This window comes from Cavia porcellus, unplaced genomic scaffold (genome assembly GCF_034190915.1).
Source record: "Cavia porcellus strain 051 isolate PalLab524CR breed Dunkin Hartley unplaced genomic scaffold, mCavPor4.1 scaffold_4, whole genome shotgun sequence".
NCBI classification, from domain to species: domain Eukaryota; kingdom Metazoa; phylum Chordata; class Mammalia; order Rodentia; family Caviidae; genus Cavia; species Cavia porcellus.
Genome location: NW_026947487.1, coordinates 108,512,331 through 108,584,419, shown reverse-complemented (window position 1 = coordinate 108,584,419; position 72,089 = coordinate 108,512,331). Strand labels below are relative to the sequence as shown.

The following is a 72,089-nucleotide window of genomic DNA, read 5'->3' as shown; positions in this document are numbered from 1 at the left end:
GACATAAGGCATTATATCATAGAATGTGCTTTGCATACAAATCACTTCAACTGATCATATTTTAAGAGCATATTGGCAGCCTGGGAAAAATCAGCTAAGCAGCTCCAATACAGCCTCTTCATGCCGTACTTCCTCTCTGGTTCGAAAATCTGAGTAAATGTGTCGCCTTTGGAATTGTCCAAATTGGATAATGACATATATTATTATTCAGCACTTTGATGAGTTACAGTATGAATTAAATGTTACCATTAAAGGACGTCTTATGGACATTAATATAACTTTATAATGTAAATTTTATCTTTCCACCTGGAGAAGTGGTCGCAAACCTATGACGTGTGTGCTGTATCAGGAAGTTTGTACCATTAGATGCACTAAAAGGTCCCTATCACTGATCTAGGTCAGACCCAAGAAATGACTTTTGTTGATTCCATATAGGTCAACAATATTATATTTTCCATCAAACAGAAGGTGTGTCCACACATGCACACAGGTACACTGATGATTAATTCAAGATTTATATCCAGCTGAATACGTATCTGTGTCACTGGTTGAAAGATGAACACTTACATGTGACATCAAAAATGAGAAAAATTTGACTATAGTACTGTTACTATTGCTAAAAACTGTTGAGAATTAGGTTGGGAACAGAGTAAATTATATTAAATATTACACTGCAGTGTGAATAGTGCCAAACCCTACCCCCTACAATGATCACATATCATTGTAATCACCAGTCTACAGATAGGAGAAATTAAGCTCAGAGAAGTTAGTTCATTTCCCTTAGGTCACATAACAGGAAGTGTCTAGGATTTAGGCATCTTTTCAGCACAGTGCTGTGCTATGTAGGGTCTATGGGAGGAAGAATAAACCTTATTTTCAAAATAACTCATATTTAAATTTTTCTATAGGGTTTCATGGTGCCTAAAAAGAAGGTCACTTAGCTTAAACTGTATTGAACATATTCTGGACCAGGTGGATATGAGTTTTAAACTTAAAAAAACAAGCTTAGCCTAAACACATAAAAACAATCTCTACTAATTTGCATAGGTAACTGAATTATATAAAGAATCTAAGACTATCACAAATCATTTAGCTTCACTTTTGAAATCAGTAACTTGAAACCCAAGGAGGTCAATGTACTTATAGAAGGTCAGATAGCAATTCCTGATAGAAACAGTATAATGCTGATATTTCACGCCATGTTTTCTATGGTGCTGTTATGCACAGTGCAAATTATAAATTCTGTGGACATAGGAAATTGAAAAGATATTTAAATAAAATAGAGACATACCAGGATTTTTATTCAGGAAAAATTTTGTCATGGACACTGTGACAGATACTGGGAGGAGGAAGATAAATATCACATTATTATTTTAGCCTACTGATTCTCAAAGGAGCAGTTATGACACCCAGGCCACTTGGCAACATCTTGAGGCATTTCTGACTATCAAGATTATGGGGAAGATACTAATAGTATCTTGTGGTTAGAAGCTAGGGACGCTGTTAAATATCCTGTAATGAATGAAATGATCCATTGACCCACACGTGCACACACAAAGCAAATAATTGTCTGGCCTGACTGTCAGCTGGGTTAGGTTGGAAAATCCTTCTGCACTCCGAAACAACATTGTTAAGGTAGGGAGTAGTACATTTGAAGGAGGCTTGATTAAATTTCCTTCATTCATTAAATATCCATTGTGGATCTGGTCTTGCCTCAATGACTGTGTTATACACCAGATAAAAGGAGGACGCTCCAGAGACAGCAGCCCTGCCTCTGCGCAGCTCACGGCCTGGTGGAGGTTACTGATGTCTACTGTGCAAACTAAATTGATTGTTAAGACGATTTTGGTGACAGAAACACATGCAGTGGTGGGGGTCCACGGGGAGTGAGCTTCCGTTCTGTCTGTGGCAGAGGCATGGAACTTTGCATTATTAATGAGAGTAGAGTTGGGGCTGGGGATTTAGCTCAGGGGAATAAGCGCCTGCCTTGCAAGCAGGCAGTCATGAGTTCGATCCCCAGTACCGATAAAAACGAAAAAGACAAAAAAAAAAAAAAAAAAAAAAAAAAGAGAGAGAGAGAGAGTAGAGTTACCTGAGAAAGGAGACGCCTACTGCATGCTCGGTGCTACAAGGGCAGGCAGTGACCTGCACATAACTCATTGTCTTGTCTAATACTTTATCGGGGGAGTAGCATTCACTCTATAATTTTAAGACAAATATAGTACAGGAAAAAGGAGTCTAATTTGGTGGAAGACCCTGAAGAAAAATACTGAACTGGAGTCTAGAAAAGTTGTGGATGGGCAAGATGAGGATGGAGAAGGCCATGAGAACAAGGTCATCCCAGAATATCAGACCAAGCACAGTTTTTAATCCAGCAATAAGAATAAATCCCCTGAAAGTATGGATCAATACAACAACATTGACTGATTCTAATGGAAACGACTGATTACGTAAACACTCAATGGTTTCTGAACCATACAGAGATGTGTTAGAATTTTGGGTCTACTTATCTCTTCTAGGACAGGACCCCTCATATACATATTCAAGTGTATGATTTATTTAAGTCTAATACATGTTTAGAGAAACTATTGCAGTGGCTATAAATCAGCTTATTAAAAGTCATCGGAATAAAGAAATAAAGCATCTCCAAATGTGGCATTTCTGTGAAATGTGGCCTTTTGGAAGGACATTTTAAATTGCAAATGAGGTTTGATAGCTGTATAATTTTTTTTTTTTTTTTTTAAAAGATTACACCAACTGAAAACAGGAGGTGAAGTTTTTGGGCCAATCATGTTTTGTTCTGAGTGAAAATTTGTTTGAAAGAAAATGGCACCCCTGAGATTTCATGGTGTTTATATGAAACATTATGGCTTTCCCAGGGGTGGTCATTAAATGACTGGAGAAAGATTAGGATGCTAGGGAGTTGGTGATACGGAAAGGAGGTACTTTTTCCCTCTCAAATGCATTTATGAAGTTTGATACGGCCACTGTGGAAAACAGTGAGGCTCTGCGGTGTGTAAACTCCTGACTGCGCAGCTTCCTGTGACGGGACTACGCTGAACAAGGAATGAACAGTGCGCACACACAGGTGAGACGGCAAAGAGAAAGCAGGGAGAGGACGGACTCAGCAACCTGGTTTACACCTTGGTCTGGTCTCTCACCTGCCCTACGGCCAGGTAGGGTTAGAGGAGAGTTAGATTTAATAGCTGTCAGGTCCAGTACCTGGCCGGTACTTGGAAACTGAATATTGTTGTAGAAATAACCTAGAAAAATGTAGAAATCCGGACCCTACATAACACTTGTGGTGAAAAGATACTGTCAAGAGAGGGTATTGCTTTCTCCCAGATGATGTTCTTATAGGGTATTCTGATATCAAAATAATGGTAAGATCCATGTACTACGTATGTGTTTATATTTTTAGCGTTCTTTGTTAAAACTCATCCAAATCCATGGTCATGAAGAGAAGGTAGATGTTAGGATGTAGTAAAAGTCAACCTTCACTTTGGCTGAATTGTTTCATTTAGGATTTTGATAATTTGCAGTCATTTGAACAGAGTGGACAAACTTATTATTCAAAGTAACACAGATGTGCTTCAGAGTATTTTTTTAAAATTTTAAGGAGAAAAAGAAAAAAAAACAGAAAAGGGTACAAGTTATACAGAATTTCAGAAAAAATAAACAGTAGGAAATCACTAGTTAATAAATTACATATTGTCGTCTTAGAAATAGTTGTTCAAGTTACAAAATTAAAGCATATAAAGTGGATTTTCAAACAGTGAGACTGCAAACAGTTCTGTTCAATGATCCACAAAACTCAGTAATATGGTTATCTGTCTTATATACTTAAATATACATGCAGTTATATCCTTTAGAGCACTTTCTTTCCCTCTCCTTTGTACAATGACAATTACACATTTTGGGTTTTATTACTTCCACAGTTTTTATTATTTTTTTAAGAGAGTAAAACCAAATGTGACATAACAAAACAGAGTCAGTCAAATCAAAAGGATGGACATAATGCATAATGTAAAAACAAAATAAAGGGCGATCAACAATGGTTATCATACTGCCTGCCTCTTTCTATCTTAAAAAGAATTGCCTATATCATCAGTTATAATAAAATTGAACAAAACAGTAAAGAATAAAACCAAAACACTGGAGACATTACAGGACTGAGCCAACCAGAATGGGCGTCATCCAGAGTATTGTTTTAAATAGCAGCTGTCTCGCAAGCTTCTATTGTTAGTGATAAAATAATTTAATGAATTCTCTGGATTGGTAGTTTTAAAAGAGCTCTGTGTGTGTGTGTGTGTGTGTGTGTGTGTGTGTGTGTGTGTGTGTGATATAAATTTAGTAAATTTCCCAGAGAGGATTAAAAAGCTTGTCATGACGTCACTTGGAATTATAGTGACTGAAAGATCCTGAAGGATGATGGCTCTGTTTTGGGGAAGGACACTGATAAATAAGGAAGCTTGGACAGTTGGTAGATTACACATTTGCAACAAATGTGCATAGCATGTATATTTACCCCAGTGTTGCTGGATTTCCAGGGAATGATCGAGATCCCTGTGTAGGAGAGAAGGTGAGCTGACTGCTGTTTAAAATGTAAAACAAAGTTTTGAACCTGCCGAAACCATCCCTAACAGCCTGGACACGAGAATGAGTAATTGAAAGTGGGCACAGCAATCAATTAATTCCACGCTTCATCAAATAACTAAATCCCCTACTATGCTGCTTTTATGATTTGAATACAAAATCCACCACAATCAAAAAGTTTCTGTCTTTTAAATTAAGCATATAAAACCGCATCTGCTTCTTCAGAATCATGGATGTTTTGACAGTTAAATGGACTGGTAGGAGCATAAGCTGGTCCCAAGAGTTAATTAATAATTTAAGAAAACACATGTTGCACGCTTACTGTGTCCACAATAGTGCACCATGCGGTGGGGACTCACAAAGGAACACGGCATAGCCCAGCCCCACAGAGCATGGGGTCTGGGAGTGTTCATCCCTGACATCCTGGTTCTACTTTCACTCTTCTCAGAAGCGACTTTGGGTGAACACCAAACACAGGAAGACTTTCAGGAGCCATATAATTCCCTGGAAAAAAGGGCGGGGGGGGGGCTTTAGAGTACGATGAACAAAAAGGCACACACTGTCACCACAGTTCATGCTGATACAGTACAGCCACAGATGCAGTGTGCTCTTGGGACAGGTTTAAGTGTGAACATGCCCTTCCCTGTGGCGCTCTCTGCTTTGGAAGGTCCCCAGGGCTCTCCAGTGGGAGAGGGAAGCAGAGTCAAGTGGGATTACAGCCCATTCTCCAGTGCTCCCTACCAAGGCCCCATCAAGTCAACAGCTAAACAATCCAGCTCAGCCCTGGCAAGCTGATTTTAATACAAGCTCTAGGAGATATTCTGACAAAGCAGAGATCACTCACAGAGGGAGGTTTTCACACCAAATTTCCATAGAATTAGATCCAGTGACGTGGCCGTGGGGGAGGTAAACTGGCCCAGCTCTTGCCTCCTACCTACAGGTACTTCTAGATGTCCTCGCCACCCTTCCCACTTCAGCCTCAGCAGTTTGTCCTTGGCTTATTACCCAAGATGTCAACGGGGGTGTCTTTTCTTTAAAAGTGTGAGCACCATGGGAGAAGCATGGTTATATAATCAAGTACTTAATCCCTTAGTAAGATACAGAGATAAAAAATGTGGTAAAAATGAAGTCATTTTGACTTTTGGGTGGCTGCTGTCATTGTCTTTTATCTGAAAGAAACTAGCTACCACCACCACCACCACCCCCGCTCTAGAAGTGTGCTCTTATCCAGCCTCTGTAAAATGCTGTAGCGATCTCCCAGGATGCTTGGAAGAATTAACTTAGTCCATACATCAAGTACTTAGAGCACAGGCTGGCACCTGTTCTGCACCTGGTTTAGCATCATGTTTTCCCATGTGACCAAAGATGCTTGTTCCACCCAGGGAGACCAGATTGTCTAAAGACAACGAAGAAAACAGTACCCAGCTTCTGCTATTGACTTTAAGCTAAGATTTTGAGTTCATGGTATGGACTAGCTTTTGGCAGTTGAGTAGCCTTTGCTGGCAAGAAAACAGTGTAGTGAATTCTAAACCTTGCTTCTGCATTAAAATGCTAAATGCTGCATTAAAAGAGCTAAACTATGAAGATTCAGAATGGGGTTTTGTCATAAGTAGTCACATAAGGTGGGGTGTCACATGGAAGAGGGGCTGCAGCGGAGGTCTCTGTCATCCAGGCTGAGAAAGCAAAGAGCCTTCTGTGGAGTGAGAAGAAAGGGAGAAGGAGTGGGGAAGGAGGAGGAGGAGGAGGGTGAAGAGGTTGCCACACGCTCTGAGTAGATGGAGGACGACGCTAAGGTGCACATCAAGCCGGTGTCCTGTGTAGGGCAAGCAGCCTGCAGAGGGCGAGGGCCTTCTCCTGGCAGGCGAATGCCTAGAAACAGGAGTGGGGACCAGACTCCCTCGGGCCTGCCCAGGCAACAGCAGGCAGGATGAGCACCTCAGGCAGACACCGCCCAGGGGACTTTGCAGGCTTGCTCACTGTTGAGTGGAGCCTGGGGGCCGAGAACGACCTCACACACATCCTGAGATTTGCCGGGCTCCCTCATCCAGCCACTTTCTTGGGAACAAAGAGCGAAACAGGAAATGCAGAGAGTAGAAAAACAGCACAGAAGGGGTTTTAGCTTCGCTGGCACTTTCTCCCAGTGAGTGCGGTTTAACAGGGAGAGACATAGTTTGGACTCACAGAAACTCCTGCCTTGAACGGGTTCACTTTCCTCACTGTGTGGATTCCCCTTCCCCAGGGCTGGCAGGAGCTGGCTGCACAGGGAGCTGGAGAACAGGACAGTTGCTTGGTTTCCATCTGAACAAGATTTGAACCCAGTCCTCCCCCAAATGTAAATAACCCTTCACATTACCCCACCCTGACTCCTGGAGCTCCCCACCTCCCCAGCAGTTTCCCCTCAGTTTCCAGGGGGGTCCCAGTGAGCGGGGCTCAGGGTGGCCACTTCAAGATTCATAAAGATGGTTTTGTATATCTAAGCCTGACCCCCAAAGTCTTTTCCAAAGCCAACAGGATCCTCCAAGGGAAGGCTAGTTACCCTGAGACAGAAGCAAGTTCTAAATCATTAGGTTTCTACACGGTGACTGCCACTCAAGTTGACTGTGAGTCAGAAACATGTCTTAATTTCCCTTTGTCTCCCAGGTGCTTGTTGGGCTCATGACCATCCAGCTTCCCTGTCATACCTTCTCCTTTGGCTACGGGAAATATCCTAGAATTTTTATACTTCAATGAAACTTAGAGAGATTCTAGTTTCATTTGACACAGAAACTGAGGCTCAGGTAGGCAAAGTAGCTTGCAGGGGACCACAAGTCGTTATATATTGCTGTTATTATTTATTGTCCTCATTTATTATTAGATGGTGCAGCTGAGCCTGCTGGCTGCAGCCCAGAGCCCCAGGACACACTGGGGCACCTTATTAGAGATGGCCCCACAATTGGATTTGGTTGTCCTTGCACTCAGAAAATGCGGGTCACCCTGGTCACAGTCTCCTGTCTGTAGACGTTGAGAGGTGTGCTCCACAGCTGCAGGTAATTACTCTCAATTGGGTGTCTATAAATGGGGTGCAGCACCCCAGCCCTGGATTTGTTCTCTGTGAGTTACCGAGAGCTGAGTGGAGGATACTTACTTTGCGAGCCTGGTAGAAGGGAAGGAAAAGAATCGGATTTCCATTTTGTTCTGGAGGGGGAAAGGTGATTTGATTTATGTTTTCAAAGAAGCAAACTTTACTGCAGAGGGAGAAGTGCTTCCAGTAGAAAACTCCTGGGTTTTATTGGAGTTTGATGGAAGTAGATGCTATTGATGTAGGAGGTTAATGTCTGTCACAGTCTGGATGTTTCACAATGACTTCCTTCGCAGTGTGTTCATTTTAAGAATAAAAAGGTCTTTATGGTTAGTGGAAATTTAGTGAGAATCACAATGGCCCACAGATGTTTACAGAAGCCATTTAAATAACAGATAATCTCTTTGTCATGAAGGGGAGCCTGCCAATTTTTAGGTATTATAAACATTCTTCTGAAAAACTTTACAGTTTTCACAAGCTTTTTCCATATGTTTTTGTTAATGTTATGCAACTTATAACTTTTTTTTTGGTGTTTTTGAGACAAAGTCTTACTATGTAGTGCAGGCTGGCCTTGAACTCACTTATGTAACCCATGAAAGGCCATGAATTCACAGTGATCCTCCTGCCTCAGCCTCCTGAATGCTGAGATTACAGGCATGCACCCCCACTGTTGGCTGCAATTTATAATTAACAGAATATGTGTTGGGGTGGAAACAACCCCTGGTCTATATGTTACTCAATCATATGAAGGATATTCCTTGGGAATACACCTTTTCAAGAACTTGCTGTGCTGTTGTTTCTCAAGTATTTTCTTTTTCTATCATCCACCTAAGCTATAAGAAATCTCAAATAGGTACTGGTAAGAAGGAAAAGAGAAATTAAGTAAAAGCTCCAGTGTTTCTGGAAAGTAAATTCAGAGAGCCTGAAATACAGCATGTGAAGAAGACATAAGTGATACCCTTGCAGCTAACGTTTGTCAGCTACCTGAAACAATGATCTCTTCTCCATAGCTTTAAAGCCCTGGTTTACATGTGCAATGCAAGCACCGGGAGGGCTTGCTCAGGGCGCTGCTATGCACCCCAGTTACAGCCTGGGTCAGGAGAGCTAGGGCAGGACCTGAGGGTGCCCTTTCCTAACAGCCTTGGGTGATGCTGATTGCATTGCTGTCAGCACCAAATTGGAGAACCACTGCTCCTGACATCATTCTAAGTGTTTACACTGTCAGCACAAACATGCATCCATCATAGAAAATGCACCATTTCAACCATGTTCAAGTGTAGAGCTGAGTTCTCTTGACTATATTTGCATAGTTGTACAACTGTCACCACTGCCCACATGTGGAATGTTTCATCATTCTGATTGAAATTCTCTATCCACTAATTCATTCTTCATTCTTCCCTCTCTTGTGCCCCTGGTAACCACTACTCGACTTTCTGTCTCTGTGAACTTGATCACTACAGGTGCCACATCAGGTAGAATCATGAAGCTCTCTCCTTTTGTGACTGGTGGACTTGACATAGTATCTTGGTCTCAAAGTTCATGATGTCATAGCACATTATTAAGAGTTCCCTTCTTCAAAGCTGTATAGCATCCCCTTGTAGGTATACACAGCAGTGTATTTTGTTTATCCACCATATTGATGGATATTGGATTGCTTTCATGTGTTGGTTACTGTAAATAATGCCAACATGGATATATCAATATCTGTCAGGTTCCTTACTGTCAATGTTTTTGGGTAAATATGAAGAGTAAAATTATTTATTTCAAACATTTTATAAAAATAATTAATCTTAGGGAAAAGTATGTTGTTGACCCCACTTTACACTAAGGAAGCTTAGACACCCAGATTCACCTGGGTTTTCTGAGGTCACTGGTCAACAGAACCTGGCTTCCCTGCAGGCGAACTAGTTCCACAGCCCCATCTGACCACATTCTCTATGAAAACAAAGCGTATTATGTTTTTATGGCTATTTCTCCTCATTGCTGAAAAGGTTTATTGTCTACAATAAGGGTAGAAGTAATTGTCTTTCAAAAATTATGGTAACAAGGAATTCAATAATAAAATGTATGCAAGAATGTAGTTAAAATGTAAAACAAAATATTCTCTCTGGTTTGTTAAGTTAGGCATTTCTTGTTTAAATTATTTCTGGAACCAAGTACATTAAAGCCACTTCTAAAATCTGCCACTTAGAGGTCAAAACTATTTACTATTACTGAAACAGTTCAACTCTGAGCAGTGAAAGTGACAAGCTTCCAGCTGAATGGAATTGTCCTTTGAATGACCAGAGTAGCAGGATCAGCTCTGTATCATGAATTCCGTTCCTGGGATGATTAAACCAAGTCATCCACTGAGAAATTCCCGCAGAGGGCTCCACGTGCACCTCAGTTAGCTTGCTGGGTGACTCAGAAGCTATGACTGGAACATTACAGGGAAAATCTAACAGAACATACAGCACAGGGTAACAGGACAGTGGAGCCGAGAGGAGCATAGCAAGGAGTCCTCCAAAAGGTCGATTCCTGCCATTTCTGGGATTCAACTTCCTCCTCCAGGGACTGCCTGCTTCCCTGTCTACAGCTCAGGGAGGTTAGTGATGGTGGTAGTTCAGGTCCAAGATGGAGCTGGCAGAGGCAGTGAATTAAAGTCGTCCAGAGTGGAGAGGCTCTCAGCCATGAGGGCTGTTCCGGCCATGCTTTAAAATGCACATTTACTCTCCTGAGTGGGAAGCAGGAGGAGGCCAGGGTCAAGGCTGCCATGTGCAGGCAAACAGGCTTCTCTTTTCTCTAAGCACTGTCCCCAGGTACAGGCGCCTCCAGCTGCTGGCCAGGCTCAGCCCCGAGGAGACCTAACAATCTTGAGCGCGCTGATGGGTTCACCATGAAAAGCAAGCGCTACCCAGGAGGGACAGGAGAAGGTGGGAGTGGGTGACGCCACGCTGCTTCTCAGTTCGGTGCTCTCCTAGGCAGTAAGGTGCAAACTGAGTTCTAGAAATCTAAAAAAGAGGACTTCTGGGACATAAACTACAAAAGGGTGGGCAGGTGGCCATCTTCCAAATATTGACAGGCAGCTGGACAGCTAACATGTGTTCCCGTCTCTGGGCTTTGATGCTGTAAACTAAACGTCGCTACTTTTACCAGCTGACCCTGAAACATTTTCCATCTCACCTGTGGTCACTGGGGGAACTGTCACTGGGAGGAGCTTCCACTTAAACTTTGTCCCCCAGAACAAGGTCTTTTTCCAAAAATTACCATCAACACAGCTTGCTGGCTCCATTACTGTAGCAGCTGGGGTCGCTGTTTTATCAGCTGGGGAAATTAAATTATTATTAAATCATTAAGTCACCGGGGATTTACCCAGTCCCCAAGTTTTCACTTATTCTTTTTTTGGTGGGGGAGGGACCCTGGGTTTTGAAACCAGTGCCTTCATGCTGAGCTGTATTTGCACTCTGATATTTGGTTTTTATTTTTGAGACAGAATCTCATTAAATCACTAAGGTGCCCAGTTTGGGCTCAGACATGTGGTCTTCCTGCCTCAGCCTCCCAGTGTGCTAGGATTATACATGTGCCCTGATATCAGCACCAGGGTAACAGGACAGTGTCCTGATTTATTTAAAATTTTGTTATCTGAACATTTCACAGATGAATGATAATTAGTGCAAAGTGAAATAGCAAATTAAGAAAGACTTCATATATTTGTGTTTCTGAACATATTAACTCCACCTTGAGTCAACCTTTTATTTTTCAAGGTAACTTTCCTTTACAAATGACTTCTAAATTTTTTTGTTTTTGTTTTTGCATCTAGATAAAGTATTTAAGCCTGGGTAAAGTCTAGTAGAGCTCTCCATGGCAGCGTTTCTATAAGCTTGAGAAACCTTGCATTCACAGATACTTTACTGTGACTCCTTTCCATGTCTACAGTGCTCTTCAATATCTGAAGAAGACCTAATGACTCTTCATTCAGAAACATTGCTTTCACTGAATAACTCCTTCCTAGTTGGTGAAGTTCCCACAATTCTCCAGACACCTAACATGAGACCCAAGCATCATTTTTACAACTAGATTCTGCTGTAATGCCTCTGCTAGGAAATGTTAATTATTTCTTGGAGATATGCCTGGAAATACGTGGTTGTTTGAAGTCAAGAGTATACCTCCATATTCAGTATTCCATTTTCCAATGCTTAGCATTCCTAGTTGCATACAACATACACACACACACACACACACACACACACACACACACACACACATGTGCATGCACACACATGATCATTTAAGTAAGGTTTTATTGTAAGAAAATTGTGACCTCATCTGAGGAACTAACCTGAGAACTGGACAGAATCAAAACCCCAAATCCTACAGCAGAGCCTCCTGCGTGCCTGTTGAAAACTGGATGGATGCTACTATTTTCTGTAGCCACAGCTCCAGGTGTCAGTTCCCTGAAGACAGTGACCAGCTTTCTGAAGGTGCCAATGGTCTGTTCCTGGCCTGTGTCTTCCTGCACAAACGACTCCTCAGGGACTGAGAAGGAACTTCACTGTCACTGCAGGTTACAATGACTTCAACCATCACAGACAATAAAATAAAACAGCCCAGAATAAAACTATTACAATTAATGGGTAAAACCATTATAAGGCTTCAGAGCAACATAATGGGGAATCATGATTATCACATACTTTTATGTGTTGTCATCATGTCTTACACTAGGGAAAGTATTTGGTATCTATACATGTGGGTTTGATTTATTTCACTTATGATTATGGTCTCAAGCTGCACCCATTTATTTATAAATATCTCAATGTGATCATTCTTTATAGCTGAGTAGTACTTCATTGTATAAAAATACCACAACTTTTTTATTAATTCCTCAGTGGATGGACACTTGTTTCCAAGATCTGGCTATTACAAATTGTGCTGCTATAAACGTGGATGTACATATATCACTGTGGTATGATGCTTTCAGTTCTTCTGGGAATATGCCAAGAGATGGAATAGCTGGAACAAATGGCACTTCGAATCCCAGCTTTTTGAGAAATCTCCAGACTGACTTCCACAATGATTGCACCAGTCTACACTCCAAGACATAATAGCTAGTGCTGATTTAATATCACCTTGTTTTGAAATCCCATCGAGTTTTGTTCTTCTGTCTTCATTGGTCTTAACAGGTTGTATCTTACTGGATTTTATTATATGTGATAGTATAAACAAAAACTTTTATAGACAAGGAGATAATATAGAAACCATTGTTAGTTTTCTGCTAGTTGGTTCTAAATACCGTGTAATACTGTCATTCTCTTGAATGGTTTTACATTGTCTTGATATGCTTGATGCTATAGTATACGAAGTTATACTCAAATATTTCAAGGAAAGAGGCACTTTGGTAGCTACTGTTAGGTCGCGATATCTTGTGGTGAAATCTATGTTGCTTAAATTGTTATGTTCTGACTTGTGCTATTGTGTTATGTCCTCTTTTATTTCAATCTCCCTTTTTATTTATTTTTATCTTTTTAATTAAGGGGAAAATAAAAAATAGCAGGATATATTATAGTAACCCACTTTGATTTCCTATTAACTTGATTTGAAACCCTATATTGCTCTCACCATCTTGTTTTGACTGATTTTACACTATTCTGTTTTGCTTGATAGTATCAAGTTTGAGGGTATAGGCAACTACTTTGAAGACAATAAAATTCACTATGATGCTCATTCTGGTTTGACTATTATCTTCTTTTGAAGTCCTGTAATGTCTCCAGTGTTTCAGTTTTATTGGTTTTGTTCTGTACTGTTTTGTTCAATTTTATTATAACTGATGATATAGGCAATTCTTTTTTAAGATAGCAAGAGGCATTATGGTAGCCATTGTTGATTACCTTGTATTCTGTTTTTACATCATGTACTATGTCCATCTTTTTGATTTGACTGACTCTGTTTTGTTATGTCACATTTGGTTTTATTCTCTTCAAAAAAAATAAGAACTCTGGGAGTAATAAAACCCAAAATACGTGATTGTCATTGTAAAAAAGAGAGGAAAAGAAAGTGCTCTAAAGCATATAACCGCATGTATATTTAAGTATATAAGATAGATAACCATATTACTGAATTTTTGTTGGATCATTGAACAGAACTATTTGCAGTCTCACTGTTTGAATGTCCACTTTGTATGCTTTAGTTTTGTAACTTGAACAACTATTTCTAAGATAACAATATGTAATCTATTAAGTAGTGATTTCCTACTGTTTTTTTTTTGAAATTCTGTATTACTTGTACCCTTTTTCTGTTTTTTTTTTCTTTTTCTCCTTAAATAAAATTAAAAAATAATAATAATAATAATAAAAAAGAACCTACGGATGCATCCTGGAGCAATGGACAGATTACAGATCTGTGTGTCTCCCTTTAATTACCCAATGTGCCGCTCTGACCTCTGTTCACGCTGGTGAAAATTCCTTCACAGTTCTAGCTGAACATGTCTTTGCAGGGTGTCACGGTGCCTACATCAGGAACAAGTGCACCCTTATGTTATCTTTCTTTCTGTCAGTGCTCCAGCCTCCACTATGTCTATATGCTGTGATCCTGACCTCTCAAAGCTATCAGCTCCCAAGTGTTTTCTCAAAGTCTTCTTTTGGGGATGGCTGATGTAAAAACAGCTTGATTTACTACTTATTATTATTCCAAATACCGTCTATTACTTTGAAATTTCACACATTCCTTTATCTTTATTCATTTTTAGAAGTCGTTTTAGAGCTTGTAGCACACATTCTGGATTATTTAGAGTCTAACTTTATATTTTTGCAGTATTCTGGTCAGTGCTTGGGCCTTAGCTTTTTTCTTTCCCTATCATATTATGTGGTTTTAGATTCCGTAAGTCATTAGACTACATTGTTCTGCACAATCAGTAATAACTTTCCTGTATCTCACACATTTAGCTATACAGTTGTTTTTACTTTTCTTCGGCCTTTAGTGTTGCTTTTCTGATAAGAACAATTTTTAGTGTATGTTTTAGTGAAAGACTGAAGTGAGAGAGGGTCTCATACTTTGCTTTATTTCAATATATTTTTGCTTCCATTGTTTTTGAAGGATAAATTTATTGGGTACTGAGCTCTGTGCTGACTATAATTTTCTTTTAGTACTTTTGAATAATGAGAGATAGTTGCAGTCTGGCTTTGGTTGCTTCATTTTGAGAAGCTAGCTAGCACTCTCATTGTGCTTTTGTGACGGTAATACAGATATTTTTTTCTGGCTCACTTTTGAGATTTTTCTGTTTTCTTACACCTTCACAGTATTTATGTGTGGTCTATTAAGCATCCTGCCTGGGGTTCATAGAACTTCTTAAATCTGCAGTTTAAAACATATGATTAATTTTGGAAACTTATCTATTATTTTTTTCAAGTGTTTCTTGTCCTAGTCATTTAGTAATATCTTTAATAATCATTATCTTTCTCTTATTGTCCAAGAATGTAGTTAACATACAACAGAATTACGCCCATGATTTGTATCTATTTTAAATTCTTTCTAACCTTTGACATAGTCGTTTCTACCCTCTGTTTTCTTCTTTGCACTTTATTCTTCTTTGGGGGGTTATTGGGAATTGAACTCAGGGCCTCACACTTGCCAGGCAGGCATTGCACAGTTGAGCTATCTCCCTGGTCTTTGCATTTTATTCTTGTATATACTGATAAATGGTTTCACCAACTATATGTAAACTGCCGTTATATTTACCCATAGAACCACTGATTTCAGTTTTGAATAGTTTTATTTCTTAAACTTCTACATTTTGTAAACATTTTTAAGTTTTCTGTCAAATTCTGTGTTGTCTTTTAATACTTTGGACATTTTATTATTATGATTTCTAGAGGCCTAAATGACATTTTCGTGGCTCCTCTTTTGTATCTGTTTTTATTAGATGAGTTTCTCCTTGGACCTTAGATTTGTATTTTATGTCAAGTTATATTTTGTTGAATCTATACATTTGCACTAAAATGTAACATAAGAATTTATTTCTGCTTTGGGCAGACAACTACGTGTAATTAGAAGGACTAGATCACCTTAATTCAATTGAGAACCGAGGTGATTTGAAGTGAATTGCTTCAGTGCTGGTGAATGTACACTTGCATGGAGAGTTCAGGGTCCCTATGAAAAGCCGGTGGCTGTGCGGGACACTTCCTCCTGAGTACATATGCACTCCACTTTTGTTTTTTCCTGCATCCCTTGCTCTTTTCTGTCTTTTTGCAACTGCATTCAAGAGAGGCCATGGCCTTGAGTGGAGAATGGGACCCAACGCAAGACCTATGTTGTGTTTTTCTCTTTTTACAGATTTTAGCTTCACAAAGACTCACCACTTGGAAGGTAGCTCCCCGGCACCTTCTTTTCTTTTCTTTTCTTTTCTTTTCTTTTCTTTTCTTTTCTTTTCTTTTCTTTTCTTTTCATGCATTTCCTTCAGTAGTTCCTTATGTGGAAGTTGGCTTGACACAAACTTGTTGGTGTCTGTGCCTAGACCCCCTGCCACACACAAACCAGTGTACTGTGAAGGCTCAAAGGAATGAGACCCGCTGTCTGGTCTTTAAGGCTGCAGGAGGACTGAGATCCTCCTCCGCAGAGCTCACAACTCTGCTGGCTGACCGATGCTGGGAAGCCGGTATTTAATCAGAACAAACAAGGAGTTGAGTGAACAATGGAGGAAACCTGAGCAGGATCTTAGGAGTGATTCAAGGGTTCCTCAGCACAACAGAGGATGCTAATTAAGGAAAACCATTCAGAAAGTCTCCAGGTGGCCTCAGCTGTGGCCTATCTTGTCCCCTGAGGTGTCTCGTCATTTTCAGTTCAACCAAGCGTGGGCCACACCAGAGCCCTGCACGCGTATTCAGCTTCAATGCTCTCCAACACAAGCTGGTCTGCTCTTATGGAGAGTTAACTCCTGTCCTCAGGTATGAAGGCTAAGAGATCTACCAGGGAAGCGCCCCCTTGCTGCTCTCACCAGTTTCTGAATCTCACTCCCTTTCCCTAGGCAGAGCTGGAGCTGCAGAGTCCATCTGACCCTGGTTTTGTGCATAAGATGCCCCTGATACTGACCCACAGAGCAGCATGGTGATAACATCTTTCATTTTGCTGGTATTGTTTCCTGACAATTGAAGTATTATTTGTGTAGCATCAAAACACTTTTCTTTCAAATGTGCATACTGAAGATAATAAACATGGATAATAAAAATCAGTAAAGCTGCAAAGCAAAAGACCAGATAAAGCACAATGAGATTGGTGGGAAGATCTGAGTGAATGAGCACATGTAGCAACAGTGATATTTTCACAGCATTTATTAAACTCTCTGTGGGGAGAAATAGCATTATTACATAGAACCAAGGGCATGCCAGCCCTCATAAATAAACAAACAGAAAAACAAATATAAAAACAAAGCAAAAGCCCCTGGGCATAATGTGGAAATAAGTTTTAGCTTAGGTTGATTTAGCTGATAAGGGATGATGAGTCCCGGACCATTAAAAAACTAAAAATCCACAACTGGAATGTGAGAAAAGTGTGTCCTTGTTAAAGTCATGGTGGGAGTGACAGAGCATCTCTGTGCTCACACACTTGTCCACCTGGACAGATCGCTCCCAGCTCTTCACAGCAGATGAATAATGAAATGGGCGGATGTAGGGTGAATGGCAGGGAGAAAGCTTCAGAGGTGATGGTGTCATTCAAGGAATCGGAGGGACAGATGTCAGCATCTGTCTCCTGTCACATCCAGAAGCCCAGTTCATGTCCTCGTTCTCTCATCCAACAATGAAAAGATTGCTCCAGTGAATGAGAAACTATGACACAGAACCTTCCAATGTGCTCCATTCAGAAAGTTAACGTTATCCAGCAGTCGTACTCTGTGAAAGCTGAGAAAGAGATAAAGCACTTAGAAGGCAAACGCGTTTCAGTGCAAAGACAAGCTATAAAAACTAGTATAGTCTGGTTAATAACAAATTATTAATCACTATAAAAGGAAAGCGTGAGGGGCTTTCAGGACGTGTTCCCTTGTTATGTATTAGGAACATGCACATTTCACAGGTGTGCAGGCTGATGTGATAAAATAAACAGTGTCATGTAACTATTTTTGTTAATAAATAGAACATTACCATTATCACGGACAACCCTGCTTATCTCCTCCTGCTCAAAACTTCCATCCCAATGTAACCATTATCCAGACTTCTAATCCCATTGATTTCCTGCTACAGATTTAAAAGAAAAACTTTTATAATGCAGCTCCATTATAAGTTTGTGTGTTTATCCCTTTTTATTTCTGGAATCATAAGTTAAACTATTTCTATTTTTGTATATTATTTTACTATGTAAATATGTCATCAAATATCTGTCCACTCTACATGTGAGGGGTATTTAGAGTTTGCATTATTACACATATTGCTGTTATAAAATTACGGTACATCTTTTCATATGTGACATACATACTATATGCCTTCTGTTGATCACGTGTCTGGTAGTTGAATTACTTGCCTACAGAAGATACATAGATTCACATTTAGCATGCAGGACCCAAGAATGACCCAGAGTCCTAACAGTGATCTCCTTTCCATTAGCAGAACACCAGTTCTATCCCCTGCATCTAACGTGTTGGCCTCCTCTCAATTTTGTCCACTCTGGTTGTCACCCTATACAGACTTTAGGATGGCTAAGGACATAAATATCCTCCTATTTACTAAGCGGCTTGTGAAGTGTGATTTGCTGCATTGTGATTTATTCTGGATATGAGCTCTTGGTTATATACTGTAAATAACTTCTCTCCCTTTTGCTTTGTTTTTCTATTCTCTTAGTTCTTTTTAATGACAATATATTGTTAATATTCTGAAATTCTATTTCTCCAACTTCTCCTATGGGGTATTGTATTTTGCCTCTAGATTAAGAATATTTTACCCACTTCAAAATTGTGAAAAAATGCTTTGTGAAGATTACAGTTCTCTGTAGAATTCCAAGCTCTTATTTATTCTTCTAATGTAAGTTTTAAAGTTTTATAGTTAACTCCAAAATACAGGTGGTTACTGTTTCTGCTATTCTTGTTGTTTTCTTTCTTTCTTTCTTTCTTTTACTTAAATTCTGTCCATCTTGCATGAAAAATATTACAGGTTCTAGATGCTCTTTCTGGGAAACCAATTTTGAATTGTACATAGTTTAGAGCATCATCTTATGCAATCAAAGAACATATAGATCCAAGAGTAGGTTCAGGGTTTTATAAGACTTGGTCTATTTTCTGGTTACTCTGTTTACAGCTGATGCATGAGGCTCCTCTGCTTCCCTTCAGAACTAGATGCTAGTTTTTCACTTTCTCGTGCCACAAACCTGCAAAAGTCTCTGATTATATCCTCAGATCTTTTGAAGTCAGTATTTGCTTCGCTTCTCACTTTAAGAGCTTTTCCCACAGATAAACAACTTTGAGCTGAACACTAAATACTTAGCTTTTTCCCTTTATTGCAGAATTTGGCCCCTCAAGTCTAGGTACTGTAAAAGATCTGGTCCCTAGTCACTGGCTGTTCCCCTGGAAAGATTGTCAAAAGCACTGGTTAACTGCCACTTCCTGCTTGGCTTCTCTATGTCCTGTCCCATGCTAGTTAGTTGTCTGCAAATGCCTTGACCAAAAATGCAGAATGCCAGGCTCTGCTCCTGTGTGTTTTCCTTCTCTGTAGCATAGAGCTCTGATACCTCCACAGCTTGCTGGCACCTTCACAGGAGTGTTGTTTATTGTCTGCTTTTTCTAGTGTTCTTGGCATGTACTTGGGTCAGGGGCCAACTAATCCATCAGAGCCAGAAGCAGAAATCTTTAGTTACTACACTCTGGAGTACAAAAACAAAGTCCTAAAACTAAAAGAACATGATTGACACAATGAAATTACCTCCAATTGAATATTTCAGTGCATGGATAGCATTTGTCAAATAAGAATTACGTGCTGATGAGGTAATTGAAATAACTCATGAAGTTACATTTATCTGGGCCACATGCAAGATATAATTTAGAAAGTGCTAGTATATGTTTAATATAATTGAACGTATCACATATTTGTTTCAATTAAATGTAAGAAATAGAATTTTTGTTGCAGAGAGTACTTTCATAATTAACTCTAGCAATAGCTGGTGTTTATTATACATAAACACTTTAATTCACATTCTCATTAAATACAACTCATTAAATACAAAAAAGGATTACTGCTATTTTAATGTTTTTTGAGATGAGGAAACCAGAAAAGAGAGAAAAGAAACTTGTTTAAAGACACTAACTACAGAAGCCAAAATTCTAAATAAAGTATATTTGATTACAAAGCCTACAGATTTATGCATTACATAGACTACTTAATATATTTAGCTTGAGTTAGATTTGGAACGAACATAGTGCTTGTGTACATAAATGTAAATATAAGTGAAATGGTTTTATGATTCAATGAAATATTAGCATTCCCGATACAGTGTGAGAACCAACACAAAAGTGCAATGGAAAGGAATGCTTTCACCTCTACTCATCAGACTCACCTGATCTGTTTCAAGCCCTTAATAGTCTGAAGTTCCCACTGGGAAAGGCAGCACTGAACACTTAGGCATCAGGAGGACCCACAGCTGTGCCCACATCCGTGCTCCTTAGCTGAATAATGCTGAAGTACATTGGAAACTGTGAGGCCCAGGATGATAACACAATTGGCCTTGAGGATGTTACTAGCAGTTTGCAATACAAGTGCGCTGTCTACAAGACACCTCATCAATGGAAGAATTAAAATATGCTAAGGTGGGAAGGCCCAGATGCAGACATTAGGGGCTCCGCCTTTAGCCTGCCAGCACCTGGCAGCCACTGAGTGCAAGGTCAGAATGTATGCCTTCAGGGCTGTTATCCTTTTCTGCCTTTTTCATGAATATGGGAAAACTAGAAACTGTCTTCCATGTGTGGAGAAAGAGTCTCTGAGTGGAGACTCATGGAACATTCTCTGAGACCGTGTGGACCGAATGGAGATGGGAGTCAAAATTGGTACTTGCACAATGGATTGATGACTGGACAATATTTTGGATATTTCTCCATAGTATACTGTAAGGTTTTTAATCCTCTCATGCCAGCTGTTCAATGTATTAACTCTTAAAGTTCTTGATAAACCCTGATTCCCAGTGTCAGGTAGGTTATAAAAATCTTAACTAAAATAAGAGTCTAGCATTTTTGGAAAATAGGTATACAAAGAGAATACAGGAACTTTAATATGTATCTCTCTGTGTCTCTGTCTCTGTCTCTGTCTCTGTCTCTGTCTCTGTCTCTGTCTCTGTCTCTCTCTCATACAATTTGACCAGAATGTAATCATGTTAATCTCTGGTATAAGATAATGGTGCTTTTAATTGAATGTTTTTTCTTGTCCAGTGTGAAGGTTTTATGTCTTATAGTTCCAGGAAGGCATTTTTACAGGGTCTTAAAATTATGTGTTCACTTCACCTAAGATTCAGTTTTCTTTACTTTGGTGACAAAGTTTAAAAGTTACCAAGAAAACACTGCATTTAAAGCAGTGAGAATTAATCTTTTAGAAAAGACCTCTCTCTCTGAATTCTGCTTGTTACTTGGAGATCTATTATTATTTTGTAACATCGACAAGTGGTTGACAGTAAATGGGAAGAAGGTCCAGACCCTTCAGTAGAATATGCGTGGTGCACATCATTTGTGAGCAGTGGATTCCATTTAGGAACATGCAGTCATGACGCACAGATCCCATGCCTTAGTGGCACCCAAGGGCTGGTTTTCCCACTTTCCAGTGCCAGTCTTCCTAACAGGCAGTGTAATCCCCAAACTAAAGGATGACTTCCAAGATCCATATGTAGTATTTTATCAGTGATGCTCTTCACATGTTCTCATCTTCCAAAATACACCTACTATGGCTTATCTAAGGTGGCTTTGTATTCAAAGGGGAAGAGCAATGAACTCAAAACACTCTCCAGACTTGGTTATTTATTTGTAAGATTTTTGGATATTCCACATAAGCTGAATGCAAGCTTATATAGTACAGTAAATAGTAATCGAATACTAACAAATTCCGAGTTTGCTTTTTTTTACTGTGAAAATAGAATGATAATGTTTACACCATGGCTTTAATAGTAGTGATAACATTTGATTGCTTGTTTGATCATGCTAAACAGAATGGAGTTTATCACAGGCACTTTTGAATGTACAGGTTCAGCAGAGGGGCTGTAGGTACCAGCTCTAGTTTGGATCTCCGTAATGAGCCCTAGAGCTGTGTACAGTGACCCTGTAAGCCGGGGCAATATTCAAACTCAGCCTCCCTTTGAAACACCTGGCAGGCCTGTTAGGACACAGATTGCTGGGGGACCACAGTTTAGGGCACGGTGTAGAATGGGCTCCTCTAACGGGGTCTCACGTAATGCTGAGAGACCAGGTCCAGAGAGCACCTCGGAGGGTCACTGCTCCGGCAGCTACCACTGCTGAGCTCCACTAGACCCTACTGGAAATAAGAGCCACTGTCCCTATTGCTGTCACTGTCTCCCACACACAGACAAGCGGAGAACTGACAAGGATATTGCCTTGCAGAGGAGGCAGATCAGGACGGCCCTCCCGCCCCAGCCGCTGCCTTTCACCCACAGGAAGCTTCGGCAAGGTCACCCCACATTTCCATGGCCCTGTGTGGGCCTTCTGTCAATCTGTTTGGCAGACTGAGGCCGGGTGTGCTGCTGTGTGGGTTTCGGTTTCATTAACTGGGAGGAGGACACAGTGGAGGCTGCATCTGAGTGACTTATTTCAGAATGACTAGGGAAGTTATGACTTTTAAAGCACAGAAATTCCTGTTCTGAGTTGTGCAGCTTGATGGATTCTGGAATGAGCTGTTTATTTATTTGAAATGGCTACCTGGTCCCATTTCTGTTCTTTTTCATTGCCTTTTTTTATTTTACCTAATCCTTTCATTTTGAGGGAAAAAATTCAGACCTGCAGAAAATCTCATGAATGTTGCTCTGGTCTCCGTAGTTTAGATCGACTATTATTAACTCCTGGTCATGTTTGCCTCCGCTGTTTCAGTATTGTTTTTACTGAACATTGGAGAGTAAGTAGCAGAACCGTGACCTCTGACCACTGCATAATTGAGTACCTTTTGCCAAAGAACAGAAGCAGTTCCTTGCATAACCTGAGTGAGATTATCAAATTTAGACAATATATTCTTAATTCCACGGTGTCATCAGCGTGCTCCCACAATCCTGTCTCCTCACACAGCAACTTTCCCCCAGTGCCAGGTCCCGGCAGCTCACGTGTTACTGTCAGAAGCTGAGTCTTTCTCATGCGCTTTAATGTGGAGCAACCTTCAGATGTCATCTTCACAGTACTGACCGTTTTGAGGAGGGAAACTGGCTGTGTTGCCATGTCTCAGTTTAGCTGAATCTTTACTCAAGTTTCAGTTCAAATTCAATCATTTTGGCAAAAGACTGTAAATTTTGTCCTTTTCCACGGCTGTATCAGCAGATACCTGCTACACTCAACCCTGTTAAGGACGATGCTAACTTTGCTCACTGGTTAACATGCTGTGCACTCAGATACCCTACTAACAGGGATTTTGTTCTTTTTATCATTCATACATGCTCGGTTGTGAGAAATTTTGAAGCTATATAAATATCGTGTTCTGAAATGAACTTACACCTGGCAGTATTAACATCCACTGATGCCTTTCCCGAGTCAGGAACTTCTTTCTATCCTAGTTTCAAAGTGGTGGGCTGCCTGTGCTCCTTCTAGAGACAGAGTTTGCACCATATTAAAATAACAACTTTCTCCCCACTTTGCTTGTCTGTTGGCTGATGCTGTATAATGTATGAAAGACTATTTTGTAGAAAGAGGCCAAAAATATTCTGATGCATCTTTAAAATAGGAACCATGGGCACTGTTGAATCTGATGTTAATTCTTTGGAAAATCTAGCACAAAAGTCTGTGCCAGGAACAAGACAAGTGACTTGGAAATTTTGGTATGAAACCCTTCTCAGATCCTAGTGTGCATTTCTGAGGCACAGAGAAGTTTTCACTGAATGCCAGCTTTTGAGACATTTCTGTGGTTGTTAAGAATGTGTCAGAAATGTAGAGATGAAAAATAAAAATCCTAGTGTGAACTCTGATGTTTAGAAGCAGTTTTCTGTCTCTGGGTCTGCATGTGGCTACTCATGACATCTTGTCTTCCTCAACCAACACATTTCTCTTTCCAGTTTTGACTAGCCGATCCAGTAATTAAATATACACATGCAAATTTCAATGTTAAATAAATATATTTGAAATGTATATATTTTTTAGATATTTTGGCTTACATTATTTTGCAAAATTTTCTAAGCTTATAAAGGTTTTGATTGTGATAACTGAATTACTATACAAGCCATAATGAAGAGCTAAATGTCATATATTGTGCATAGATGTAGTTGCCCCATTAAAGAATATTTTGTGGGAGGCCATAGATTTAGACAGGGCATCTGGATTGGACCTATATCCAAACCAGAGTTTAACCTCAATAACTGAGCTTTGGCTAGTTGCAGAAGGTTGTGTAGTCAGTTAAGCTGTAAACACCTAAATAGTGAAGCCTTGCAGTTGACTGTCTATGGACTGATACGCACCACATTAATTCAGTTGAGTTTTGTGTGTTACCTCTGTCTTTGTTATAATTGCCGTATCACTTTGGTGATTAGATTCTTAGAACCTGCTCTAGGTTTAGGAGAGACTCGACTCACAAATCATTTTGTATTGCTTTATTCAGGTAAACTAGTAAATTCAGTTGTTCTAAGGAATTTTATTTTAATGCTCCCAAAATCTAGATGTTGTATGTAAAGATGTTGGCCTCATATTATTAAACTAATTTGAACAACTATTTGTAAGAGAACAATATATAATTTTCAACTAGCAATTTCTTACTGTTTATTTTTTCTTTGAAATTATGTATTATTTCTACCCTTTTTCTGTTTTGTTTATTCATTCTTTAAATAAAATAAAAAATAAAAATATGATGTGCTGTATCTTCAGTTTTACCTGTAGAAATATTGTCTTTCAGAAAAACAAGATGGGTTTTAGAAATAGTACTTTCGACTAGAAAGTAACCTACTCTTTCAATGCAAAAGCTTATTTCTTCATGTATCTTGTAAATAAATACATTCAGTTTATTCCGTTTGATTTTATCTATAGAGGCCCATGATGACATTTTCTGAAGTCAGCAGGATAGATGTTTAGTTGCATTTTTTTGGCAGGAGGAGAATTAATTTCTTTTTTGCTTCTACTGGGTCTTTATTTTTTTTCCCAAAGATGATATCGCTATCCTCTAGAACTATGCTACATAACAGACATCTTTATTTAGCTTTGAAATGTCAGTAAGACAAACTGCCCACGTGGAGCCTAAAAGTGAGGATTTAGAACAAGAACAAGCTAAATGAAAGAGCAAGCAATCAACCAAGTCCTGTTATGAAGAACGGAGGCATTGATGACTTATGTTAGGGACACGGACTTCTCACTGGCCTTTGACTGGACGCTGTGTGTTTGAAGAGAGCTGTTCCCTAAGTCAGAAGATAGCCTCCACATAGCAAGAAGGAAGGACAAGGTCTTATAGCGACTCGTTTTGGCAATGTTGGTCTTTTCAAACTTCTTGCCTGTGTTAAATTCCTTACAGAATACAGGACAAAAGAAAGGAGAGAGAAAGGTCAAATTTTAGAGGTGTGCAATGGACGTGTTTGAACTATTATGCAAATGAAATGAAAATGGGAAGATTATCTAGCGTGGTTAAGTGTTTTAAGCGACATGAACTACCATCCCATCAAGGCAGGTTCATCACAGCAGTGAGTGGAAAAGTGAACAGATCATTTGCCCCGGCTGCTCTGGGCATCAGCAGGAAGCCACCCCTCTGTGCTACTGTGTGTAAATGCAGATCTGATCACAACGTGTGTGTCCGCCACTCACAGAAAGTGATCTGTCCTTGTAGTTTCCAGACATACACATTATTTGTAATTCCAAACAACCCCTTGCCAAATGAAAAGGCAGATTAGTTTTGCGCTCCTAATATAATATTGTGAAGCAGTGTTCTTCAAAATATTGATTGCCAAAGAGCATTTGAGTCCATAATAATCTTCTTCCAACAATTCTTTGAATTAGGCTATGTTTTGCAAATGAGGAAATCAAAGTTTAGGTTGTTCAGGTAGCATACACAAGGTCGCTTAGAAACACTAAGTTTTCATATATGTAAGCTGTGAGGTCAGTGATAGACATGTGAAATTAATACATAGTTGTTTCATGATTTTCTCAAAAATATGTATTTAAGATTTCAACAGCTAGTTATTTTTGAGTTGCATACAATGTAGAAAATATAAAAACATGTTTGCTTTCAACTTTTGTTTAATAAGGTGATGGTGGTCAAAAATAATCATTTCTGTTGGCAAAGAAATATCCTGGTGTTCATTCCCTAGTATTGAAAAAAACTGGTGTAAACAAATATTAATCTGTAACAATAGCTGCAGACCTTATTCTAGCTATGATTTTTTTTCACATAAACCAGACTCCAGACTGTACTGTGGCATTCACTTGAAGGGGATTTTGTTGTTTTTGTTCTTTCTTTATTCTGTTATGTTCTTAAAGTTCATTTGTATTAGGGACTGTACACATGATTTTCCAAGATTTCCTTTCTTTATCTTTACTTTTGTTCTCTGTCTCTCTTTCTCTCTCTATTTGTGGTGACAATCTTAATTTGTATATAAGAGTAAAAATGTGGAAAAATATGCATAGCAAAGCACACAAATGTAAATGAAAGTAAATAGATACTTCTCAAGGAAAGACAGAAAATGTGTTTTGCTGCGTCACACAAAGCTTTCTAGGTATTATGCTGATTTATTTCCTCATGAACGAATGCTTGTATTATGAATATGTTTCTGTGTGTATACACACACACACACACACACACACACACACATATATATATATATTATATATATATATATATTCTACATCTAAGTATTCTTCACAGAGGCTGTTTTAATTTGTGTGAATCTGCTGGCCTTGTTTTAATCAAGAACTTTCTTTGGGCTATTACGTTGATGCTTCCTCTGATCTTTATTAATCATTTACCTGTAATCTCAGCATCAAATTCTCTAAAGTCAGCCACCTCTAAAAAACCCTAATATCATGTGGGGCTTTGGGCAGACCTCTAGACACAAACCCTAACAGCCATTAAGTAGCCAAGAATCACATACTCACTTTTTTTTTTTTTTTTGTATCAGGGATTGAACTCATGACTTCGTGCTTGCCAGGCAGACGCTTATGCCACTGAGCTAAATACCCTGCCCTACACACTTACATTTTTATGTTACATTGGTGACTATGACAGTATATGTCTGAATATTTTTATTATCAGACCTGCCTTCCTTAGAGGAAGCATTCCTGTTGATTCTGTGGTCCTACCTCTTTCCCCTGTGGTCATTGTTGATTCCTTGTGTCAACTTGAGAAGTTTAGAAGTTTAACTAAGAGACTCGGCAGTGAGCCAGGATCCCTACTTTGTAAATATCCTCATCCTGTGCAAGAGGAGGGCACAGGGATTTTGTGAGTGCTGCATCTGCCCTGGGGCCAGTGGGTGGCCTGCATACAATGTAAGGGAGGAGAAGAGACTTGGGTCCCCCTGCCCCAGTTTTGCTCTGGCTGTTTTTGCTGGCTGTTGCCTTGAAGTGTTCCCCCAGTGCATGCCACCCTGCCTTGAAGGCAGCTGATTATGGACTGAAACCTCCACAAACAGTGAACTAAATAAACTTTTCCTTTTTTCATTTTGACTGTTGGGTATTTTGTCCAAGTAATGAGAGAAAAGTAACCAAGACACCTATCCTGAGCATGGATGAGCACACGGAGAAGGCTGCCTGGTGAGTGTAACCACTCTGTCCCTTTTTTGTTCTGTGAACTGTTGCTGGAGAAGGCAAGCACAGTGACAGCACCTATGAGAAGCAGCATACATGCCTGGAAGCAGAGCAGGGAGTGAAGCTGCCGGCATCTCTGATACGGTCGCTGTCTCTGTGAACAAACCACACGAGGCCAGGCCTTAGGTTCCATAGGTGCTCCACAGCTTAAGGATTTTGTTCATTGTAAGGGATGTGTTGTAGAACAGAAGTAATACTTTTGCTAGAACTAAAATTACAGCACCATAAATATAATCATTTTATATTCAGTGGACAAATGTTAGTTGTCAGTTAAGTGAAATCTCAGGTTCATTAATGTAGTCATTAAATACATTTTGATGAGTAGCTCATATATTCTAGGCATCATCTAAGGGTCTGGTATACAACAATAAACAAAATGGACAAATATATTCATCCTTATGAAGCTTGCACTCCAGTGAAGGAGATGGGCTGTAAATGACAAAATAAGTGAAGGATGTGAGTGATATTTTCTGATGGAAAAGTTAGTATAAGGGAGAAGACAGGAAAAGCAGGTGAGATTTGCAATGTCTCATGTCTATCAACTATGTATTAATTTCACATGTCTATCACTGACCTCACAGGACAATTTTTTTCTTTGGAAAAATTACACAGAAGAGCGGAGAGTGAGCCCAGAGGACAGCCAGGGACAGAGAACTAAATGACGGAGGAACACAAAGCGGGGAGGACTGTAGGGGATACAAACCTAGCAGGCAGAGAAAACAGCCCAAGGAGGAACTGAGATCTGCATGAGGAAGGCAGCGGATCCAGACAGCAGAGGAAACAGTGGACAGGGTTTGTATAGCGGTTTCCAGTTCTCTTAATGAAAAGGGACAACTCATTGGTTGCAAGGGACAAGAGTTTATGCACAGACTGGGATCATGGCTGCATCCTCAGAGGTGACATGTGCTGTTTCTTGCTCATATATATTGGCAGAAGCACAGGAAATTAAAAAAAAATAGATTTCAATCCTGCTACTTACAGTGTGTAAAAATGAGATAATTATTAAACTAGGTTTCAGTTTCTTCATTAAAATCAATGATATGGGTTTGCATGAAATATCAAGGATTCCTGACTGACTGATCTCAGGTTGCATTAATAAGACTCCTCAGGCTATACTGATGAAGTTGCATTCTGTTAGCAAAACCCTGAAAATCCAACACAACAAAGCTCCTTAGAGACCTGAGGTGTAATAGGAGAGCAGTAAAGAGAGCATGAGACCAATCAGGGCTGAGGGCAGGAGAGCAGGGACAGAACCCGGGTGGTCAGGCCTCTGTGGCTCCCCTCCAGCCTCTGCAGCTGACTTTCTTCTCTGCCTTAGATTTTCCATGAGAGGGATGCTTCCTTTGGGTTGCTTCCTGAAGACATTTCCTTAGCATTGTGCCTTCCTTTCAGTGCTCTTTGGAAAAGCCCAGCCTGCCTCATCTGTTCTCTCTGTGGTACTATGAAAGCCACATCATGGGAGAGGGGCCAGTGAGGGCCAGCTTCACCACCCTCTTGAGATTTGTTAATTTCTGTATTTTTTGTAACAGCCTTTCTGTCATGCATGATATCTTCTTGTGGTATTGATTTGCAATTCTCAGAGGATTAATGATGTTAGTATCTTTTCCAGTAACTGTTTGTTATGTTTATGTCATTTTTAGAGAAACATCTATTCAAGACCTTAGCTTGCCTGTTATTATGACTTTGTAACCACATTGTTGGAGTTCCTTAATTATCTATAAACATTTTCCCTTGTCACATTTCTCATTTGCAAATGTTGTCTTCTTCTCTGTAGATTGTCTTTTCATTCTCTTAATAGTTACCATTGCAAAAGCTTTTTACTTTGATGTAGTTCTACTTGTGTAATTCGGCTTATTTTCTTTTGTCTTCATTGCTAAGAAATCATTTGCAAGCTTCTGTGCTCTGCTGCTGGGAATGCATAATGGTAGAGCTACTCTAGAGAACAGTGTAGCAGTTCCTCAAAAGTTAAACCCAGCATCACCACAGGGCCCAGAGCTCTACCATGGAGTGCAGAGCCGGGAGACTTGAAATCAAGATCTTGAAGTGATCCCTGCACTTTTATATTTATTGTAGTATTCACAGCAGCTCAAATATGGAGACCATCTAAATGATGAATGAATAGAGAAAATATGTTATATACAACAGTACAGTATTCTGCCTTAAAAAGGAAATTCTGTCATGTATTTCAACACAGATTAACCTAGAGGACATTATGCCAACTCAAATAAACCAGCTGCAGAAGGACAAGTACTGCATGATTCCACTTACGTGAGATATTGAAAATAGTCAGATTCATACAGTGAATAGTTATTGTCAAGGGCAGAGAGGGGAAGAGGGAGGCCCTCTGCAGTGGCTGTGAAGTTTCACTTTGCCAAGAATAACTCCTAGCGGTCTGCAGGACAACACTGTGCCTAGAGTTGATGCAACTCTGCTGTGTACTTAAAAATGTGTTAACAAAGTAGACCTCAAGATAAATGCTTTTGATGCAAAAAAAGTGGGATGAAGAAACGAAGTCTGTCCCGCTACACTGATGGGCAGCTGGTTCTCATCATTAGAGAGGATTAGTGAGCATGTGGAATCCTATGTATCTGGCAGATGGGCTGTCATGGTGGAAGATCAAGTTTTAGGTCACTATGTAACTTTTTATGGAGAAAATACCCTTTATCAAAGGATATTGAGACTAGTGGGTTATGTTTTACTAATGCAAAGGACACAGAAAAGTAAAACACGTGGTTTAAAAAACCCACATGCCTTCCTGAAGTGAAATCTGAAATTCGTCCAAACCACGCACTTCTCCAGCAGGCGTGGATGGGCAAGCACAGTCTCCGCCTGGGAAGGGCAGTGGGGGCTGCCAGGTTACTGCCTCTGCGTGGACTTCACTCTTTCGGAGGTGCTTGGGCTTTGTGTTGCTTGGTCCTATTCGCAAATCTGTGAGGTTACCGCTGAGTCACCTGGAGAAGAGGAACCTGAAACTTGAAATGGTTTTCCTATTTATGGAAAGAAAACTATTTAGGTGGTGAGTACAGAGGCTTACGTTTTGTTTGTTTGTTGTGGCATATGGTGAATTTTACACAGAATAACTTTCACAGATATTATACATACAGTTCCATGAATTTTGACAAGCTTGTATAGGCACCCACCAACACCACAATCAGAAAATATACTCTGTAGAGCTGGGAAGAAAATCTGGGGGTGAAAGAAAGCAAGATCTGTTTTGGAAATAGAAATTTTGACGAGCAGTAACCTACTTTTTAGAAATTTTGACCAGAAATAACCTACTTTTTCAATGCAAAAGCTTATTTCTTTATGTATCTTGCAAATAAACATACTCCATTTGTTCCGCTTGATTTTATCTATAGAGGCCCATGATGACATTTTCTGAAGTCAGCAGGATAGATGATTAGTTCTCTTTTTTTGGCAGGAGGAGAACTAATTTCTATCTTTTTTCTACTGGGCCCTTCTTACTTTTTCCCAAAGATGATATCTCTGTCCTCTAGAAATATGCTACATAACAGTCATCTTTGTTTAGCTTCGAAATGTCAGTAAAGACATGCTGCCCATGTGGAGCCTAAAAGTGAGGATTTAGGGCAAGAACCAGGTGAATGAAAGAGCAAGCAATGAACCACGTCCTGTTTAGAAGAACGGAGACACTGACGACTTATGTTAGGGACACGGACTGCTCACTGGCCTTTGCCTGGCCACTCTGTGTTTGAAGTGAGCTGTTCCCTAAGTCAGAAGATAGCCTCAACATAATAAGAAGGAGGGACAAGGTCATATAGCGACTCGTTTTGGCAATGTTTGTCTTTTCAAACTACTCGCCTGTGTTAAATTCCTTACAGAACACAGGACAACAGGAAGGAGAGAGAAAGGTCAAATTTTAGAGTGTGCAATGGGTGTGTTTGAACTATTATGTAAATGAAATGAAACAGGGGAAGATTATCTAGGATGGTTAAATGTGTTTTTTTTAAAAAATTTTATTTAAAAGGAAAAAGAGAAAAAACAAAACAAAACAAAGCAGTGTAAGGGTACAAGTAATACAGAACTACCAAAAAAAAAAAAAAAAACAGTAAGAAATCACCAGTTAATAGATTACACATTATCATCTTAGAGATAGTTGCTCAAGTCACAAACGTTTTAAGCGACGTGAACTACCATCCCATCAAGGCAGGTTCATCACAGCAGTGAGAGGAAAAGCGAACAGATCATTTGCCCGGCTGCTCTGGTGGCCCGCAGAAAGCCAGCCATCTATGCTACTGTGTGTAAATGCAGATCTGGTCACAGTGTGTGTGGCCGCCACTCACAGAAAGTGATCTGTCCTTGTAGTTTCCAGACATGTATTATTTGTAATTCCAAACAACTCCTTGCCAAATGAAAAGGCAGGTTAATTTTGTGCTCTTAATATAATATTGTGAAGCAGTGTTCTTCAAAATATTGATTGCTAGAGAGCATTTGAGTCCATAGTAATCTCTTGATGCTGGAGTGATCACGGTCATAACAACAGCAAATATTATTGACCATTTTACCAGGCAGCAGGCTCTGTGCTAAGATTTCTGTGAACAGAAATGTAGAAATTTCTTCCAACAATTCTTTGAATTAGGTTGTATTTTGTAAATGAGTAAATTGAAGTGGTCCCTTAGAAACACTAAATTTCCATGTATGTAAGCTCTGAGGTAAGTGATAAAGATGTGAAATTAATAAACAGTTGTTTCATCATTTTTTCAAAAAAATACCAACTTATTTAAGATTTCAACATCTAGTTATTTTTCAGTTGCATACAATGTAGAAAATATAAACACGATTGCTTTCAACTTTTGTTCAGTAAGGTGATGGTGGTCAAAAATAATCATTTCAGATGGCAAAGAAATGTCCTGGTGTTCCATCTCCAGTACTGAAAAAAACTGGTGTAAAGAATTATTAAATTATAAAGATAGCTGCAGAGCTTATTCTAGCTATGACTTTTTTCAGACAAATCAAATTCCAGACTGCACTGTGACATTCACTTGGAGGAATATTTTTTGTTGTTGTTTTTATTTATTCTGTCATGTTCTTAAAGTTCATTTGTATTAGGGACTGTACACATTATTTTAGAAGGTTTCCTTTCTTTTTCTTTACTTTTGTTCTCTCTCTCTCTCTCTCTCTCTCTCTCTCTCTGTTTCTGGTGACTTTCTTAATTTGCACATGGGAGTAAAATGTGTGAAATTATGCATAGCAAAGCACACAAATGTAAATGAAAAGTAAATAGATACTTCTCAAGGAAAGACAGAAAATGTGTTCTGCTCTGTTGCACAAAGCTCTCTAGATATTATGCTGGTTTATTTCCTCATGAAAGAATGCTTGTAGTATATTTTTGTGTACACACATACACACACACACACACACACACACACACACACACACACACACACATATATATATAACTGTTCTTCACAGAGTCTTGTTTAATTTGTGTGAAGCTGCTGGCCTTGCCTTAATCAAGAACTCTCTTTGGGCTGGTATATTGATGCTTTTCCTGATCTTTTAATTCAAATAAGAAATCAAAATTCTTGTCAGGTACAGTAGAATGAAATGCCTTTCAAAGACAAGTACTTGGGAGATGGTAAGAAAAAATACTGATAACATTTTACTCCAAAACAAATACCCTTTAAAAGGTAGGCTTATTGCTGGATTTATTAATGAAACCAAGACCCTAGGATGTGTCTATACTCAGGACTGTGAGGACAGCTGTCTATACTCAGGACTGTGAGGCCATTGACATTCAGAGTATCTCTGGGTTTGAATTTCCTCTTTCATAAAGTGTAAAAGGGGCAATATTTATCATCTGTTGAGATCTCTTCCAATGCCAGTGTCTTAGTTACTTTTCTCTCATTGCTGAAACAAAATACCCAATACTCAAAGTTAAAGGAAGAAAGGTTTATTTAGTTCTCAGTTTGTAGAGGTTTCAGTCTGTAATTGGCTAGCTCCAAGGCAAGGTGGCCTGATAGGTTGCTGATAAAACAGAAATTTCAACATCAGCCTTTTGACTTTGAGTCAAATAAGTGAGATAATAAATTTAAAGTGCTTCTAAATTTATAGAATTATATAAGAAGACTTTGCATGTCATGGGTGTTTTCTATGTCAGTTTCAGTGATAATGGATTATAGGTTACCAAATGTGCAGCTGGTTGGATCACCAGAGGTACCATATGGACTATTGGTGCTGATTTCATTTAATTTGCTGTGTTAGTGGCAGAATATTATTTGTTAAATGAGTATTAACATCAGCAGAGTTTGCAAAATCGAAGTTTTAAAAGTCCAGACATGAGAAAATTCACGGTGGGTGTAACTGGGCCTGTGCCTTCCTTAGAATAAAGTATCAGGACGAAGCTGGATGCAGGTCCCCGATCTTCAGTGCTCTGCACTTAGAAAAGAATAAACTGACTGCAGCCTGGTGGTCTTCACACTCTCCCCCACAGCCTCTTCCCGAAGGGCCTCTCTTCACAGCGCACCAGGAGCATTGCCTTGGTGGGAAATCCTGACTTCCTCTCCCTCTGGTCACAGATGTGCCCCAAGAAAGCCTGCTTCTCCACACTGAGGAATTACTTCTGCCCCGCCTGAATCTTCAGGAGAGAATAATTGGTGGCCTTTGCCCATGCAGATCCTTGGATAGACAGGAACTGTTTCTGAAATGTCCTGTTAACAGAAGTCCTTTCCTGAGAAGCAGAGGGTGCCAGGTGCAGAATATTAAACCGGTCCCTGAGGAGCGAGTGGCCGCCCGTCTCCTTTCATCCCACTGGGGAATGTCTGCGTGTGGCCTCCAGGAGTCTCCCATTATCATAGCTCTCGCTTCCTCCCTTTCATCTCCAGGTTTTGTCTTTTATTCCCTTAAAGTAATGTCTTCTTCTACCCCAGTGAGAATAAATTATACCATTTCCTAAAACAGGCTTGTGTTTTCTATGAGAAAATTATGTTGACTAATGATCTATTACCACCGAGACGAAAGATGATACTGAAAAATGTTTTATTTGTTTCATTTGGTTTTCATTGAAAATACTGCGAGATTATTTTAAAAATATTAGCACACATTTTATTAGTGTCCTATTGTTTAATACGCATTTTATGGCATTGAGGGAATACTATTTACACATGGTGTTTTAACTGTGAAGAATTTCAAAGTCTTTTTGTCCTGGCATGCAGGTAAGTCCACGGAGACCCTAGAGGGGGAGTGGGGATGAAAAGGAAACAGGAGACTCAAAGAAAGGAGACTTCTTTTATTCAAGGAAGGAGTAGCAAATATACAGGGTATTGGGGGAGGAGGGAGTTGGGTTCTGAGACTTCAGCATGTAACTTAGCAACAGTGGCAAGATGGAGGGTCATAGGTGCATTCAAATTTTCAAATTTCCCATGTGTGAGCTCATAAGGTGGGCTGATTAGCATAATTCCTGAATAGACCAGGCCAAACAAGCTAGGCAAGGTGCTGCTTAACTACCAAACTTAACTCCTGGAGGGGGTTAAGGTGGTGCGGCCTGCAGATATAAGGTGGCAGCCAGTTACAGGGCCTCCCACAGCTTTTTCCACTGCCTTCTTTGCAAATAGACCAACCAGTCTTTGAAACAAGTGACCTTGTTTGTAGTAGAATTTACCAGTGTTTTGGGTCTATGTCACGTGTCAAGGAGGAAAATAGACCCCATTTTACAGTAGCCATTGGTTTCTAGTTTGCTTTTCAGACTTTCCTCCATCCAACCTGCGGATGTTTCTTAGTGACTTTGAGCCTGACTCAGCTCTTCAATTTTTTTTTTTTTTTTTTTTTTTTTACTATAGACATTAAGTTTCCATCCCTATTTTTACTATTCTCACTCAAGAAGGGGGAAGTCAAAGACTTTCTCGACAGTAACAACGAATTTCACTCAAGGGGGGAACTCAGAAAGCAGTGACTGAAGTAACAGTCTCCCCTAGCAGGGGTGCCTGGTGCTCAGCTGGAACCCCACCCTCCTAGCTCTGCTCCATGGAGAAGGGTAACTAACCTCTCTGTGGCTAGTTTTGCAATTTTGAAACGTGAGTGTGTACAAGTGTGCCCAGGGCATGGGGTATTTGAGGACTGAGTGGGCTCCTGGTTCCTACACCCACACTGCATTCCTGGCACCTGGTCACTGCCCTCCCCTGCCAGCAACCGCTCACTGTCCCGTGTCCATGTGGGGTGTTTTATTCCTTCCTTCGTGCACGTTTAGTGTTGCTGACATCCAGGGCCCTGGCTTCTCCTCCATGTCAGACAGCGTGTTAAATAGTTTATAAACACAGAAGCCTTCCTTCCAAAGAGAAATTCTGATGTTATATCATCAGAATATGCTTATCACACTCTCTTGGATCCATAACTTTGTCAACACAAACCAAAACAAATGGCTGGGGAAATGGATCAGGAAAGCTGTGTTCTTATTGCACACTTTATTGTTGTTTATGCTACTAACATCTGTGGCAATTGTAGGGGGAGCTAATCCTCTGTAGGAGCTAGCAATTAAGATCCAGGTAGCAGAATAAATACAGTCATGTGTTGCTTATGGACAACAATATGTCATGAGAAATGGATCCATACGCTACAGTATCATTGTGCAACCACTATAGAGTGTGCTCACACGAGCTCCATCAGCCGTGACATCACTGTTCGTGAAAACTTATGCCAGTGCTATCACATGTGGTGTCTACTCTTGACCAAAATGTCACTTTGCAGTGTGTGACAGTAAGTACAGATGTCATCTCACTTATGGAACTATCAGACTATATTATGGGATTTCTGCAAGTCAGTGTATTGCGGTCATTAGTAGATTAGAGTCATCCCAGCATCACTATGGACTCACACATGGGGAGGCAGCAGAAGGATGAGTTTTGGGATCAGACTGTCCTGGCTCTGAGCTTAGTCCTTTAGTTGCTAGATGGGCAAACGTTAGGAAGCAACGCAGCCTGTTGGAATTTTCAGTCACTTCTCGGGGTGACAGTACTGTGTGAACTGTAATTATGAAGATTAAATGAGCAAGACATTAAAATCCACAGCAAGATATCTTATGTGTACATGGTAGGCCTTGTTAAGTACTGTCAATTTCTTAGTTCTTATACAGAAAAGCGGCAACAATATTATTCTTTAGCATCATATTGATTAAATAATTAAATTTCTCAATCTGTGGTTGATTCCTATAGAGACTCACAGATGTGATTCATCCCAGGTCCAGGTCCAAGTCTTGGAAACACTCCAAAAATGATGAGGATCAGAAGACCTGAGAGGCCAGTGTGGAGAACAGACATCAGCAAACCCCAGCTCACCTGGGTAGCATTTGCTGCATTAAGGAAATGACCTCCAGATTTCAGAGGCAGATAGTAATAACCATATATTGTCCCAGATCTTGCAGGTCAGCTGGGGTTTGGTTGACCAGCCCTGCTTCCAGCTGCAGCAGATGGGACGGCTCTGCTCCACATGTCCCCATGCTTCTTGGATGTTGATAACCATGGCTGCACCCTTCTGGCAGAGGCAGATGCAGGGAAGGACAGGTAGAAATGCACAGGACTCTTAAAAAGTGGGCTTGAATTTGCACAATCTCCCTTCTGCCCGCATGTCATAAACCACTGCAGGCATTTGGCTCAGCTGTTACCCAAAGCTGTGAGTGTCTGTTGCATTCATTCCCAAGATCCCAGCTGTTCCGATAGTGCTCATTTGAAGTATCCAGTAAGGCTCAGTAAAATGGCCAGAAAACAACATTGAAAAGATATCATCTTTACTCGGTGTCCAAATTCTTATTCTATGGTCAAACTGTGCACATTTCAACTGTCACTTCATCATTTCATTCTCTTCATCGATGTCAGAAATGTTAAGAATGTCCAAAGACCTGGAACCTTCTGCCCAATCAATGGTCCTTCCAGCACTGTGCTCATCAAATCAATAGAAGTAATAAAGAATCTTCTCAGGGCTGCAGTTGGTATGAATTTCAAGAAAAAAGTTTTGTGATCTGGAGCTCAAGCACCTTGTAATGTGGCTCAGCAATATGAATTTATGTTTGTAGAAGGGATTTCAAACATATCAAGTATTTGTAATCAGAAAAGTGGCCTGTTTTCAAAGATTCAGTTTCTGTACTGGGTTTGGGTTTTCATTCTAGTCACTGGTGTTAAAAAAGGTGAATCCACCTTTTTTAGAACCCACAGTCTACAGATGGAAATATAAATAGAACCTCATGACACTTATCAGGGCTCATTGAACTCCAAGTAAGTGGCCTTTCTCCTTTTGGTATTTTAACAAATTCATTATCAGCCATTCTCCTAAAATGTCTTCTCTATGTTAATTCACGGATGCCTATTCACCTCTGCTTTTCATCTGTAGCTTTTTTGGTTCACAAGATCCCTTGTAGATATAATTGACCCTCTTCTATGGTCCAGTGTACCCATCTCCGAAATGCTTTGGGCTTTGGTCACTAGTATCTCAGCTGTGATCATGCTCACTCTAGAAATTGTCTGTGTTTCATAGGAGCCATCCATCCATCATGTTATTTAGCCTGTTCCCTATCACAATCACATCTTATGACATCTAATTGTGGACATTCTGTGGAACATTCTTTGGTCCATCCTATTTATGACATGCTGATACGTGGAGCAAAAATGAATACCTTGTATGTATTTTCCAGGCTCAGTTGTAACCTTAATTGGCAGTTATTGCAACCAATGAGTGATCAAGCTTGGTAACCAAGGATTCAATTTGCACAAGGATAAGGACTTGAGTCGATGGGCCAGTCTTAATGCCTAGACCTGTCAATATGCTTGAGTGAGAAGGGACTCCAAATGTGAAGTGGATGAGGAGAATGAAGGGACTCAGTGACAACACTGGAATCAACAGCAGCAAATAGGAGTTCCTGTTTGTCATACTCGCCTTCTATACATTTCTATAGTACAGAAGCTACATTGTAAGGTCTACACCATAGCACTGTGGCCATCTAGTGCTTTGGAGAAGCTGTACCTGGGGAGAGAAAAGTTCATGTGAGAGACAAAGAGGTCCCATAAAGCAACTCTCCCCAACTCCATTATTGCCTTTGAAGCCTCTCACCCATCCTCATAAGTGCTGGCTTCTAACTATATGAAACAGCTCCCTTCTTTAGAGCATTGTCCTCCAGATTGGGTGCCATCTTGCCAGAAATGTTGTATCTTCCAGTGAGCTAACAGCTGATAAGTGCCTACTTGATACGGGATGTATAGAAGGCCAGGTCACTTGCACCCCATGGGTACTGCTGTGGGAGGGTGACCTCTGCCCCAAAGCCTCTCCCTGGGATTAGGCCCTCAATGTTGCTTGGCTCTCTGCTGCCCCTTCACTCTCTGCTAAATTTTGTCCGCAAGGATCTCCAAAATAAGGTGTTATTATGAGTTTTCTTAACAAACATCTAGTCTTTCTAATACACTGAAGCTATGTTATAAGATCATTTCATTGTGGAGGAATTTTACTTACAGAAATTTACAAATGTAGCAGTTTCATATAACCTCTCCGCAAATTCCTGTTAGCACAAGAGCAGAGTTCACTTATCAAATCTAAGAAATTAACTTCATTATAATCCTTGTGGTTAAACTCTATGTGCTATTTGGATTTCACCTTTTTATAAAAGTGAGTGCCATCTTTGGTTCCTGGATTCCACCCGGGTTGCTCCATATTTAGTCATATTGTCTCCTAGGCTTTTCCTGCCTCTCAGAGTGGCCTTTACAATTTTGTAGAGTGCCAGTCAGATGCTTTGGCCCTCAGGTTAGACTTTCCAGTGTTGCTTCACAGTTAGAGTGTGGTTGCAGTTCTGGGGGAGATTACAGAATTGAGATGGACTCCTCATACATCATTTCAGGGACAGGACAGAAGGACTTGTCAGTGGGGATACTAATCTTGGTCCCTACCAGGTTTCTTCACTGCAATGCTGGTATTTTCCCCTTTTCTGATTATATTCTTTGGAAGCTGGTGATTGAATCTAGACCAGACTCAGTGGGATGGAATTTAAATTGTAGCCCCTGGGAATGCATATGCACATATTATTTGGAGTTTTTCTTTAAGCAAGATCCCTTCTCTCACATTAATTTCAATATTGATTTAGCCGTTCTTTGAGTTATAAGAAAATACACCCAAGACTTGTATAGCTGACCAGAATTAACCAGTGTTGGCCTTCGAGAGCTCATTTAGGTTGACTTCAGTGTTCTTCCAAGGTGACACATTTTTTTCTTTAGCAATTCCTTGCTTGCTAGCAATACCAGAAGTTCCAAGTTTATATTTCTTACATTGGCACTAGACTCACACATTTCTCCAAGGAGCCATAAGAGTCACTTTTAAATGTGTTTAAGAAAATGAATGTACTAAGCAGAGTTTCTATTTCATAGAGTAAGTTTATTTTGGAGCAAGTTTTGGGGAAAATATTTAGCAGCACAGGACACCATCATACTCTGACATATGCCCCGTTTTCTCTTGTTTTCCATATCTTTAGTGTGACTGCTCTCTGTTATACATATTGTTCAATAATGAATAGAGCTTCTGAATGTGTATTATAGTTAATCTGTTTCCTTAAAGTTAGGTTGTAGTTATTTCTTGTTCAGTCGTGCCAGCAGCTCAAAAGGTTAAATGAGGAGGATGTAAAATGTCCTTCTGGATCATTCAGTAGGAAGCCGCTCACCAGGTGGCTCTCAAAGAGCTGAAGATCAGATAAGGGATGGGCTGGTGGCGATTGGCTCCTCCTTGGTCTGCTGAGGCTGCTAGTTGATTCTCAGAGTGGCTGGGGAAGCACCTGGGCACCTTATGCCAGGGGCAGAGAAAAGAGCTGGAACAATAGAAGACAGCACACTTCTTCCCAGTCAGTGCGTTTATTTATGGGCTTTTGATCCCTAATAATAATTTGATTGCATGTTTAGACAGCGGCTGACTGAAACACCTGGCATGAAAAGATAATCAGTCCAGCGGCTTTCAGTTTTATAAAGTGCACAATATAGACATTAAATTAATAAATATTCAAGGTAAAAAGTTTTTCATTAAAACAACTTCACAATTCATGTATGACTCTTGCCTATTCTTTGCCCTCTGTACAGGAATTATTTCATTGTCATACTGACATATTTTCTTGAATACATTATGTAAATAAGGAAACTGATAATTGGTTAAGAAGCTTGATAGTGTTGAGCATTTTTGAATATAGTCACTTAGAATTTTCAAATACTTGCAGTGGTAATCATTGCATGTGATGATTTATTTCAGAAATAGGGGCTATTTATCTGGAAATGGACTCATCTCCAGCAAGTCTCACTGTTTAATTAATTTCCTGAAGATGAAACTTTATGGCATTATCTTTATGGGTGCAGAGAAAATGCTTCTGTTAAATTAAAAGAAGTCAAAATTCAAAGCCTAATTAGCAGAATATATTTACCAGTAAGAAATAATTAAATACCCATTAATCAATTAAAATGAGTGCAGCCATATTCTGCCCTTTATAGCTGTCATCATTCCCCACATTCCATTAAAATGTCCTCTCCTGGTTTTAGTCACCGTGTCCCTGATTTGGCCTCCCCGTCTCCTACTCCTGCTGTCGTTTTTGGCTTCTCTTTTTTCTGACCCCTGCAGGCTGGTTTGTGCTAAGGTTCTGGGGCAGCCTCCCCCTCGATCCATGCTCTCCCTGTAAGAATAAACCATGTCTAGCTTTAGTCATCACCTGCGTCTTCCTGCACTGACCAGTCCTCACTGAGGGCAGATTCCCCAGCACCCGGGAGCATCTGTAGCTTCTCACCTGGATCACAGTAGAAATCTCACACCTCCACCTCCCATGTGTCCCTGGGTTCTTTACAGTCATCCTCACGCTATCAAATGGGTTCAACATCACCGTCTTCCTTTGGTCAGATTTTAGAAATTATTCATGATTTTTGCCTTCTGTCACTCCCTACATCCAATCTGTTAGTCTTGTTCCAAAAGTTTCTACAGTGAAGTAGTTAAGAAGAATTTTCCACTTCTCTAAATATGTGGTATTTTTAAATGATTCTTTATCATAGCTGTTAACATGTTTTTGAGGTTAATTCATATTCGAGCATGCATTGGTATTTGGTTCATTTTTTATGCTGAATAGAATATTTTTGCAGAAACCAACCACATTTTCTTGTCCATTTGCTGATGGGAACTTAGGCTCTTTCTACTTTTTGGCTATTAATAATGTTATGATAAGCATGTGTATAAAATTTTTGTGGCAATAAATTTTCTTTTTACTAAGACAGATTCCTAAAGTAGTACTTCTGAGCTGTGTAATAAATATGAATTTAACTTGATAAGAAACTACCAAACTATTCTCCTAAGTGGCTGTGCTATTTTACATCTTCCTCAGCAACATATAAAATTTCCCATTTCCCTGCATCCTCGCCAGCACTTGTTATTCTGCCTGATCTTGCATAATAAGTTAGAGTCAGTGAATTCTCCCAGACACCATCAAGTCCCATCGCAAGCGCAAGTGAACATCCTGCAATTCTGTTCCTACTGAGTTTAAGGGAAAAGCCATGATAATGAAGGGGTGAAAGGAGACTATAGACAGCCCCTCCAAAAGCAAGGAAAACCATTTCCTAGCATAGCAGAACTAAATTTTTCTGGACCAACAACATTAGCCAGTAAAATGCAGTGAAAATCAAACTGCTTTGCTGATAAAACCACATGAAAGGTTAGATTGTGCAGGAATCAAATATTTCCTCATGGCACATACATCGTGGGTGGTTCTGGGACCAGGACTGCACAGAGAGTGTAAGACTAAGTACAGGAATCCAACAATACCAACAATTAACACCAGTGACTTAGAAAAAATACTGTCCTTGAAGAGACTCTATTAACTTCTAGAGAGTAGAACACTTGTTCAAAGAAGACCAAAAAAATGTTGAAATGAAATTATCTGATACTCATGAAATGTAGAATAAGGTAAGACTTCAAAATTGTGCTTAAAAAACTAAAATAAATTCATAATAAAATTATGAGTGTGTCTTGGGAATGTAACATTAATAAGATTCCCTGGCCTCCTGTCATTGTGTGATTTTTAATCTCAATTAATTGCCTAATCTCAATTAATTGCACAGTTGCCCAGAAATCAGCAAATCATTGTGTGTTACATTTTAAGTTAATCATTAGTTTATATTTGAATTTGATGTCAATTTTCATCCTGTAAGAATTAATAGGATCCTAGTTCATTTTTACTTCAATGTTTGAACCTACCATATCTGGGATCTAAAATATCTGACTGAAGTACAAACCCACTGGGTGACAAACCCTGCTAGGGAATTTGCAGTTATTGTTTTCTTAAAATGTTAAGAAAAGCAAATATTTTTTCATAGTCGCCCAGTAGCCACAGTCTGCACAAATCTACCTGAACAGAAAAAGATGCTAAGTTTCCTCTTGGGAGATAATAGTACAAATAACTTAAAAGCCATTTGTTGTCCCTCCAGAAGTTTAACAAATTCAGAAGTATGACATGTGAATATAGGGCAATAAATCATTTTTGGCAGAAAGTAATTAACGAGATTAATAATATCTCCTTCAATTTGACGTTGAAAGGGAAATGAGTTCCCTTCTTTATATCATATTATCTGTCTTTCCCCACCGTGGTTTATTACCCTTATTACATACAATAAATGTGTATTTTAAGATATAAATGCAACACTTTTGAAAAGCTTACCATATTGTAAAAAGCAAATATTTTCATTGATGGTATGCTGATAGAGTTTCTGTTAATAAAATCAATTAATAATATCAGTTTTTCTTTTCTTTTTTTTTTTTTTTCTTTAGACAGCATCTTGCTAGGCAGACAGGCTATCCTTAAGCTTACTGTGCAGCTCAGGATGACCACAAACTCCACAATGATCTTCCTATCCCACCCTCCCAAGTGCTGTGATTATAGGGGTGCACCATCAACCCTGGCAACAATATCATTTAGCATGAGTTTACAAAACTCTATAGAATGCTGCTACAATTATGATTACTCAACCAAGGTTTAAAATAGGCAGTTTCTAATTCAATAGACACCAATGTGACATTTCCAACAGCCCAAATATCACTTAAATAACTCCTGCTCATCTTTAATGAGGACTTACTATGTCTCTATGCTTTGTAGTGTGTCCAAACAGTGGCCCATGGATCACTTGCCTTCCCTTTTTTTAATGCTACAATAATGATAATTAATGTAAAGTATATAACAGGCTTTGTTATTTATATATCTCAGCTACATTTTATACATGATCCAGTACAATTCCTCTTCACACAGTGGCCCAGCCAAGCCAAAAGTTTCATCATCCATGCTTACATTGCCTAACATAATGCTTCCTGTCACTGTGTTACTAAATTATCCACTAAAGTGTTAGAGGTTAAGTGACAGGGACTTACTAAATTGAAGTGCTTGTCTAAGACCCCTTGGTCCCTGAGTGCAGGGTCTGGGGTTGGAGTCTTGCACGTCAGATTGTATGGCTTAGTGGCATAACCCTTAGCTGTTTATTTTGTCTTCTTCTCCAGTCACTGCTGCGTTTGCACACACAGAGGCCAAGGCCACTTCAGTATTTGGTGAGGACCAGCAAGCCCAGCACACCTGGGCGTCACTCTTGTAGAATGTGTTGTCGGGCATGTTATTGGGAGCACATCCAAAAGTAGGAGGAGAATAATTAAAGCTGGAAAAGAGAACAGAGGTGGAGGGTAAATCGTTACAACTCAACCAGTAACATTGGTGCCTAGGAAAGACATTTTCAGAAAGAGCTGGGGCCTTGCTCTGCCCTTCAGGCTGCAGATTCCCCCTTTCTGGTCTTGGAGGTCCTGAATGTATCAGAGCGATGATGAAGCTGAAGCTGCTACCATGCACGCTCTCAATCCAGACCCTGCTCTCTGAGATCCCATTGAGGTTTTAAACTTTCATATCAGAAGAAAAATAGTAGATATTTCAAAACAGCAAAAGATGACTAAAATCCAGGGATCCACACAAACCAGGTCTTCATCCCCTCCTGTCTCCTGCTTGAACACACATTCTGGAATTCATTCTGAACATTTCATGTAACCTGCTTTGTGGAAGCCCGCACAGCAACACCAAATACTGTCCAAGCATCAGAGTGACAGCCCACGTCCCAGTCAATCTGTGAAGTGAAACACAGATGTCACTCTTGAAGTGGCTGGAACATCCTCACTGCTCTAGGCGTCATGCTGCAGTTGTGCGGGGGATGACAGATGTGCAGGCTCCCCGTGGACACACACTGGAAGAGTAGTTACAGGAGGCTGAGGAGAGGCTCAGCTCTCCGCTCTTCTTTCTGGTTTGCCAGCATCTATCTGGGGCTTGTGATGGGGACATTCAATGAAAACACAACCAGGCTCAATGAACACCAAGAGTCTACAATACAGATTTTTAGGAATGTATTAGCCAGGGTACTTCTGTGTGGCATTTCCATGTTGAGCTGATTTGTATGACTTGTAGATTTTTTATGGTACATGGACAGAAGGTGGACCGTGGAGTCCATTTTTGCCATAAATATTAACAGCGTCTCAGCACAGCCATGACCTGAGGCCAGGCCCATCACATGCTTTCTCTCAGCAAACACCCTGAAAATCCATGAGACTCTAGTTGATGGAAGGGAACCTCAAAATATTCAGAGATATCATTTCTAGAGACTCTTCACTGTTAGTCTCATAATCTCAGTTACAAAATGATTAGGGAAATTATATTTCATCATTTGTTTCAAAGTATTATTATCCTGGAAAAAACTTTTGTAATAAAGGCAATTTGTTAAGTGCCAGGAAACAATATTACAATCTGTAGCTTTCAAGGAAAAGCGATGAAACTCAGCACTAAAAGCAGTTATTCAAAGTTCTCTGGTTATTGTTATCCTTATGCACAAAAGCAATTAGGTCAAAAAATATTTGAGCAGTTTTCAGAGCATGGCACAATTAAAATTCCTAATTTGCATCGGAATATTGTACACAGAGTTCTAATGTTTGTAACAAAGCATTCCTTGGAGGAAGAATGGATGGATGGATGGGTGGATGGATCGATGGATCGATGCATTAATGGATGGATGGATGGCTAGGTACTGGGATACCAATATATACAGTGGGTCTATAAGTATATAGATATGATATCCATCAATTGTAAAGCATGAGTAAGAATGGAAATCACCAATTTATTATTTTAGGTTTAATAGTTACTGGAGAACGTTCACTGAGGAGGTGCATTGCAGGCAAATCCTGTACAAAGCAATGCCAACAGGCCCTGCGTGCCCTCCTCAGCCCTGTGCAGTGTGAGGGCGATGATGAAGGAGCAGCTGTCTGATGCATTTCCTAAATGCTAACACTGATCCTTTCAGTGATGCTCCTGCTTCCCACATGTGACTTCTGGATTTCTTCTTTTGTAAACCCTTTTCCCCCATTGAAACAAAGCCATGACATTTTTAATCCAGAGCTAGAGCAGGTGACAATTTAAATGACAGTGTTAATAGAATATTACTACCGATACAAAAATATATGTACGAGAAAAGTGTCAGGAGTGCATCCATCCCTTTAGTGTGTCTCTGGGAAGTGGAATTGGTCCCTAAGCGTTTCTGGGTATTAACTTTGCCTGCAGAGGACTCACACCCTTTTCTTAGGAAACATTTAGTCTCTTAAACATGTGAGTGTGTGCACAGGTGTATTTGCTAAGAAGTCACATCCTGTTCCCTATCACTAAGACAAATACCAGCCTGGCTGTCAGGAAGTCCAGGCTTAACAGAAGATTTATTTTCTCCAGCTACCCTCAATCATTTTTCTAAAGTCTTAGTTTAAATTTGCAGTTGAATGTAGAGGGAGGTGAGGCACCCTGACACAGGAAGCAGGAGATTCCTGCTTTGGGCTGACTTCCTGAGAAACCACGCCCTATCACAATGGAGATCTTTATTTAAAATCATTTTTCCCCTGTACAACTTAAAATATTTTATGAAAGTGTCCAAACTTTTCCCTGTTCTAAACCCTATATCTTATTATACACATTCAGTCTTGGTTTTCGTAGGATCGCCAGCAGATACCGGGCTTTCAATCTGATTCTGGCCCAAATACTTCACAGTGTATCAAGATTCACAAAGCAGTTGAAACAGCTTTTCACATAAAATGGACCATTGTACTCAAGATCTGAACTGAGATGGGAGAAATGAAAGGATTCCTTCCATTTTATTCAGACACTTTAAAAATTCACTTCCCTCCACCCAGACATCAGAACTCAGGAGCACACACAGCACTGTGCTTTCCCTTCTCTCTGCTTCTCCTCTTCACTGTTATTCTGTTATTAATATAGTCTGGTAGTTCCAGAAGTGAGATGACATCTGTACTTACTGTCACACACTGCACAGTGACATTTTGGTCAAGAGTAGACACCACATGTGATAGCACTGGCATAAGATTTCACGAACAGTGACGTCACGGCTGATGGAGGTCGTGTGAGCACACTCTATAGTGTTTGCACAATGATACCTTAGCGTATGGATCCATTTCTCATGACATATTGTTGTCCATAAGCAACACATGACTGTATTTATTCTGCTACCTGGATCTTAATTTCTAGCTCCCAGAAAGGATTAGCTCCCCCTACAATTGCCACAGATGTTAGCAGCATAAACGACAATAAAGTGTGCAATTACAACACAGTTTTCCTGATCCATTTGCCAGCCATTTGTTTTGGTTCGTGTTGAGAAAGTTATGGATCCAAGAGAGTGTGATAAGCATATTCTGATGATATAACATCAGAATTTCCCTTTGGAAGGAAGGCTTCTATGTTTATAAACTATTTAACACACTGCCTGGCATAGAGGAGAAGCCAGGGCCCTGGATGTCAGCAACATTAAACGTGCACGAAGGAAGGAATAAAACACCCTACATGGACAGGGGACAGTAAGCGGTTGCTGGCAGGGGAGGGCAGTGACCAGGTGCCAGGAATGCAGTGTGGGCGTAGGAACCAGGAGCCCACTCAGTCCTCAAATACCCCATGCCCTGGGCACACTTTTACACACCCACATTTCCAAATTGCAAAACTAGCCACAGAGAGGTTAATTACCCTTCTCCATGGAGCAGAGCTAGGAGGGTGGGATTCCAGCTGAGCACCAGGCACCCCTGCTAGCGGAGACTGTCACTTCAGTCAGGGCTTTTTGAGTTGCCCCCTTGAGTGAAATTCCTTGTTACTGTCGAGAAAGTCTTTGACTTCCCCCTTCTTGAGTGAGAATAGTAAAAACAGAGTTGGAAACTTAATGTCTATAGTAAAAAAAAAAAAAAAAATGAAGAGCTGAGTCAGGTTCAAAGTCACTAAGAAATATCCGCAGGTTGGAGGGAGGAAACTATGAAAAGCAAACTAGAAACCAATGGCTAATATTCTTCCTCTTCTCCTCCTGCTGGGTCTGCAGGGTTGGATGGCAGAGCAGGGAGGGGACAAGAGCCCTCAGTGACTCCTAGGGCCACCCCTGCCCAGTGTGGGTGTTTTTCTCTCCAAATGGGTAAATGTGCACCTGCTCACGTCTCTCAGCAGTTCCTCTTTTTCAAAGTTATGTTTACAATAAAGAACACATCAGTTTATTTTAAAATCTGATATACATATATCTGATATGTATTTCATATATTTATGTCATACATAGGTATTTCTTATCTCTTTTCATACCACATTATAAATCATACAAATTTGAGGTAACTAACTTTATATAAAGTATAGGACAAACATAGCTGAGTGAAAAAGAGTAAATATGAACAAAACTTTATATTTGTACACAAACTGCACAGAATTTTAAAAATAAGCAAATGAGTAAACCTTGTTAACTAACAAGAAATCCTCTGACCTTTTAGGAAGTGTTTTGAATGCCCTCTTATTTTAAGAACAAAATAAACCATTTCATCTTTTTCTCCTAATTTCAAAATGCCCCTGGTTTCATTAGTTCTGTTCCTGGTGTTCTGTTTCTGGAGCCATGATGAGAGCTCGTTCACATCTCTAAGATGTGATAGTGCAGTAATAAGGGGATCTCTGCACCCCAGATGATTTGAAATGGAAATCCAGGGCAGTTCTGGGAGTGATAAAGAGGAGCCATATGCGCAGACACACTCTCCTGAGCCCGAGCACACTTCCCAGTCTTGAAAAGCACTGAAGGTAGGAATTTCTCTGGAAAGCTGTGATCTAGTTTGACTCTGATTTTATTTCAGGGACACGCACAGGAAACCGGGAAACACTAAGGGTCTCCTAGATTCTAAGAGCCCCTCACAATGCTGATGTCTTGGTCTTACACAGACTACTTTGCCTACATCATGACTAATGCCTGACTTAATTTTAAACACATCTCCACAGTGAGAGAACACCAGCGTGAACTTCTCTAATGGTTCTAAGGGCTTCCTTACCTTTATGGCTGTTTCAGGAGTCCTGTCAGCAGCAATTATGAATGTCACAGTTGACACCACTTCAGAAGACAGAGGAGTGACCTGAGACCTGAGCGCAGGTGCTGTTCTGAGGAGTCAGGAGCTCAGGTCACAGTTCAGCCCCTGTCAGGTTTTCAGGGTTAAATAACTAGAGATTTCAGGCAGAACTGGAGCCGCAGACAGAGGGAAAAGCAGTGTTTTAAAGTCATTCCCACGGGTGGGTTTTCTCCCTTGCAATCTTGTATTATCACTGTAGGATTCTTCTCGGGGACCCAGTGCCCTGAGCTAGCACCCCTCACCCCACCCAGTGCCCCAGACACTCATCCTTCGTGTCAGCCTGGATGTCTGAACCCTGCTCCATCCCATTCCTTCTTGCAGTATTCCACTGTGGTACACGCCTCCTGCACTGTAAACCTGTCCTAATACACTGAACACCCGTGCTTCTTCCCATAGGTATATCCTAAATTGTCAACTTGCCAACGTTCCCTGAAGGCGGAGTTCTATCATCTTTTCTTTCATCCCCAGTATATAGTGCACATTTTGGTACTTGCTGCTCGACACACATAATGTTGGATAAATGAACCAATTGTCAGTGTTTCTAAAGCCGGGGAAAATCTCTGAAGGTCTGTGCCAATGAGAGACAACACATTTCTCCAACTCTCCAGTGATGACGATCTGTGCTGGCTTTGTGGGATTTGGATTAAAGAAAAGATTTAAGATACAGCTTTGAATATTACATGGCAACTGACTGAATATATGCAAAGAGAAAGAAGGGAATGCAAAACAGATGTGGTATCACTTTGAGCTTGAATGTGGAGAGATTAAAATAACAGCCACCGCAAAACCGAAGAGCACCGCAGATTCTACCGTGGAAGATTTGGGTCTCTTTCCTTTTTTTGACTGGTCACCTTCCTCATAGGACCTAGCAGCACTCATTCCAAGTTTTTCTGTCAGCCTACTCCAAGACAAAATGGAAAGCTTACTTAGTGTTAACTTGGCTCAAGATTAAGCCCAAATAAAATAGTTATCCTTCTGGAAAATGTAATTTCTGAAGGAACACTGCTGGGCAAGATTGCTGTTACTCCAAAGTGGATTCCCCTCACACGGTTCTTGTGTTTGGCTTTCAGTTACTTGCTCCAGGAACCTTGACTAGAGGAGAGTCATGAGTGGTATCATATATTTCACAGAACCTCAAGTGAGTCTTAAGCTGATTTATAGCATATGGTTCTTGATGTTTAGGTTTTCCCTTCCTGTAAGAACACAGACACAATGCACATTCCTTTTAATGCAGTAACAGCACAAAAATAGAAATAGGTCAAAATACTGTAGGGATAGAGGGGAAGAAATATGGAAATTCCTAATTTGTGTAATGATTTAGATTGGAATTGAAACTCATTATTAATTATACTTAAGAAAAAATACCTGGTTTTCAAAAGAGCTATTTTATGGTGTTACGTTTTAAAATAATCAGTAATGGAAACCCAACAGTAACCATGTCTGATTGAACAGTTCATCAGAGAAGGTGTCTGCAGGGCAGTGATGGAGCAGGGCTAGAAGTGAGGAAAATCGGAATTCTTAAACATGGGGTTGACTGAGAGATCATCGTCTTAGACTAAAGCTTCCCCTACAACCTTCCTATTCTCCTCCCACAAATGTACAAATGTGCAAATGTACGGAGCTGAATGAAGAAAAAGTTCATGAACAAGGGAGTGTAATTCTGAGTAACTAGAAACAAATTATAAAAGAACAATGTAGGCAGACGGTTTTGTGATTGTGATTTCACTTCTCAGTAAGGAATTCACCTAGAATGTCTGTTTTTCTTTTGTATTTCCTCTTAAGGGATCGTGAATTATTAAAAGCTTGGTAATACAAAAATATCAATTATAAAACACAGAAAGCTGAGCTGTTAGCTAATCATTACATTGCAGTTAGTGACATGAAATGCAAGTTCTTTATTCTGCTTTCATTAACTTCACATGCTGAGATGTTTCTTTGAATGGGTCGCAAATTGTGTTTCTATTTATGTGTAAATATGATTATTTAAGGCTAACTTCTTATAAGTTCTCTCCTGATTTACAGAGAGAGTTGCATATGAAAAATACAAATCCCGAATGAATGTATTGATAATGTTTTAGTTTCAATCCAGGTAGGTTTGCCCGGTAGGTTTGCCACCTGCTAAGCAGTTTGCATGTTCTTTCAAACAGATTCACTTTCTAAAGAGAAAGTATTTACTTTGAGCATCATCTTTAACTTCTAAAAAGTTATGAGTTATAAATAAAATATTGTTGTAAACAACACAATCTCCTAGGTCTCAGGCATATCTAATTATACAACTGCAGAAAAAAAAAAGAGAAGAAAAAAAAAAAAACTAGCTGAGGACTGTGTAATATGCATTACTTGGAGACAAAGTTGAATGTAACAAAGAAATCCAAGCTATACCTGATTTCTTTTTGGTAGCTGGCTCCCCTTACTAACTTCCTTCCACGTATAGAAAAGCAAAGCTTATGGGCAAATAAGCGAATCTCTCAGCAAACTTTAGTTCAGTATTCTAACACTGTAATAAATTTTACTTTAAGGATAGTTTTTGTTTTCCCTCCTGGGAAAAATTAGCTAGAAACTTGGCCATGTTTTTGTGGCTTGAAGTTTTACCCTTGTTTTATTCTTTTTCTTTTCTGCTGTGGTGGGACTTCTATTCCAGACTTTTCCCATGAGAGCAAGTAAGAAACAAGCAAACCAAACCAGCTGGTAAATAAGTGTACATCCGAGACTTAAGTAAGGCTAAGAGAGCAGTGGAGTGAACTCTTTATTACAAGAAAAAGTTCTTAGCCAAGTTTGGAGCTGTGGGAGGCTCAGGGAGAAACTATAGAGGGATTCTCGGTGTGTTCCTGGAAGCAAACAAAAGGTCAGCAGAGTGGATGACAGGTGCAAAGCTCTTCAGATACACAGCGAAGTGTGCGGTGTTGTTTGTTCTCTGCAGCAGTGTACACATGAGAAAAAGTTAGCCAGCATTTTGGGGAAGAAAGCCTGTTTTTGACAGCATTATGAAAGCTTTACAGGAGCCATATTTTGTTGCAGTTAGATGAAATGGTGGAACAAAGAAAGTCTCTGGCATCAGGAACAAGCAGTATGCATTGCTCTCTCACTGTTCAAACTTTCTCCTGCCTCTCACCCATTTGGGTAGTTAATCTGTAGTGACATGCTGTTTATTACACTGTGTCTGTTTGCTGAAAATGTGAGTCTCAGGGATATTTTTAATGGACTCTCAGTGGTGTTTTGAGTGAAGCATTGTTATATCAGGGAAAATATAAGAAAAGCTTTAACTCACTCTACTTTTGAGTGTGCAAGATCAAAAAAAGTTCATAGATCAAAAAGAATTTCTGAGTTTTCTCCCACAGGAAGAGGGTGGAGTTGATGTACGTTGTCCCAGTTACTGATGCCTTTGGATAAGTGATCTTAAGTGATCACAGACAGACGACAAACATATGTGGAGATAACTTACATTGGAGTGGAAACGAATGTGTCAGCTTTTATTTTCTGCTTCAAAGAATGTTTGATACCAATGTATCCCAGAAATACCTGTCAGAAAAAAGTCACAAGGTGGTTTCTAGTGTGTCCTATCCCACATTACATCATGAAAGCATGTTGAGATCAATTCTCTTCACTTTCATAAAAGTTTTGACATTTTAGTGGTTATTTCACAGTCAAAATCCATAAATAAAATAGACACCAATATGAATTTTGTTCCTTTTCTGGGGATATAGAAAAAAAAAAAGACTTAAATTCAGTTTCTCCTCTTTCGCATGCAATGTAAATTTTTTGTACTGGGAATTGAACTTAGGACCTGGCACATACAGTATAGATCATTTCTATGATCCCAAAATTTGTGAGGATTATTCCTCAGCAGCAAGCCAGTAATCTGTCCTGCAGTAGCCAAAACTTGTTGCTAATTCGATTAGATGTGATTTGACTCAATTCAGTTCTGATGCTGTCTATCAGGAGACAATCTGTGATGCTATAGTGGAGACTCAGTCGTCATTGTGTGGTCCCCTCACATCAGACACCAACTCATGTGCAGTCTCTGGAACGTCTAACCAACTGGCTACAAATTAGTCTTCCATAACCCTTCCTTAGGTTAGATTAGTGTGTTACAATCACTCACACAACCTGGGGAAATACTGTACTTATGTCAGCTTAGTGTAAAGCATTTTAAAAGACACAAATAAGCACTGAAATGAAGAAATATGAGGACCAGGTCTCGATGTGTCCAGACACAGAAGGTCTTTCTCTGTGGAGCTGAGCTTCCCTCCACTGCAACATGTACTTCAGATTTGTTCACTTCCTCCCAGCTCCTACAGGTTTAGTTATTCAGAAGCTCCTGAAATCCCATTTTGGGAGATTTTATGGAAATTTCATTGCACAGGCATGTTTGAAGCATAGACAGCATGATACAGATGCGGATAGAGAAAAGGATGTGGTCTAAAAGACCCATGCAGGGAACCCAGAAAGACCTGTGTGTCCCAATTCTTGGCCTCTCTCTGCTGCTTTCCTTCCTCCTGGGCATGAAACAAGACCTCTTTTAAATGGGGCTCTACGGTCTTCTCCTACCAGGCAGGTAGACTTTTTGAGGCCAGCTCTGAGACAGAAGGCAGAGAAAGATTAGAGAATAATTTTAGCTCTGGCGACCCAGATTAAGAAAGAGAAATTTCAGTTTCTATGGTCTGTTTGGGGAGATAATAAGCCAGTAAGTGGAGAGCAGGAGAAGGTCAGAGAAAAAAGCTTGGCTGCCTGAGTCCTAAACTACCCCAGCATTATTCTGATTGCTTGAGAGTAACAAGGACTCTTGAAGTTATAAGCCAGGAATTATGGGCACAAACCACACAATACAGCTGTCTCCCAGTATCACATAGGTCTTCCTGGGATTCCTGTTTAAAGAGCCAGTTGCTATAGGTTTTCCTCTTTCTGCAAATTAAATTAGTACTAGGAGGAAAGGCTTGAAGCACCACCTTATGGTGCCTCCCATTGCCTATATCAAAGTAACAGTCGCGAGTTTGTCTGCGTGATTTACACATGCCCAAGCCCTGCCATTTCTACACATGCAGTGACCTGAAGGTGGCCCCCATGCTGTCCCCTGGTGGTTGTGTGTATAATATGTTACATGGAGATATCACATAATTAAAGCTATAGACGTTGAAATGGGGGGATTTCCCTGGATGACTTAGTTGGGCTCCATTTAATCTCAGGAGGCATTAAAGACACAGAATTCTGTCTTGATGATGTTCAAGAGTTGGGACAGAAGAGAAAGACTGAAGCAAAGCAAGCTAGGACCTTCACATGCCATTGCTGGTGGGAAGCTCCACAGAGAGCGTGAGGAGGAGTAAGGGGACTTCTGCCCTGCAGTGCAGGACCTGGATGTGACCAGTATCCTGCTCGCTTGGTTGTATCCCTGGGCCTTGAAGGATGGAGTAGGGCCCTGAAAAACACCCTGAGTACCCATAGGAGCTCTACTAACCCTGGGATTCTGACTTAAAGAACTGTGAGCTAATCTACAGTTGTTTAAATCCATTAAGTTTATAATGTTTTGCCACACAAAGCCAATATAGGCCAGCAGGTAAACTATCTTTCTAACAACCAGCACAGAGCACTCACACTCATAACTGAAAGGAGATGTTTATGTGGCTTGTGGTTTCAGGGAGGTAAGTCCATGGTTAAATGGTTCTAAAGTGGGAACACTTTGGCAGAGAAAAGATGCTTAGTCACAGCTGCTGGGAAACAGCAGAATCAGACAGCAAATGAGCCAGCGCCAGATATATGTAGCACCCCATATGACATGTCCATTCCATACCCAGCATGCCCAAAAATATGCTTTAATGGTCTCCTGGATATTTCTTAATTCAGTCCAGTTGATAGGTCATGATTAATACTCAGCCTCCAGCTACCAATGGCAGGTCTCTTTCCCTAAAGACTTTTTCTTGCCTCTAGAGTTTACTCCTAAAAACCTAGAGTCCACCCTAAAAACCTAGGGGCCAATAGCGCCAAGGGGCTGAAAATTGCTAGTGTTGTGGCTGTGTCTTGATGTTCCCTCAAACCTCATGCAATCATGGAGGATGCTTATCAGAGGCAGCTCAATCTAGAGTGTATAATGCTGAGATTAGGGATGTGTGATTAGTAACTCAGTCCACTGGTTAGTCTGGCATAGTTCTGGCTAGGATTAAGGGTGTGAGTGCTACACCCACCCTAGGGCAGGTAGCCTGCATACATACTAAGGGACAGAAAGAGTTTTGTCTCCTTCTCTTGTTGCTTTTGCTGTGTTCCACCACTGTGAACTGTTGCCCCTCTGCCATGTGCCACATCCAGCATTGGACCCAGCTGATTATGGACTGAAACCTCTACAAACTGTGAGCTAAATAAACCTTTTTATCTCTTTAACTTTGTGTGTTGGGTGTTTTGTCTTAGCAACAAGAAAAGTAACTGTGACAGATGGAGAATCAGAGTAGGGGAATTTGTACCCATATTCTTTAGTGGGTTAAACCCAAGATGTGTGGTCCTCATTGGTGCCCAGAATTTCCCAGCAGAGCTAATCTGATGTCCATGGCAGGGCATGCTCACTACTGCCATCCTCATTGCTTCTTTCTCTTCTGTATCTTGCTGCTATGATCTCTTCTGATGCTTTTTGTCATCAATTTCAAATAAACTCCTTGCATTCCAATCCAGGTCTTAAGAGCTGCTTCTGGAGAGACTTAAACCGATGCAGCAGTATTCTTCTATCTTGTTTCTTTTAGAGAACTGTGTCAGCTGGTTATTGTAATATTAATAGCAGCAAAGTTTTCAAGAATTGATCATGGATCTTTACATTAGCAAGAACTTTATCCATCATTTTACTTAATCTTCTCATCCAAAACATAAGGCTGGAAAGAGATAATCTCATTACATGGGCAAGAAAATGGAGGATTCAAGATATGATTTAACTTCCTCAAGAGTTCATGTGTGATACAAGTGATCCCTTTATGAGTCTGAAGCTGTGCTGTTATAAGATGTCCTTTAGCCTCTGTCAGTGTTCTTTATCTCATTGTTTGGTTCTGTGGGATCACAGGGATCATTTCACAGAATTCCATCCAGTACATTATATAAGGCATCCATGGAGAAAGCAGCCTTTGTCAGAGTTTCATGAGCGCTGCTGCCACCAATCTCAGCTCTGATCAGACCTTTCTCACAGCTCAGCCCTCAGCCTCCCACTCAGCTCCTGATACATCACCACTGCATGTTTGCTGACTGCGCTGACGAATCTCTCATTTCTCCCATGTTCTGAGCTCAGGGACCCTGGTTAGGGCTCTGCCTCTTCATTTCCATCTTGGTCTTGCATCTCTGCAGGCTCTCATTAGGAACAAGTTGAAAAGCTGCTTTGCCAGGCTGGTTACTTCTGTGTTCTGGGCAGTCCAGGGTCCCCTGAGGCGCCTCTGAGAAGCACCAAGGAAAGCAGAGGGGGACAAGGAGGCGTGGCCATGGTGGGGCTGCCTGCTCTGTCCTGTAGAAATTCTTCCTCACTGGTTTATCCCCGGAGGATGTTCCTCAAAGCTGGGTTACAGGCACTGCTGAACATTTGTCTGCATTATTTTACTCATTTATGTGGTCTTTCACAAAAGCAGTCAGGGATAAATGATAGAATGGGGTAGATCAAGAAATTATTTACTGAAGGTTGTGCAATGAAAGAGTGATAACACTGTCATAATTATAACTTGTCCAATTTCTCCTAGCTTAGAATTCACAGTAACAGAAACTGCTAAAGAATGGAGTTTCATTTAAAAAAAAATACTGAAAAAGAACACCACCTATACAGGCTATCCTTAGAAAGCATCATAAAGATACTTATCTGTTGCCTTGAATAATCTGGGTTTCCTTCCTGGAGAACATATTCCCCTCCTTGACCAAATATTAGAAATTAATAAAAAAAAAGGTGAAATTAGAGTATCATTTTTCAGGATGAGGAAAAGAGAAACTATTAGAAAGAGGTTAGTTCAAATAAGACTTTTGTAAAGTAGTAAGTACGAAGCCTGGAAATAGTAAATAATCGGTAAACGTGAGTCTCCGTTATCTGTGTTACTGTTTTGCTGTGGTGTGCAGTGGTTTCAATAATGATGGGCAGCTAATGCCAACGTCACACGGCCTCACTGAGCCTGACTTCTAATCCCCAAGGAGCAGATCAGCATGCTCTCCAGGGATCATCTGCCTTGGGAAGTCAGCTCAGGGTTTATTCTCTTTGCAGCTCTGAGAACCTTATCTGACAGATATATTAGTCAACTCTGGCTGCCACCGCAAAATACCATAGCCTGGGTGACTTAAATGACACATATTTATTTTTCTGACAATTCTGAAGCATAGAGAATTGAAGTCCCTGATCAGGGAGTCAGCATGGCCAGAGTTCCTGTGAAGGCTCTCTTCCTGCCTTGCAGACAGTGCCTGCTGGCTGTGTCCTTACGTGATGGAGAAAGAAGCAGACAGCAAGCACTGGTCCCCTTCCTGTCCTTACAGGGACAAGCATTCCATCAGATGGACCCTAATCTAACCTTAATTACCTTCCAAGGGGCCAGGCTCAGAAACAGTCCCATCAGAGGTTAGGCCATCAGCAGATGACTTTTGAAGTGACAGCATTGTTCAACCCGTAGCAGCAGATTTTCAATTTCGTCATCATAAATAAACTTTGAGACAGAAGACAGATGAGGGAAGCAGGGAGGGAGTTATTTCTTACGTGGGAAGGGACCAAGAGGAGGAGGGAGGATGGGAAGAGGTGAGGGAAAGGGAAGAAGAAAGGAATTGAGAATGTTAATGTTGTTACCACAAGCAGGAACCAAAACGCTGCAAATAAATAAAACACATGAAGCCACTGTTAATGACAAAATATAAGTAAATGGAAAGGAACAAAGGAAGCAGGTGGAGACTTCAGAACAGAGACACAGTCATTTTCTCTGGGGCACCTGTGCCAGGTGATCCCAGGAGAGCGATGTCAGGCTGCCTTCTCTCCTCCCCTGGACCAGTCGCCTCAGGAAAGGGTCACCCGGGGGCACCTCACAAACTCTGGCTCTCAGCTTGTGTCTCTGTGCAAGGAGCTGAGATCAGAGGTTTCCTAAAGTCCTGACATTTCTAAAGTTCTCCTCCAATAAATATTTCATGTTATTACTAAATCAATTTCTTGGAATACTTGATGTTTTACATGGTAATGCACTATTTCAGCAACATTAAAATTCTAAAACCCTCTAATGCCCTGAAAATTATACTCAGGACCTGATCTGATTATGCTATTTATTATAAATTGTAAAAGATACATTCTGGCATTCCTTACTGCTCTTCTTATAATTTTCATTTGAAACCGTTTAGCATTTGCTAGAATGTTTTGATACTAATTTCAGAAGATAACAACAAATAACCAATTATATTGAAAGTAATCTTGATAGGATAATTTAGGCAAATCATGGCATTTTTTTAATACCCAGGCTGGTTTTGTTTTCTTAAAAGCATAAAATTATTAAAAATTATTTTATTAGTTATTAATTGCCTAAGAATTAGAGAAAGTTTCCAAGAATAGCATACTCAAAGCATTAAACTGGAGCACGAGCCTCCCTGACCTTCTGTTACTCCTGAGCTGCTCTTCTACAGTAGAATACACGGTGTGTTTGGCCAGTTCACTGTCAGGGGTATTAGTCATGACTCTTTACGAGTCACAATTTTGGCTGTGTTTATTTAGGACTAAAAATTAGCAATTATTAGGTTAAGACTTTGCATGTGACCTTGAGTGAAAAAAAAATCATTGAAAAACAAGGGAATTGGCTGTGTAATAAATGGCTTTGCAGGCTCTTACTTTCTGTAACATACTCCTCAGGTACCCCGGCAGTAACTTGGCATATTAACCGAGGATGCAAATGGTTCTTCCCAGTTTTGCTCTGTATAATTTTCAACTGCTAACATCTTCTAAAAGTGTCTACCCAAGCATGGCTTGTGGGGAACACGTGAAACGCTAAATAAAAACCACATTATGCAGCAGAACACACTTGAATGACTTATTTTAAGAGGTTACTGAAGAAAAGAAAGAAAAACTCTGGAGTTTGCAGTATCTATCTCTGAAATCCTGGGGGGGGGGGTGATACAAATTTATTTTGCTCACATAATCTGGGCAATAAAATTAGGGCACAATCATAGAAACATTTTGGAAAATAATGCCCAGGATGGGAGTAAAGCAAATCATGAGGCGATTTCTAGACATTGGTGTTATTTTCATATTGAGGCCAGGCTGCCTCTGACACTGCTTTCCAGGGAGACGGCAAGGTGTGCCCCAGGGACACAGTAATGCCCAGAGCTACGGTGCAGCTTCTCTTATCTCATGCTGACAAACACCCATTTTCTGCCCGGTATGTTTGCCCTCTTTCCCAGGGGTCACATGCAGTGACTTCCAGGGGAAGCCCCTGTCAGGGTCAGGAGAGAACGCACAAGCTCTGCTCCTGTCCTGGCCAGGATGACAGACATGGTGACACCACTCATAGAGAGAGGTCACAGAAAGTAACACCACACTTTACAATTTGAATATTCTCTTGGGGTGATGGCAAAGAATTCAAAACTCTGTTTGTAGAGACTCAAAAATCCCTCTCTTAGGGAAAATTTTACCAAGAAGCAAGGGCATGTGGCTCAGCTGCACAGCACCTGCCTGGCAAGCACCAAGTCTGGAGGAGTTCAATTCCTGGCGTGAAAAAGCAAGAAAAAACAAAGCGAAAACAAAGACTCCCAGGACAGGAAGAGTTCAAAGCAGTATCAAGAGGAGTTTGTGGTCAGTGTTGTTATGGGCAGAATGGGTTTTTAAATTTTAAGACAGTATATTCATTTCCTAAGTGGTGTAACACACTGCCACACTTAGTCACTTAACTAACAGAAATTAATTCTATAGTTCCAGAAAGCAGAAGTCTGTAAGGGGTCGTACTAACAGCTAGAGTTGTGTTCCTTCAGGAAGGAAGGGAGAATTACCCAGGGTAGAACCCTGAAAAGTCCTGGTTCTAGAGTCTACCTACATTGCTTAGTTCCGGGTTCTTTCCTTCATGTTCTAACTAGCAAACACCCCAGTCTGACCCCCAGTTCTGTGATTGGCTGCATCTCCTCTTTCCCTTCCCTTCCCTTCTAAGGACCTTGTGCTTACAGTGTACCCATCTGACTGACCCAGGATAATCTTTCCCGTTTTGAGATCCTTCATTTATCTGTATTTTCAGTCTTTTATGCTATGTAAGGTATCATAATTCTTTGGTTCTGGGATTAGAGTGTAGTTATTAAGAGGGTCGTCATGATGTCACCCATAGGCCATTGTGTACAGCATCAGCTATAAGGAAAAAATAAAATGACCAAATAGCGCTTCCTCGATTCCCCCTTTTCAACCAGGAAACGTTCTTTTAGACATATACACATTTTTGTAAATACTTTACCAATACATTTTCCTACAGTAACATTTATATTAGTGAAGTAAGTAGATTTTACCAAACACATAACTTGATGAACTTGATCAGTGTATACATGTGATTAATCACCATACCAACAGAGACAGAGGATTTACCAGTCTAAAAGCAAATGCTGCAGATTTCATACTTCTCAATGTCTTTTCATTATTGAAACTTTAAAAAAGTGAATTTTAACTGATCTGCCACCATACACAAGACATACACACAAATAAGTCAACATAAACTCACAAATCCATGTATTAGTGAAAATACATGTATGTCAGGTGCTTTGCATCTTCTTGTTTTTCGAGGCTAACTGAATCGCTTTACTTAGTTTTCTTTCTCCTTGTTCATGCTGACAAATGTGTCCTCTGCCCTGAAATCCACCCACGTCTTGTCTCACTTTGACTCTCAAGTAGAGGCAGCCATATGCATTCCTACAAATGCTCTTAGAACTTTTCAGAGGCTAGGGACCCTGACCTCCTGACACCGGCTTAGCCCTCTGACCTCCAACATTTTGACAAATCACCTTCATTAATTTTTTTTTTCATATAGTGAGATCTTCATATCCACGTCTTAGGAAAATATTTTAGTGTATAGTTGAGATCCCTGAATAGATTCATTGCTAGTATTATAACCTCTTCATTGAATTTTGCATATCTAGTTTTATTTACCAGTATTAGTGGTGTTAATTACAAGTTCTTACTTTTTGGAATATATTATTAATGAATATGAATTATAAATGAGGTAACTGGTTTTTTTAAAAAAAATTAATTGTTTTTCCCTAAGTAGAATAAGTCAGCTATAACATAATTTAAGACATATATTGGTTAATAAAGCCTAGAAAATAAGGATTAGATAACCTTAAAATTATACTTAAAGCTTGAGCGGTCATAAATCTAAGTGTGTTGGAAAAGAGAAAACCAAATGGAAGCATCTCACCTTAGTAAAAGGTAGTAGGCATAAATAAATACATCGCACTGTGTCATTTTCAAAGGACAACTGGAACAGAAGTGCTGCAATCTGGTGGATATCACAGATCTCTCGCCAGTGGCCTGAGTTGGAAAAGTCTGCGGAATATGTTTTAGAGATAATAAGAGAAAAACATTCCCAGGTGAGCTGCAAGAGTGGGCCTCACAACAGCGTTTTTGTCATTGCTGAGCGAATCAAGACAAAAGCCAGTGCCAAGTTCTCTGAACTGACCCAAGAGGCAACATCAATGCACATGAATCAAGGTTGACAGAAGTCCTGGATGAGAGGTGCAGCCAATCACATCCAGATGCGGACAGCCTCAGATGGAGGTGGGAGGCTTAAGTAGCAGGACACTGCAGACGGAAGGATCCATCTGCTGGGTTTATCACTTACCAGCAGTGCTTATGGCTTCCCACTTAGGCAAAGCAGGGAATTAAACATGGACATTCAAGTTTCAGTTGTATTCATTCAACAAACTTTGGACAAATGTAAAGGGCTATTTTTCTTAAAATTTTAATATTGCAAGACCCAAAGAAAATGGAGTTCCTTAACTATCAATACACAAACTGCTGATCTGGTCAGTTACCCTGGTTAAACCTATATGTCTATTTGTGTGCGTATGTCAAATTTTAAAAATTCAATTAAAATATTAGATCATGGTAATCATTTGTTGGTAAAAGAATACAATTTACAGAATGTGGACTTTGGTGCCAGATCATCTAGGGTGTGAATTTCTGCCAAACTCTGTGTTAATACATAAACATGTTATGCTACTTAACTTTTATAGCTTTAGCTTTCATCATGCATAAAATGAAGATGATACTTATCTCACTAGTTTTTATGAAGATTAAGTGTGATCATAGATTTGAGGTGTGTCACATGACTCACACAGAACTAGCTTCCCATCGAGGATTTCTAGTGTTTCCCCTGCATTTCTGCTCTTCCTCCTTATCACCATCCTTTGGTAGAAGGTAGCAGGTGTTGGATTTGCAGATTGAACTCAGAATTAAAAATGTCATCAGGCCCAGCAGTGCTGGAGAGTTTGATACAGTTCTGTATGACAAACCTCATGTTTTGCTCCATTAAGAGGAAAATCATACCCCATGCAAGAAGATGATCTTCTTAAGCAATTCTTCTGGGTAAGACAAAAGACCAAGTACTCACTATGTCAGGCTGAGGAAGAGTAAAGCATGCAGCAGTTATGCTCTCCACTTGAACACCTGGCCACCTCCACATGGCCCGATCCTGGCAGCAGGTGTTTTGGGGATGTGAACTCTCTGTTTTCCAGGTGTATTATTCACTTTTATGTTGCTGGTACAAAATCCTGCACACTCATGGTGTAGAGGAGGAGAAGCTTAATTGGGCTCAGGGTTTCAGAGGCCTCAGTCCATGGTTAACTGGCTCCGAAGCCCTGTGCATTATGACAGAAGGATGTCATGGAGGAAATCTGCTCACAAAGCAGTCAAAAAGTAGCAAGCAGGTCAGAAAGTGAGAAGAAAGATGCTATCTGTTAAAAGCATGGCTCCAGTAACCTGCTTCCTCCAAGCACGGCTGACCTCCTAACAGCACGTTCATCCATGAACTTATCAATGAACTAGTCAGTGTGTGAGTGTTGTACCCCATGAGTTTGTCACCTCATGAAAGGCCCTGAACCCCTGAGACTTCTGAGGGAGCACTTTTAATCTGTACCACAACCAGCAGATGTCATCCCAAAGAGATCTGAAGAGAATACCTTCCTACGTAGGTCTTATGATGCACATGTGCTGTGGGAATCTATCTGTGGGTTGCTTAAATGTATCCCAATGTTCAATTGATACTACTGCTTCCCATGGAAATGGAACATGAACATGAAAATGGTCAAAAATGTCTTTCCTTCTTTATTTTTGTATTTTTCATAAACCAAATATGCACACACATACACATACACACACACAGATAGATGTTTGTGTTATATCTTTACTACTTTGATTTAAAAACCATAAAACAGTAGTATGTTCAACATTTTAGTTGATATTTTAAAATTACCACCACTTACAAGCAATTAAGTTTTAAAGTTTTTGTTAAAATAAAGGTCTTTGTATAAATTGTAGTTATTGCTTCTTGTTAAAGTAGTAAAGAAAGCTTTATTGTGATAATTTGATGTGTGTTTACCGCAGACAAGTTCGTATGTTGGCATTATGATTTACTATAATTTTAGACTTTGGCTCTTAAATACGTTTAAAGACAATCCTTTGGGCAATAACAATATACGCTGCAGCTGCATGGGGGAAAAAGAGCAGAGCTCTTAGTGTGTGGAGTGGCTGGTCATTTAAATCTTTCACACATCAGTGGAAGAATAGATTTGTCAGTACTGAAAAGCACAAGATCATTTGCATATTATAGATTTATGATTAAAACTTATAATTTGACTGAAAACATGTATAGTTAAATGCTTTTGCAAATGTGTAATGTTCATGTAGCAAGCAAAACTTTTTTCTGTTGGTCTTTGTGATCACCTTATTCTGGAGCCTTACATGGTACTGAGTTTTAAAATGGCAGTAAAGGAACAGGTACCTCAAAAATCAATTCGATTGATTTCCATTCATGCAGATGCAGTAACTTTTACACTGGCTGATGTTCTTCCTTCCAAGTGGATTACAGCCCAGCGGTGGCCCACCTTGCCAGGTTTGTTCCCTCCCACTCCCCACCCACCACATTTCAGATGCTCTCAGGAGTGTTCTTGAACAAACAACCTGAGAAAATCGAGTCTATCGAGCTACTTTAACATTTTAAGTAGCATTATACTAAAATGAATTGGATTGACTATAAGTTTAAATAACTAGATATTATAGTAAAAGAATTATAAGTTTAAATAATAAGATACTATAGTAGAGAAACATTTATGACACAGGAAAAGATAAAATGTAATATTTATTGAATGCAAAATAATTTTATTTATCGGGCTGGGGATTTAGCTCAGCGGCATAAGCGCCTGCCTTGCAAGCAGGCAGTCGTGAGTTCGATCCCTGGTACCGATAAAAACGAAAAAGAAAAAAAAAATTATTTATCATTTAAAACTGTAAAGGTATCTGACAATTTAAAATGTATCAGGAATTTGAAGATGAAATGCAGCTCAGTGAACAGATTTACATGTTTTTAATGTTCCTATAAAGGTAACACCACCTGTCTCACCAGAACTATAAGATCAGGAGATTCTAGTCTCAGTGTTATTATTCAAGAACTTGACCCCTTGGCTCATACTTTTTTTGCTTCATTCACCCCTGTATCCTGATGGCTTCAGAATTTTCTAGCCCAGTCATTTCTACTAAGCAGCAAAGCTACTTATTGAATGAATGTATTTATTGTCTCTTCTAGGTGTTTCCGTTGTCACCATCCATCCACATCACGATTCAGCTTGTCGTTGTCCTGAGTTCTCAAGTTGCCCCTGATATCTGTGATCAGTGGCTCTAGCAGTCACCTTTTCAGCTGGTCTCAGCTCATGGAAGTGCCTGCCCTTCTGGGATTCCACCTCCATCCACACTTTCCACATTCTATGTTTGACGGGCACGACCCAGACCTTGTGATTCTGTACTGATGTCCTCTGTGGTCCTTCTCTGTTATCCACCGTAGATGTTGGGGTTTTGAACACCAATATGTCCCATCTGGATCACATTGATAGGTTTATAACAGATCTCTCCACCTACAGTTTGTTTTCCTCAAATTTTCCTCTTATTGTTCTCAGTAATTGGGAAAAATGAAAATTTAGTCATCTGACTGCTTCCCACTCCTTGTTTCAAGCCCCCACTGGCTTTTCATTGATTTCAGACAAAAAAAATTCCCTATTAAATTTTGACTAAAATATAATGTTATGCAGCCTCATTTTTCACATTTACCAAATGCTAGGATTTCACTTGATTAAATACTATTCTGTTTCTCTCATTACGGGTAACATTCCCATATCTTCTGTTCCTGGAGTCCGAGATTCAAAATGACAGAGCTATACACTGTTTGCATCGCTTAGCTAGAGAACACAGAGAGAACAAATCTGTTATTGAATAGAAGATGATTTTGTGAAGCTAATAATGTCCAGGAATATTTTTTAAATTTTATTTAAGGAGAAAAAGAAAAAAATCAGAAAAAGGGTACAAGTTATACAGAATTTCAAAAAAAAAAAATAAACAGGAAATCACTACTTAATAGATTACATACTGTCGTCTTAGAAATAGTTGTTCAAGTTACAAAATTAAAGCATAGAAAGTGGACATTCAAACAGTGAGACTGCACACAGTTCTGTTCAATGATCCAACAAAAACTCAGTAATACGGTTATCTATCTTATACGCTTAAATATACATGCAGTTATATCCTTAGATCACTTTCTTTTCCTCTCTTTTTTACAATGACAATTACAAATTTTGGGTTTTATTACTCCCATAGTTCTTATTACTTTTTTTTTATAGAGAATAAAGCCAAATGTAACATAACAAAACAGAGTCAGCCAAATCAAAAGGATGGACATAGTACATAATGTAAAAACAGAATACAAGGTGATCAACAATGGTTACCATAATGCCTCTTGCCATCTTACAAAGAACTGCCTACATCATCAGTTATAATAAAATTGAACAAAACAGTAAAGAACAAAACCAATAAAACCAAAACTTTGGAGAATTACAAGACTTCAAAAGAAGATAATACTCAAACCAGAATGGCCTTCATAGTGATCTTATTGTCTTCACAGTTGTTGCCTATACTCTCAAACTTGGTACTATCAAGCAGAACAGAATAGAGTAAAATCAGTCAAAACAAGATGGTGAGAACAACACAGGGCTTCAAATCAAGTTAATAGTAAATCAAAATGGTTACTATAATATATCCTGCTTTAAAAAATTTTTCCCTTAATTAAAAAGACAAAAATAAAAAATAATAACAAAGGAGATTGAGATAAAAGAGGACATAACAACAAAACAGCATAGGCAAGAACATAATCATTTAAGCAAAATAGTGTTTCACCACAAGATATCCCGATATAAAAGTGGTTACCATAGTGTTTCTTTCCTTGAAATCTTTGAGTATAATTCATATACTGTAGCATCAAATATATCAACACAGTGTAAAACCATTCAAAGTATTACAGGGTATTTAGAACCAACTCACAGAAAATGAACAATGGTTTTTGTTTTATCTCCTTGTCTATAAAAGTTTTTTTATATTATCACATATAGTAAAATCCAGAAAGATACAACATGTTAAGACTGATGGAGATAAAAGACAAAAGCTTGATATGGGACTTCAAAACAATATGATATTAAATGAGCACTAGCTATTATGATGTCTTGTTTTCTCCAAAATAGCTGTTCATACCATCCAACCCTCTCTGCCTCATTTCTGTCGAGCTCTTTTTCTGTCATTAGTTGTAAGATTGTCTTCTTTATTTCACTTTCTGCTCCATTCATTGTGGCCTCTTTGCCATTGTTTCTGGAATCTTGATGTTTTTTTACAATGTTCTGCAGTATTCTCTGTAGAGTTGAATTGGTGGTTGCAAATTTCCCTAGTTCTTCTTTACCCTGGAAGCACCTTGTTTCTCCATTAATTTCTAGGGACAGTTGTGCAGGATATATCAATCTTGGCTGGAGGTTATTGTCTTGCAAAGCTTGAATTTTTCACCCCATTCTCTTCGTGATTTGATGGTTTGTGCTGAGTAGTCTCCTGTGATTCTGATGGGTGTTCCCTTGTAAGTGATCTATTTCTTGTCTCTGATGGTTTTTAATATCCTGTTCTTACATTGGATTCTGGAATTTCGATATTATATGCTTGTGTGTAGCTCTTTTTTGGTTGTAGGTGGCTGGGGTCCTGTATGCGTCATAGATCAGAGTATCTTTATCTTTTCCCATGTTAGGGAAGTTCTTCTTAATTATTTCTGTGAATAGCCTTTGCAGTTCCCTTGTTTGTATCCCTGTTTCTTCCTTCACATTCTTAATTCTTAAATTGTAGATCCTCTTATCATCTTCTCGCCTTTGTATTGTTATTGCTTGTTTCCTTGTTATTTTTAAGAAGTTTATCCTTTCGTGTTCCCACATTACAAATCTGTCCTCCAGTTCAGATAGTCTATCCTTAGTTTCTTTCAAGTTGTTATGCCAGCTTTCAATAGAGTTTTTAATTTCCTGGTAATCTCTTTGAACCTGCTTCATGAATTCTACATTTTCTCTATTTTCTCCATCAAACAATTCTCCTCTTTTTTTCTGTTCTTCCATTCCACCATCTGTTTTTTTCTTGGGAGGTGCTTAGCATTTCTTTAGCTATTCTACTTATATCTTGCTTTACTTGGTTGAATACTTCACTTTTGAACTCGTCTATGAGATTCCGGAGATACTGCATTATGTCTATTGGTGCCATGCCTGATATTGCATGTTTTCTGTCCTCATTCTCTTTTGCATTTACCTTTCCTGGATCAGTGTTCTCAGGATTGGGACTGAAGATCCTTTCTTGTTGCTCCCTCTTCCCATATTTTTTGTTCCTTCCATATAAGCGTATATAGGAGGCCCAGGTTCTTTCTTTGTCAGTTACAGTTTGTTTGAATTGTGCCAGCTAGGTGTTCCCAACCACTGCAGGGTACTAGGGAGACACAGACCTGGGCAGCCTATGCTGGGCCCACCCCTCCAGGTCAGTCAATCTGCTGAAGGTTTCACTGCATTAGGGTGCACTGCCAGGCACAGAGACCTGGTTTGGCCTAGTCTACTGGGTCTTAGTCTGAGGCATCACCCAGGTCAAGCACTCCCCATCAGTCTCACTTGAGAGGGGAATATGTGACTGAAGTCACTGCAGCATCCTTTTCTGGCTAGTCCTCCCAGTCCCAGAAAGTTCTCTATTGGAGTCTCCTAGTCTATGGAAGGTGCCTTTCCTCTCATTCACCACAGGTCAATGCAGGGCTCCCTGCCAGCTCTGCTCTCAATTCAGTTTGCTGATTTCCGCTCTCAGAGCTTTTACATTTCTATCCCTACTATGCCAATTCAGATGCAGAGCAGTGGCAAGAAGTTCATGCTGCAGTTTCCAGAGGCATAGGTTCCAGCTTTGGCACTGAGACTTTAGCTGTTCCAGTTGTAGCATGGGATTGCATTTCCAGTTGATTTCTCTCAGCTTAGTTCATTCCTGGGTCAGCAGGGTATATTTCCCCCTTCTTAGGACTCCCCATACAGCACCATTCCTGGAATCTAAGCTGGCTATCTCAGAGAGCCTCTGTAGCTGCGGTTATCTACTGCCATGTTCTCCCAGTAGCTCCCCAGATGCAGAATCTGAACCAATGTCCAGGAATATTATGGAACCAGGAAGAATCATCTGAAGGCTGATTTAGGAAGGATTCGTGATGATTTTATAGATCTTATCTGACTACCCTTGGTGTGTTCCTCTTATCCTCTCTATTCAACCATTCACATCACTGTAGCCACTCAAATGTAGCAATATGAAATTAGCATTATAAAAGCAGTGATAGGAAGACTTGCTGCTTGGCTTTGGAAAGAATTTACTTCTTTACAGTTCAGGTATTTTTGACATTTCATATTGCACATCCAACACTATTAAGTCAGGAAAGGACCTCTGACCATTCCAACTTGTGTACTAATACAACTCAGACTGATAGGACTTTCTGCTTATGGAGCACACAGCAGATAAGAGTCAACCCTTCAATGTATTAACCTGTATTGAAGAAAATAAAGAAGATTGCACCCTTCCCATACAACCTGGCAGAGACAACCCTGGCATTAGTATTCTGATGGTCAAAATTGTACTAAACATAATTATGTTCACTATATTTTCAATGTCTCTAGTTTTAAATGGTAGTCATGAAACCTGGATTAATCTAGTCAGCATTTATAAGGAGTAACCTAAGTTATGTGGCCCTACATGGAGATCAGGTTTTCTCAATGTTGGCACTATTCACATTTGGGGATGGGATAGTTCTTTGTTCTTGTTCTGGAGAGACTGGACTGTGCACTGCAGGGTGCTTAGCAGAACCTCTCTCTTCTACATGCTACATTCCAGTGCACCTTCTGCCCAGTTACGGCAACCCAAAAATGTCTCCAAGTATTGCCAGGTATCTCCTAGGAAACCTTTAGAGGCACAATTATCTCTGGCCAAGAAATGCTAATGCAAATAGAAGACATGCTTTTTTAAAATAAGTAACTGTGTTACTTAGTTTTCCATTACTCAGGTATTTACCTGAGTGTGGGTGATTCATTTAAAAAAATAGGTTAATTTAGTCCACAGATTTGGAGGTTGAAGGTCTCAACATTATGGCACCTGGGCTGCTCTAGGACCCTGGAGTTGTATCAAATGATAGCAAATCACATCATGGTGGGATCACATGGAAGAGGGTGTGATCACGTGATGGTATAGGCAGCTGGAGCATGAGTGAGAGGTCAGGTGTGCTCTCTGATCGTAATCAGCTCTTTTTTTAAATTTTATTTAAGGAGAAAGGAAAAAAAAACAGTGAAAGGGTACAAGTTATACAGATTTACAGAAGAAAAAAAATATGAACAGTAGGAAATCACTAGTTAATGGATTACATATTGCCATCTTAGAAATAATTGTTCAAGTCACAAAATTAAAGCTTGTAGAGTGGACATTCCAACAATGATACTGCAAACAGTTCTGTTCAGTGATCCAATAAAACTCTGTGATATCATTTTCTATCTTATACACTTAAATATACATGCAGTTATATAGTTTAGAGCACTTTCTTTTCCTCTCTTTTGTACAATGACTATTACACATTTTGGGTTTCATTGCTCTCACGGTTCTTATTGCTTTTTTGGGAGAGAGTAAAACCAAATGTGACATAACAGACCAGAAACGGTCAAGTCAAAAGGGTGGACATAATAGATAATGTGAAAACATAATACAAGGTGATCAACAATGGTTACCATAATTCCTCCCACTATCTCTAATAGAATTGCCTATATCATTAGTTATAATACAATTGAACAAAATAGTAAAGAACAAAACCAAACCATTGGAGACATTGTAGGTGTTCAAAAGTAGATAAAAGTCAACGAGAATGGGCGTTATAATGAATCTCATTATCTTCACAGCTGATGCCTAAACTTTCGAACCTGATACTATCCAGCAAAACAGAATAGGGGAATATCTGTCAAAAACAAAATGGTGAGAGTAATACAGGGCTTCAAATCGAGATAATAGAAAGTCAAAGTGGGTTACTATAATATATCCTGCTATTTTTTTCCCTTTAATTAAACGGATAAAAATAAAAAAGTAAATAATGGAGTGGAGATTGAGAAAAAAGAGGGCATAACAGCGAAACAGCGCAGATCAAAACAACCATTTAAGCAGAATAGTGTTTCACCACCAGATAATTCTGACCCAAAAGTAGTTACCATATTGACTCTTTCCTTGAAGTCCTTGAGTACAACTTCGTATACTGTAGCATTAAGTATATCAGCTCTTAAGAAAACAACTACCTCATCCCCAGACCAACATCAAACCCTTCTGAGAACAACTCCTGTAATGACTCCCACCAGGCTGCACCTCTTGAAGCTTTCACCAGCTCTTAGGTCAGCACACTGGGGAGACAATCTTCCAGCACAGAAACCCTGGGGGTGCGCTCACGCCATGCACTATCCTGAACACAGCTCTACCATGCTCCTGAGCTACTGCTCTGTCACATGAAAGAAACACACATGGATACTTTTCCCAAAACAGGGGAGTTGTCTTTATATTTTTTTTAACTTAAAGAGAAAAAAGGAAGGACATAAAAAAGCAAAACAGTAAAAGGGTACAAATAATACAGTATTTCAAGAAAAAAAATATACAGTAAGAAATCACCAGTTAATATGGTACGTATTATCTTCCCAGGAATAGTTGTCCAAATTACAAAATTAAAGCACATAAAGTGGACAATCATACAGTGAAATTGGAGACAGTTTCATTCGATGATCTAACAAAAGCTCAGTAATATGGTTTTCCATCCTACACACTTGAATATACCTGCAGTTATATCCCTTATTCTACCTTCCTTTCCTCTCTTTTTTACAATAACAATTAGACTATTTGGGTTTTATTACTGCTACAGTTCTTATTCCATTTTTTTTATATTTCTATGGAAAGGAAAAATTATGATGAAGCAGAAAACAGGAGTTCTCTAAACTCAAAGAACAGACACTTTCCACTGTGTCCTTCGGTATGTGACCATGGTTAGTCTTTCATGGTAATCAAAGAGATGTATCAGCAGACCCCATCAGGATAATGATTTAAAACATGTAGAAATAAGTAACAAATTGTACCTGAGGCAAAAAAGAAAACTGGAAAACAAAGGACAAAACTGAGACTGAAGATCAGATTTCTTCTACTGTGTTCTATGCATTCATTTAATTAAGCAGTCACATTTCCTACTGCACCTAGGGAATTTCTAAATTGTTTTCAAATGTAAAATTATGTTGCTCCCCCCTTAAATCAGTGGTGGAGGTGTTGTGAATATTTCTGTCTTGCAGGTGTGGAAACTGAGGGTCACAGAGGTTAAGTAACTTGAAAGAAGATGACAGAGCTAATGATTGATACAGCCAGGGTGTGAATCCATCTAGTCTGGCTGTCAGGTTGTGGTCTCCCAGCTCGTGCTTGGTGATGCAACTCTCAACTCCTGTGCTTAAATCTTCTGTCTGTCTTTTCTTCCTGCCCATACTGTATCATCACCCAGTAGGTACGCTCTGGGAGGGAACTTTGCCTGC

At 39.8% G+C, this 72,089-nt stretch overlaps 1 long non-coding RNA gene across 1 annotated transcript; it reads left to right on the top strand.

Annotated features, from left to right (window-relative positions):
• Positions 1–30,385: 30,385 nt before the first annotated feature.
• On the top strand, positions 30,386–65,191 carry LOC134475631 (uncharacterized). The gene is made up of 3 exons (XR_010046806.1): positions 30,386–30,585; positions 63,965–64,039; positions 64,730–65,191. It is a non-coding gene; the product is annotated as an uncharacterized LOC134475631 (long non-coding RNA).
• Positions 65,192–72,089: the final 6,898 nt, after the last annotated feature.